The sequence below is a fragment of the Malus sylvestris genome, chromosome 1 (assembly GCF_916048215.2).
Source record: "Malus sylvestris chromosome 1, drMalSylv7.2, whole genome shotgun sequence".
NCBI classification, from domain to species: Eukaryota; Viridiplantae; Streptophyta; class Magnoliopsida; order Rosales; family Rosaceae; genus Malus; species Malus sylvestris.
The window spans coordinates 22,041,255-22,111,952 of record NC_062260.1 but is presented as its reverse complement, the minus strand read 5'-3'; the positions used below and the strand labels follow the sequence as shown (position 1 = coordinate 22,111,952).

At 40.2% G+C, this 70,698-nt stretch overlaps 6 protein-coding genes, 1 long non-coding RNA gene and 1 pseudogene across 10 annotated transcripts; 5 read left to right on the top strand and 3 right to left on the bottom strand.

The window, feature by feature from the left end:
- Positions 1-1,034: 1,034 nt before the first annotated feature.
- LOC126622352 (L-type lectin-domain containing receptor kinase S.4-like) lies at positions 1,035-3,205 on the top strand. Its single transcript, XM_050291057.1, has one exon. The coding sequence runs from the start codon at positions 1,094-1,096 to the stop codon at positions 3,044-3,046; it is 1,953 nt and encodes a 650-aa protein (XP_050147014.1). The 5' UTR covers positions 1,035-1,093; the 3' UTR covers positions 3,047-3,205.
- Positions 3,206-9,001: 5,796 nt separating this feature from the next.
- Positions 9,002-12,551, bottom strand: LOC126622294 (uncharacterized). 2 transcript variants are annotated; one of them, XM_050290996.1, is made up of 5 exons: positions 12,416-12,551; positions 10,412-12,234; positions 9,821-10,022; positions 9,522-9,718; positions 9,002-9,424 (listed from the first exon to the last, which is right to left on the bottom strand). In XM_050290996.1, the coding sequence occupies exons 2-5, from the start codon at positions 12,210-12,212 to the stop codon at positions 9,345-9,347; spliced, it is 2,280 nt and encodes a 759-aa protein (XP_050146953.1). In that variant the 5' UTR covers positions 12,213-12,234; positions 12,416-12,551; the 3' UTR covers positions 9,002-9,344. The 2 variants fall into 2 exon arrangements, with proteins under 2 accessions (XP_050146953.1, XP_050146945.1); XM_050290988.1 differs by having other exon boundaries at positions 10,412-12,449.
- Positions 12,552-12,695: 144 nt separating this feature from the next.
- On the top strand, positions 12,696-15,922 carry LOC126622393 (uncharacterized). 2 transcript variants are annotated; one of them, XR_007623433.1, is made up of 6 exons: positions 12,696-13,329; positions 13,446-13,579; positions 13,689-13,758; positions 14,346-14,420; positions 15,470-15,602; positions 15,731-15,922. It is a non-coding gene; the product is annotated as an uncharacterized LOC126622393 (long non-coding RNA). The 2 variants fall into 2 exon arrangements; XR_007623422.1 differs by lacking the exon at positions 14,346-14,420.
- Positions 15,923-17,438: 1,516 nt separating this feature from the next.
- Positions 17,439-18,312, top strand: LOC126614606 (thaumatin-like protein; annotated as a pseudogene).
- A 416-nt stretch (positions 18,313-18,728) lies between these two features.
- On the bottom strand, positions 18,729-26,737 carry LOC126622287 (pumilio homolog 2-like). The gene is made up of 9 exons (XM_050290977.1): positions 25,680-26,737; positions 23,382-24,871; positions 23,149-23,290; positions 22,894-23,001; positions 22,208-22,420; positions 21,979-22,089; positions 20,500-20,694; positions 19,413-19,587; positions 18,729-19,148 (listed from the first exon to the last, which is right to left on the bottom strand). Exons 1-9 carry the CDS (start codon positions 26,283-26,285, stop codon positions 19,105-19,107), a joined length of 3,084 nt encoding a protein of 1,027 aa, XP_050146934.1. The 5' UTR covers positions 26,286-26,737; the 3' UTR covers positions 18,729-19,104.
- A 9,396-nt stretch (positions 26,738-36,133) lies between these two features.
- On the top strand, positions 36,134-40,116 carry LOC126622358 (glycerol-3-phosphate acyltransferase 5-like). 2 transcript variants are annotated; one of them, XM_050291076.1, is made up of 3 exons: positions 36,134-36,833; positions 37,025-37,915; positions 39,788-40,116. In XM_050291076.1, exons 1-3 carry the CDS (start codon positions 36,204-36,206, stop codon positions 39,797-39,799), a joined length of 1,533 nt encoding a protein of 510 aa, XP_050147033.1. In that variant the 5' UTR covers positions 36,134-36,203; the 3' UTR covers positions 39,800-40,116. The 2 variants fall into 2 exon arrangements, with proteins under 2 accessions (XP_050147033.1, XP_050147025.1); XM_050291068.1 differs by lacking the exon at positions 39,788-40,116 and having other exon boundaries at positions 37,025-38,089.
- A 3,844-nt stretch (positions 40,117-43,960) lies between these two features.
- Positions 43,961-44,668, bottom strand: LOC126614597 (uncharacterized). Its single transcript, XM_050282247.1, has 2 exons — positions 44,620-44,668; positions 43,961-44,529 (listed from the first exon to the last, which is right to left on the bottom strand). Exons 1-2 carry the CDS (start codon positions 44,666-44,668, stop codon positions 43,961-43,963), a joined length of 618 nt encoding a protein of 205 aa, XP_050138204.1.
- Positions 44,669-45,946: 1,278 nt separating this feature from the next.
- Positions 45,947-47,744, top strand: LOC126622375 (probable E3 ubiquitin-protein ligase RHC2A). Its single transcript, XM_050291100.1, has one exon. The coding sequence runs from the start codon at positions 46,158-46,160 to the stop codon at positions 47,370-47,372; it is 1,215 nt and encodes a 404-aa protein (XP_050147057.1). The 5' UTR covers positions 45,947-46,157; the 3' UTR covers positions 47,373-47,744.
- Positions 47,745-70,698: the final 22,954 nt, after the last annotated feature.

The window sequence follows — 70,698 nt, the reverse complement described above, 5'->3', positions numbered from 1 at the left end:
CAGGGAAGAAGGATGAGAGAGAACGTGGTTGGCATTGAGGATAGTCTTGTGGATGAAGGGGAGTGAGTTGAGGCAGTGGAGGGTGAGAAAGAAGAGGATGGGGGAGGAGAGGAGGGAGGAGAGACGGTGGTGGTGGTGGGTATTGGAGAGGATGGTGTGGGTGAAAGCGTTTTGGTCAAGCAGGAGCGGCTGCTAAGAAAGACTGGGGAGATGGGAAGAGAGAGAAGAGGAAATAAATTAGGGTGATTAAGAATCTTCTCAAATATGTAGAAGCAAATAAAAATATTCTTTCATATTAAATTTGTACTAAAAGTTTTACTAAAAAATTTCTCTCTAAAAAAAAATGAAAGAGTAAAAGTTTTACCAAAAATAATTAGCAAATAAAATAGATTAGTTAAGCAGGGGTACTTTAGTAATTATATTAGATTTTATTCCGATTCATATGAATTAGTAAATAGTTTATATAGATCAGTGTTATTTCTACTCCAATTCCAAACAGTTTTGGTAAACAACTTCAACATGAATCCAATTCTGATTCCAGCTCATTCCAATTCTCCCTCAATTTAATTCCTCCTAAATTCAATTCCCTTCAATCTGATTACGAATTAGTAAACGCGCTTTCAAACCATTTTCTACAATGATTGATGAGGTGACTCTTTATTGCGCGAACCCAACTGACCAGCCCACATTTGCCTTTAAAAATGCGTCACGAACAAAACGAAAAACTGTTCTTTCTACTTATTGGATTGGGAAATGTGGAAATAATCAAGATCCAAAACTCTAAAAGTAAAAAAAGCATACAAAAAAATAAAAAGGAAAGGATAGAAAAATTCCCATCTGCATATGTAAATTTTACAATTACTAATTTACTGGGTACGGAGAGAACATTCCAGGAGCCCACATAAGTTGAAGGCACTTAAGTCTTTTGAAGTTTATTTTGTTTTTTTTTTTGAGAGATTTTGAAGTTTATTTTAAAAATATATGATATTTTAAAAATTAAAAGTGAAATTTTAGTTATATTTGGTACTGAACTCCATTGCCATGTGCTTAATAGAGACCCAGCAAAGAGTCGACCTCTACGGCTCTACTTCCTATGGGATTCCAAAGACTCATACTTTGCTGGGTTTTCCTCCTCTTCCTCCCAAACCCAGCAAAAACCCAGCTCGACCAAGAGCTCTACTTAAACGGCTTCAATGGCGTCTCCAACAGCAGCAACATGAGCTTAAACGGCGTCGCATCAATCGAGCCCAACGGCATGCTAAAGCTCACAAACGACACTCTCAGAGTCCTCGGCCACGCCTTCTACTCCGCCCCAGTCCGATTCAAAAGCTCTACCGACGGTAAAGCCTTTTCCTTCTCCACCTCCTTCGTATTCACCATCGTCCCGCAGTACCCAAAGCTCGGCGGCCACGGCCTTGCCTTCATAATCTCGCCGTCGAAATCGCTCCCGGGATCCCTCCCCAGCCAGTACCTCGGCATCCTCAACTCCACCGTCGTCGGCAACTTCTCCAACCACATCTTTGCCGTCGAATTCGACACAGTCAAGGACTTCGAATTCGGGGACATCAACGACAACCATGTCGGAATCGATATCAACACCCTGGCTTCCAACAAATCGACCCCAGCCGGGTTTTTCAGCGGTGGAAATTCGACGAAAGAGAACCTCAATCTCAATAGTGGACTGCCGATCCAGGCCTGGGTCGATTACGATTCGGTGAAAAATCAAGTCACTGTCATGCTTTCACCCTATTCGATCAAACCCAGATCCCCGATTTTAACATTCGATGTCGATCTTTCTCCAATTTTGAAAGATTTTATGTACGTTGGGTTCTCTGCTTCGACCGGGTTGCTCGCCAGCTCCCACTACGTCTCCGGTTGGAGCTTTAAGATGAACGGAGAAGCCAAATCTCTGGATTTAGAAGCTCTGCCTAAACTTCCCGGCCGTAAAAAGAAGCATTCATCAGCGCTGATCGTTGGCGTTTCTCTTTCTGTTCTTGTTTTCTTTATCTTGGCCGCCGGATTGGGCTTCTACATTGTTCACAGGATCAAGAACGCCGAGGTGATCGAGCCGTGGGAGCTCGACATTGGGCCTCATAGATTCAAGTACAACGACCTGAAGCAGGCCACCAGAGGGTTCAGGGATAAAGAGGTGATCGGGTTTGGTGGATTTGGTAAGGTTTACAAAGGGACATTGCCGAATTCAGAAACCCAAGTGGCGGTTAAGCGAATTTCGAACAAGTCGAGGCAGGGTCTGCAGGAATTCGTGTCGGAAATCGCCACCATTGGCCGTCTCAGGCACAGGAATTTAGCACAGTTGTTGGGGTGGTGTCGCCGGCGCGGAGATTTGCTGCTTGTGTATGATTTTATGCCTAATGGGAGCTTGGATAAATATTTATTTGAGAAGCCAAAAGCAATTTTGAGCTGGGAACAGAGGTTCAAGATAGCTCAAAATGTAGCTTCTGGCTTATTGTATTTGCACGAAGGTTGGGAGCAGACTGTGATTCATAGGGACATAAAAGCAGGAAACGTTCTTTTGGATTCTGAGATGAACGGACGGCTTGGAGATTTCGGTCTTGCTAAATTGTATGAGCATGGAGCAAACCCTACAACAACTAGGGTTGCTGGGACACTGGGTTACCTTGCTCCGGAGTTGACTCGGACCGGAAAACCGACTCCGAGCTCGGATGTGTTTGCTTTTGGTGCTCTCCTGCTGGAGCTGGTGTGTGGGAGGAGACCCATTGAACCAAAAGCCCTGCCGGAGGAGCTGATATTGGTTGATTGGGTTTGGGAGAAGTGGATGGCCGGCTTAATTCTTGAAGTTGTGGACCACAGATTGGGGGGTGAGTTTGATGATCTGGAGGCCGTTGTGGTGCTGAAGCTAGGGCTGATGTGTTCAAATAATTCCCCCAGGGCAAGGCCCACAATGAGGCAGGTGGTGAGGTACTTGGAGGGTGAGGCGGCGCTGCCTGACGCAGTGGCGTCTCCCGGGGCTTATGATGGGAAGAAGGGTGGCAGCGATGGCGGTGGAACGGGTGGTGAGTTTTGAGGATTATGTGCATTCCTATGAAGATACAGATACAGCAATATGATACGACATAACATGGTTATACAAAAAATCTCTAAAATGTAGGATGTGTTATGCGATAGATACGGCAATAAAAACAATATAATGATATACAAAAATAAAAATATATAATTTGGAACATATTTTGAGAACACAAGAATTTGAATTCATTTGATAAAGCTAATTCCCTTGATATATATAGAAGAAGTGTGAGAGTTTTATTCAAAGTTTCAATTAGAGGTTAGTTCTTCATATTCATTAGATTTCAAAATAAAGTTTCGTCTCTTATTAATTTATGTTCTTTTAATTTCTTATTTGAAAGTGTAAAAGTATCATAAAAGCATGATTTGTGTATCTCAAATGTTGAATATGTTTATCCATCATGTCAAACTTAACCATAATACGTACCAGATGAGTAACTGACAATATTGTATGCAGGATACGTGATCAAAGTGAAGTATCCATGCATCATAAGTGCATTCTTATCCCACTATTCTAAAGTCTAACCGTCTAGACGCTAGGCCCCTACCCACCGTTCGACTAGCACCTAACGTCTAGCGTCTTTTAGAACCTTGCTTACCCCACATCATCATGTTTTGAGAAAGGCAAGTGTTTGGTCTTATGATGATGCGGATGTTGATTTTGAAGGCGGTTCTATCTTACCTCCCTCGGTATCTGGTAGTCGTAAAGGTGGTGTGGGTTCGGTATGGTTACCGTACCAAAATCTGTTTTTGTTTTTTTAACCCAATTCAAGGGCAAAACTTTTTTTTTTTTGCACCTTTATCTCATACATTATAGATTAAATTCATCTATTATTCATTAGTTACAATTCACACACATAATAATTCAAATGATGCATCAAGATTCGTCATGAAAATTAAGCTTACAATCCAAATAGAAGTTAAGAACCAAAACAAATAGAAGTTAACAATCCAAATAGAAATCAAAGTTTCAAACCAAATGAAAATTGGAAGTAAACTTCAAAAAGGAGAATTCATTGATCAGTTATTCAAGCTTGAGATGTCGAAGCTTTTGGAGGAGGCATTGAACTTGTAGAAGATTGAGTTTGTGTCAAGCATACATTACAAACAAAGAAAACATATTAATTAGTAGCAAGAAGAATTAAAGTTGAAAACCATTTAATAACAAATTTACTAAAAAAATTAAAGCATATCTTTCTTGTTTTCTCTTCTTCCATTTCTTTGTAAAATTGAAGCATATCTTCCGTTGGTTCCTTGTAGAAGTTTACTTCATCTGCCCTAAGCCAACCACTAGTACGCACTATTGCCTTCATTATTTTAGAAGTCAAGGATACCCTAAAAAGGTCAACAACCCTCCTCCCTAGGCTAAATGCATTTTCACTAGCAACAGTAGAAGTGGGGGTTACAAAGATATTTTGGCTATTTGTGAAAGAATTAGGAACTCTTTTGTGTTTGATTTCCACAATTTTAAGAGATCAAAGTCACCAACAACAATGTTAATATAAGTAGGGTTTTATTTTCAAATTATTGGAATATTATAAATATGTGTTATATAGTTATCTATTATATAATTTATCAATTATAAATTATATTGTATTTTCGGTATGGTACGGTAATACCGTAATAATGGTATCCATTACCAATACCGTACCATGAAATTTCGGTAGGATACAATACCGTACCATTACCGATTGGTACAAAAAATTTGGCACAAAATCGGTATGGCACGGTTGGCATGACAATTTGGCAAAAAAATCCACCCCTGGGTGGTAGTGTGGTAGTTGCAGGTACCCAAGCTAGCGAGGATTCCAGCGCGTAATGGGGGATTTATTGGCCCTGTCTCTATCTCTTACATCAAGTTAGAGATACATGCAAAGTGGAAAATTTCCGGCTACACCCAAGTTCTTCAGATAAAGAGTGACAATCCACTCTCTTTTCCTTTTGTATTTTGCCTGTTTGTTTTTCTTTTGTATGATTATAGTTATGCTAGTATTTCTGTGTTTATTTAAACTTGATTTTTGTGACACACCTTGTTGATTATATTTTATGCGACGTCGATGACTTGGTTATCTATTCAATTCTCGTTCGACATTGTGTTAGATTGTCACTTCCCTCAATTTCAGTGATATATTAAAGTATATAAATAAATAAAATAGAACTGTTGACCCTAAAAACTACCAAGCTTACGTGGCGCGCAGGCCGAGTAACTAATGAGCTAAATACGTCATTTGATTGTGTACGGGGCGTGCCAACTCGACGGCCGAGGAATAAAATACGTTGATGTTGCATCGGATGCGCTGCTGACTTCTTGATCTTGCGACTGCGGCCGAGGAGGGAACACTTCTCGGCCTTCGGGTTCTAGAGCCTAAAGACAAGGTTGCTAGTTTTGTGAAGTCCAATATCAAATTCGACTTTCAGGGTTCCGAATATAGTAACCTGGTAACACCTCACTTCTCCGAGAAGGCTAATGAGATGATCTTTGCCAATAAGGATTCGAAAATCCTTCTCAACTGAGACTTGGTTAAATAACCAGTCGACCTCGTCACAGTGCTGTTTATCCAAACTAAAGATGCTTCGCGGTCGACTGATTATACGGCAACAGTGCTGTTTATCCAAACTGAAGTTGTTTGCCAATTACCTTCACAGTACTGTTTATCCAAACTGAAGATGTGTTGGCGGAAAAAGAAAATAAAAATCTCAAGGTTGTTAAGAGGTTTCGTGTAGAGCGAGGGTTTACGCAGGGCAATTTGTGTGTTGAATTGGAGGGGGCTTTGATTTGTGAGAAAGCTTTGTATTTATAGCCGAGTCTCCTTGATCGCCAATCCAAATAGAAGCCTTTTCCGAATATATCCCAACAAACAATATCAAAATAACTGATATTATCTTTGACATATTTCAACAAAAATCCCGCTAGTCTCCCTGCGCCCAGAGACTTTCACAAGAGGACTTTGAAATTTCAAAGTACCCTTATCATTTCAAACCCATCTGACAACATCCATCACCATGCAAAACAAAAAGCCTAGCCTACCTAGGTTTCCAATGTCTTCGTTATCCAGGACCTTATTTTTCTTTAGGGGATGTCAAATCCCACTTGATGATCTCCTATCAATCTACACGTCCACTGCCAGCAAACCTAAGTGAATTCGCACTTTGCTTGTTGCTTTCACCGGAGATAATGAGAATCCTATTTATCCCGTTGTATAAGAAAAAAAATCATTATTAAAAGATAATTATGATGATAAAAATCATAATATTATCTTTCAATAATAAAAAAAAATATTTTTCACTCTTCGATCCAAATGTTGGGAGCTATGCCTACTTAACGGCCTTGATTGCACGAACCGATGATGTAATTTTAGGTCCAAACAATAACATAAAAGAATATGAGTAGAGCTTGCACACTTAATTTCATGAAAAAATAGAACATATAAAACCAGTCTAATACTAATTAAATATTTACCCAAGATAAAAGTATACAAATTCATCTTTTTATTTCTGAATACTTTTACATTTCATCATCTGTTAAAACCAGGTGACCGGACGGGAACATTTCAATCTTTCTAACAACATTTAAATTGCTACAAATCATCTGCTGCTTCTTGTAATTAATAAGGAAAGGGATCCTTGGACCATCATTTTTTGGATTATAGTTTCTTGCAGGTAACCTGAAGACCCGCCTTGTTGTCAGGTGTCGAGAGTTCAACAAATGTGATACTCAAACAGGCGCAGCAAATGTGATAAGGAGGAAGTAATCGGCGTAGTTGGCGGAGGTTCTGAGTGAGTTTTAAGACGGAGAAGGGTTTGAAGTTACAGAGAAAGAGAGGGGCTCGTTCATTGTTGTTGCACCGATGTCACAATTGGGACAAGGCAATAGGGGGAGGCGGGTCGCGTTATGAGAGCAACTCCAGCGGATGCTGGTTGCTCGGGCGACAGGGGAGGAGAAAGGGCCTGAGGGCCGGTGGGAGCAGCTCCAGCGGGGAAGGGCCCGAGTGAGGGTGGGAGCCCGAGCTAAGGGGGGGTGGGGAGTCGACGGGCCTATGGCCCGAGGGCTTTGCAATTTTTTATTTTTTTTGTGTCAGAGAGAGAGAGAGAGAGAGGGTTTTTTATTATTTAAACAAACAAAAAACTATTATTTTAATTGCTTATTGCCAGGGGGAGGGTTCCAAGGGTGGAGATGTAAATGGTAATTACTGTTCATTAATGGTAGTTACTATTCATTTAAGACCGTTACTGTTTAATAGGGTGGATTGAATAGTAGATTGCTAGGGGGAAGGGCTCCATGGGTGGAATTGCTCTGAGCGAAAAGTAAACTGGTTTCTTTCTCATCGTAGGCCACCGAAATTGACTGAGTGGGTTATTGTAGCGTAAAGTAAGATTGTAATGTGAATAATGAATGGCGGTAAAGTTCTTTTTTTTTATAATTAAAATCTTTGCAATGAAATTTTAATTTATAGTCCTTCAACTTTAACTTAACATAATTGAAACAACGATCCATTAACTAAAAATTCATGACTATTAGTTCCTTTCATGGTCTAAAATATCCATAATATCCCGATATTTCCATCGAAATTTCCGTGTTTTTGGACAAATGATATTTTTATGGACTACTGATAGATATCATCAATATTTTAGACTTTGCTAAGTCACTCATGTATCTTAACATGCAATGTATAAAGTGTAAAATATTGTACTAATTCATTATATATAAATGATTATGGTGTGTTTAAATTTCTTTCATTAATTACTACATACTTTCTACACTCACAATGTTTGCCAGCTCGCTATATAATCAACTTAAATCAGATATATCTATCATGCAATGCATTTCCTTCCAATTTTTTGTGATAAACTAATAGATAATTGACTAAATAAGCATCCTGCAAAGTTTCAATAAAAATTTCCAAGTTTTTCTTACAATTTCCGTGGTTTTTATTCAATTTTTATCAATATCGATAATATCCCGATATTTCCATCGAAATTTTCGTGTTTTTGGACTACCGATATTTCCGATATCATCGATATTTTATACCTTGGTTCCTTTAACTTCTCAAAGCGTTCAGTTATGTTCTTTTTCGTCAACTCCGTCGGAACTTCCATCAGAACGAGTAATGTTGGAAGAATCATTTCTCCAATTGGGTTAAGTTGAGGGACCATTTTGTACAGTATTTTTATTTAGTTTCTCATTTTGCCCCTTGATTCAGTCTCGCGTGCTTGGCAAGTGACTCATATTGACAGAAATTTTAACAGAGTTGACGAAAATGATCATAGCTGCACATTTTGATGAGTTAAGAACTAATGGTCATGGATTTTTAGTTGAAGGACTATTGCTCCAATTTGATTAAAGTTAATGGACCATCGCTAAAATTTTATCTATAATTCAAACAAGATTTATTATCATTTTCTCTAAATACCATAAGGCAGCTGCAATATTCAATGTTTTCAAGTTCAAAAAGACGTCGTTTTTTTTTTTTAATTCTATAATGCACTGGTGTATCAAACGCTGAACATATCTAAATAATTTTGACAATATCATGATGTTGGACAGCCATTCTGATTAGGATTTATTTATCCTATTAGCAAAACAATTAGATTAATGAACATAAAAACTTAAACTGTTGCAGTATTTATTATGCCATATGTGTCCCCAGGTGTATACGCCTCTCGCTGCCTCTCGCTGCCTCTCTTCTCATGTGAAAGGGGTACCCGCACGTATAAAACCAGCTTAAGTATTAGAATTTGTCATCGAACTAAAAATCCCCATCGACATGTGACATGCACATGAGCTTCAAAGTTGAAATAAGCCATCGAACTCTTTCTGTTAAAGCCGCGATCCGTCCCTTGCCGCAAGGGATTCCAAAGGGACGAGAGGAGAGAGAGAATCCAAGTCGTTGTTACATTCAAGAACTCTAATTAACGAATTTTAAACTCGAGGACGAATTCTAAACTAATTTCCAAGTTCAGAAACCAAGTCTATATTTTACTCTAATCTTTTTATTTACCCAAGATTAGAGTGAACAATTTCATCACTCTATTTCCTAATACTTTTACATTTCATCTGTGATAACAAGTCACTGGATGAGGACTAAAAAGGAAAATTATATCTTTCTAACAACATTTTAATTGCTACAAACTATCTGCTTCTAATTATCACCTACAATGCAATGCACTGCTCTCCAAATTGAAAACTACCTTTGTGGACATCTACTTCCCTACATCTTCCTCTGCTCGGTTGCAAAGAACAAGGCGATGATTCGTAACCACAGGTCCTTGATGTCGATAACTGACTCGTGGATAAGGCTCTAACGATTTTCTACGCTGTCTTCAACATTTTCCTCTTCACCGTCTTTTGCTCTACTGAAGATCTCATAATCGTCAAACCCTGCATATATCGACCAAGGTTAATCAGTGTACAATGTGATTAAGAACAAAGCTCAATTTGGTTTTTAGCATGTATCCACATCCGAGTATAAAATTACCAGAGCCCAAGTCATCGGCATCATCATTTGACGGCCCTAGAAGCATTGTGCTTACAGAGTTTGAATCGAGTTCCATCCAGTCGGAACTCCCATTGTCATCTAAGCACATGTCCTTCCCGGTAACCCAGTCTTCGGTCATGCTAATGTTTTCAAATGATATGGGATCCATAACATCTTGTCCGATGTTCTTACCAACCCTGCGCAAAAACAAAAATTATTATTAGCAAAGGGAAAGGAATTTCTCCCCATTATATTTAAACAGCCATTCCTAATTCCATACAGTATTGCTTTATGCTTACATTTGTTTCAGTCGCAAGTTATAACGAACAAAGACGAGGTCACTGATACGTTGACGCTCAAGGCAGTTCCTTGTGTTGTGTGCTTTCCCAAAAGGATTCTCATTTCGCCTGCAGCCAATCGAACTGCAAGTTTGACTGAGAATTCGGATTGCCAAGCGTGTCAAATTTGGGCAACCTCCTCCATATGTTGACCACCATTCAGCTAAGAGAAGTACATTGTGGATAAAATTAGCTAAGTGTGAGAAAGAGGTTCAAATACAAAAAACAGAATACAACGATAAAAAGTTCAGTTTCTGTTCCTAGAAAGGTAATTTCGGCGTCATAGTTACATCAAATACACCCAAAAGATCAAAGGGCTTCCATCTTTACAGGGATTAAACAAAATCAAAGGCTTGATTTGATCTAATACATAAAAATGCTTATAAATTACTAAATACCAATTGAATTGGAACAACAATATTTATCTGACTTAGCATGCACGAATGCATATCGAATGGCTTATTCGGATGTGCTAGTACTTATGGCATTGCTAGCTAAGTCATGACACCGAAGTTAGAAATAACAAAACAATCAAAAAGATTAGTCCCTCACCAGGAAGCAGAGTGTCTCTAGCCCTAATTGCCATCTTCCTTCGAAAATCTCCAGCAGCACTCTTGTACAAATTTAGCTCTTTGATGATTTTATCTTGGACATTTGTATCAGGAACCAATCTCTCGATGCAATCAAAAGTACCCGAGACAATATCACTATGTATATCTCCTTTGATACTGTAAAATATTTTGGGGTTAAGGTAGAAGCCTGCAGAATAAAGAGGAGAATGCCACAGCTGTTCCCATCGTTGATCTATGATATTCCAGTATACCATGTACTCCTCCCTCTTAATGAGTTCTTTCTTAATTGTTTCTTTTGCCCAATACATTCCAGCATACACGTATCCCATTGCAGGCCTCTTCTCACTACCAACCATTCTCAAAACTCGCAAGAGAGGATCTGTCAGATGAACAATCAAGATGCATGAGGACCAAAATGACTGATTATTAACAAGGTCCAACATCTCCAGTCCCCCCGGTTCCTTTGAATATAGGGAGTCCATCCACTCCTGCGAAGTAACCATGACCTGTACGCAGTGTTTTAGATCAACCAGTCGTTTTAATGTTGTAAAGTTTGTAGCGAAGCGAGTGGCGCCTGGTTCTACTATATCATTGCCAAAAGTAGACCTTCTGACCATATTCAACACTGCACTATGATTGTACACAAACTTTGTAATGGATCTTGCTTGTTCAATGACCGTATTTATCCACTCAATATTACCAAAATCTTCGAGTATTAAATCTAAGCACCGAGCTGCACATGGAGTCCAATATAGCGCAGGGAAAGTATCAGTCAACCTTCTCCCCGCAACCATATATTGCTCTTCACTACTAGTAATCACTTGCAGCACATCTTTTACTCCAACTTCCTCTACCACTCTCCTAAGCAGTTCGTAAAGCGCATCCGGGGAATTTATAATGTCTGATGCATCAACAGATTCCCAAAAAACTGTTCCTTCAGGACAGTACACCAAAAAACTTAGCAAAACGTTACCTGACTCTGTGTTCCACTGATCGACCAAGACTGAACAACCCGTTCTTCCCCACGTTTCCCTATGTTTATCAATACTGTTCCTCACTTCTTCAACTGAATTCTTCAATATCCAACTACGAATATCATGGTACGTAGGAGGCACAACCCTTGAACCACCTGAAGCAATTGCATCAATCATCGGTTGGAAATACGCAGAGTTCACTCCATCTGGAGGCGCCCCAATATCATACAAAAACCTTCCAATTGCCTCGTGAACAAAATTGTTCACCTTTGGAGAACCTAAAGCAGCACTATTACTAACAACAAGAGCACTATGTCCTGCAAAAGAACTTTTGCCTCTCCCCCTTTTCCTTCTCCCCAAACTCCTCCCACTTGTCATTCCTTCTTGGTTCCCCAACAACCCCGAATTGTGCTCAAGCGCCTCGGGAACTCCAATCAACTGACCCCCATTACTCACATCACTCTGATCAGCAATCGGCTCTGCCTCACCATGAGGTGAGGGATTAATGTTAGTAATCTCCTCATCAAGCTTCTGCCTATTCCTCTTCTTCAGCACTACCCCATCTAGACTCTGCTGCATTTGAGCCCGAACATCCGGCGGAACTCTCAGACAAGTCGACGCATTACCCTTCTGACCGGCAAGGTGTTCCTTAATCCTATGAATCCCACCACCCTTAAACAATTTGTTACAATATATGCACTTCAGCTGAACCCTCTCCCCAATCTTAAACATTTGACAGTGTTTCCATGCCGGGTCGTGCTTTTGTGACGTTATCGGCACGGGCTCCATTACCAGACCAGAAGCCATGGACAAAACCTCAGAGAATTAACTAGTTTATGCAAAAAGGCCAAACCCCATTACAACAAAGACATGAACTCTCTTCTTTAATTCGAATTAAACCAAGTAATTAACAGAAACCCAGCAAACCCAGCATCCAAATGGTTCAAATAATACACTAAATTTAATTAATTGAATTAAAATTAAGAGTGAGAGAGACAGAGAGAGCTTACATGTTTCTGGTTTGAATGCTTTCTGATAAACAGAGAGGAAGGGAAACAGAACCGAGTTAGGGTGGTTAGAAGGAGATTATAAAACCGAGGGCGACGCGACCGGATGGACCGGTTAGGGTTGGGCTCAACCGGTTATTTTGTCCATTATTTAGTTTTTGGTTTTTTTTTAACCGAGTGGCCCGCTCAGGGTTAGTTGAAGCGGTTTTACATAACGAGAAACCGAACCTTCCGGTTGTCTGGCTGACGAGCCGTGATTCTACTTGAAACTCGAGTCGGCCGCTGCCCGGAAAATGAGTGAACCGGCGATTCGTGGTAGTTAAACTAACAGAATTAAGGCATGTTTATCTTTAATCCTTAATATTAGAAAGGCAGAATGAGAGTTTAGTGTCTCAAGACTTCACCAAAAAAAAATTGGACTATAAAGCCCCTCAAAAAAAAAAAATTAAAATTACTGTGAAAAATGGATTCATAATCCACAAAGGTATTTTTGTCAGCAAGTAATCAGAATACAACCTAATAAATAAGAGAATTACAAACTTAAAAAATTACAGGGAAACCAACCCCACCCACGTCTATCTTCCACAACCCCATTTTCTGATCAAACTTCTTCCTCACATGATCGAACAAATGTGATATGACACGCGGTGCAGACGTGTAAACGGAGGAGGAAAAAACCCGAACGTCTAAGGAAACAGTTTCGCAGAAGGGGAAATCCAAACAGTATATATTGATTGCTTAACCGGAAGGGGAGAAATAAAAATGGGGTTTTCTAAATTTTGTTTGGAGTTTAATAGAAAGTACTTTTTTTATTAGTCTATATATCATAGTGCTGAGAAACTTTTCTGCAAAACTTTTGTCTCTTGCGCGCAGGTTGAGGCTCGATCACCTTGACTGCAGCTTTCATGGCCATACAGGTAGGTGTGCTTTTTGCTCCAAAACTTGATCTTTTGTTTAAATTTACAAACTTTGATCGGTTTTTGGTAAAGGGTTTTAGTAAAGAAAGAGTTTTTATTTGGTTTGTGTGATGTAGATCTTGGAGTTCGTCTGAAATAGGGAGAAATATGCGGCGGAATAAGGATTGGGACTAAAAAGTAGAAGAAAATGAAAAATTTCTTGCGCTCTGTGATTGTTTGCTTTATGCTGAGTGCATGCGATTCACATAGGGTAAGAAAATTTGGTAATTTAATTTTTTTTTTAAATATTTTGGTCATCAATATTTTTCATTAATTTCAACCGTTTCACATTGTGTGTGGATTATCATCCCCTTCTGAAGTCAACAAGCACAAGGGCATAATTGGAAATTTGTACAGTTAGCCTACATTTCATATTCAGAAGGTCAATTGGTGAGTTTCGTACTGAGTTTGGACTTTAATCCTAATGCTTTTTTTTCATTTCATTAAACAAACAAAAATCAATGTGGTTGATATTGCAGTGCACTCATATTTGTCTTATAAAATCTAATTAGCTTTTCTTCCTCAAGGTAACAACCTTCTATTGACAATTTTGATATATGATGTATGGGTTTAAGGTACAGTCAAATTGGTTGAATACACTTTGGCAACCTTAAATCAAATTACTTAATTGCACCATTATTAGTGGTAGGAGCCTAGGAGGTAAATGTGCATTTACTATTGTTTGGACCTGATTTTACACTATCGGTTTGTGCGATCAAGGTCGTTGATGAACATAAATCTCAAACGTTGGATGACGGAATGGTTAAGATAATAATTATTGAATGATATATTGTGACTTTAATCATGATATTATCTTTAATGGTGAAATATCTTGATATTTTCTTGTACAAGATGAGATGTGAATTATATCTCCAACTTGAAAGCGAGTGGTACAATTCAATTTAATTTGGGATTCAGACGTGCGGAGGATTAGAGCATCAGAGTATTTTATTAAGAGTCCTAATACGTTATTGCAGTGCTGGCAAATGGATACAGATTGGCATATATATTAGTGCAAGATGAGGATGCCACATTGGAGTAATCAAAATAAGGTGATGTGATGGTAACAGGATGGTTTTGCAGATAATGCAAAACTACCAACCATGATATTTTGTTTTTTATGTATGCATGGGATGTAAGGATAATGAAAATAATGGTCTTGGATAATGATGACGAGTCTAGCTAGGCTAGGCTATGATGATAAGAAGACTTTTATTTTGATAGGCTTTTATGAGGTTTGGAAAATCACGAACATCTATCTGAAAGATATGCCTTAGTCTCTAACGTTGATTAATTTCAATTTCGAGAAATAGAGTTGCAGTTGGACTACAAAATTATCTAGTCGTGTCAAGCAAGTACATCAACCCTATAAATACAAACGCAGTGGCAGCGGGAAAAGCCCCTCAAACTCAACACACAAATTGCCCTGCATAAATTCTCGCTCTACGTGAAACCTCTTAACAATCTTAAGATTTTTATTTTCTTTTTCGCCGACACATCTTCAGTTTGGATAAATAGCATTGTGAAAGCAACCGGCGAACATCTTCAGTTTGGATAAACAGCATTGTTGCCGTAGAATCAGCCGACCACGAAGCACCTTCAGTTTGGATAAACAGCACTGCGTCGAGGCCGACTGGTTATCTATCCAAGTCTCAATCGAGAAGGATTTTTGAATTCTTATTGGCAGAGGTCATCTCATTAACCTTCTCGACGAAGTGAGGTGTTACAAGTTACTACATTCGGCACATTGAAAGTTGAATTTGATATTGAACTTCGCAGAACTAGCAACCTTGTCTTCAGGCTCTAGAACCCAAAGGCCTAGACGTATTCCTTCCTCAGCCGCAGTCGCAAGATCAAGAAGTTAGCAACACGCTCAACGCAACATCAACTCATTTTACTCACCGGCCGAGCTCGACCATCGAGTTGGCACGCCCCACACATAACCGAATGACGTAGTTAGCTCATTAGTTACTCGGCCTGCGTACCACATAGACTTAGTAGTTTTTAGGGTCAACAACTATATACAGATCAAAGCATGCATTTTCAATTGAATCAGGAGATCAAAGCATGCATTTTTACCCATTTTCTTTGTTCTTTGCAGATTTGTAAATAAGTATTAGGACTACAAAGTGGAAGCTCTGAAAAATTTCTTTGTTGAAAAGGATAACAGGTTATTAAAGTTTCTGAAGGTGTCATTCGCTCTGAAATTCGAGCTGCCTCGCCGGTTCAAGCGGGTATTGATGTCTTCATGTTTCATGACTATTGTGTGTTGTTAAAAGATAGAGGGCATCTAGAGAGCTAGGGAAAATCCCCAAATTCAATATTGATTTTGCACTCCTTTCGTTTTCTTTGTTCTTTGCAGATTTGTCAATAAGGATTGGGACTACAAAGTGGAAGTTCTGAAAAATTCCTTGATCGAAAAGGATGACAGATTAGTGAAGGTGTACTCCATTATGAAATTTCTATTCAATGCCCTGCTTAATTATTAATGAATTCGTGTGTAAAATTCATATGATGTATGATTATTTGTGTACTAATTATTAAAAGAGTATTGTCTTTCTCAATTTTATTACTTTTTTTTTTTTACATATTCTAGATAAAATACTTTAAATTCGCCTGTATTATTAGAGATGATAATCGCCTTTATTTTATGTTTCTATACATTGAACCAATCCTCGCATATAAATACATCTAAAATGTGTAAGTTGCGCGTAGTGCACCGTGATTAAAAAAATGTCTTTCGCAAGCGCATGAGCGCGTGCAGAAATGCTAGTTTACGTTAAGAGTTTCGGAATTATTTTGATATGAACTGCTTTGCATTTATTAAAACACGGGTATTGAAATTATTTCAATTAATAACTTCCTAAGTATTTAGGAACACGTATGAAATAAAAAAAAATAGTGGATTCCACATTATTATTAATAATCTCATTCTTCAAATTAATTTGTTGATCTCTTATCAATTCTCTTATTTCGCTTTTCAATTCATGATTTTCACATTTTAAGAAAGTAAAATGCCGAAGCTCGTCTAGTTACAAGGTCTTATCTGTTTCATACCATGTACTTGCCACATGTGACAAAAAAGAAAATGATTTTTCACTCACGTTTTTTATTATGTAATCTTTTATTTTTGTTGCAATTTTAGAATTAAATAGATCAAAGAATTAATGAATAAAAACAAGGGAACTTTAACGAAAAGCACCCGGTACTGTTCACTTTAACGAAAAACCATATTTTTACACTAAAAAGTCAATCATGGTACTATTCACTTTACCCTTTATTTTATCTTTATCATTAAAACTCAAAGTTTTCAAGCTCTTTTAATTAGTTTTCCTTAAAAACAAATAAAGCAGAAAGCAAAACTTTTGACTGTAAAAAGTCACTATCGAAAATGAATGCACTCGTTTCATTTAATTTTTTTCTCAAAAACCTTCCTGGGACATATTCATATACATTTTCCCAAAAATCATCTCAACCAAACCCTAGAGTAATCTATACTGGTTTCAAGTGTGCTTTCTTGAGCTGTCAAATTCTCTTCACCTTTTTCACTTAAGCAATCATCTTTTTCTATAGACAAGCTTCATGAGAGGCCCATAGATCCAATCCACATGAATAAAACTAAACTCTTTTAATTTAAGTGAAAAATTGCGGACGCAATGTCCTGACCAACTGGTCTAACCTATGCAATTTGCAAACCGCCATTACATGTGCAGTTGTTCTTAAGGCTACCACTCCTTTCCATGATGGCGAGAACGAAGGAAAACCCCTTTTCACTTTTCCAAACTATGTAAATAGAAGAGCCTCCCAGTTACCAACTCACATCTCCATTACTCATGAACAAATGCCAATCTCACGTCAAATCTTCTTCCTCCTCTCCTTTCTCATTTCCCTCTCCTTCACAGGCAGTCAAATACTCTCTCCTTTTTATCGAAATTTTTTTGTTACATCGAGAGAATCGAACGCTGAACATTCCTTATTTGTTGGTTTCTATAAAACTTTGGTTGACAAATAGCATTGTTGTTTGCAGATGGGACTCAACTCATCGTAGTGAACAACTGCAAGGAGAGTATATGACCCGGAATCCTCGGCAAGCAGGCCACCAAACTCCTCAAGACGCGGCTTCCAGCCCTCCAGCGGCGAGCAACAAGTCCTTAACGTCCCCGAAAACTGGTCGGGCAGGCTATAGGGGAGGCAAGGCTGCTGCTTTGATGAAAAAACTGGCAAACTCCTCAAGACGCGGCTTCCAGCCCTCCAGCGGCGAGCAACAAGTCCTTAACGTCCCCGAAAACTGGTCGGGCAGGCTATAGGGGAGGCAAGGCTGCTGCTTTGATGAAAAAACTGGCAAAGGCACATGCCAAACTGGTGATTGCGCCGGCCTCTTACAATGCTGGGGACTCGGCGGAGTCCCTCCAGCCACACCCTTTGAAATGACGCTTGGAACCTCGAACTCGGCCTTGCATTACTGCGATGTGAGTTTGATTGACGGATTCAACGTGCCAGCTTCAATGAGGCCAATAGGTGGTAGTAGGTGTGGAGTTGCTGCCTGTGAGGCTGACTTGAACGTTTGCTGCCGCTTGCCTTGGTGGTCAAGAAACAAGGTAGGGTGCAAGAGCGCTTGTTTCGCCGGAAATCAGAGCGGTATTGCTGCAGAGGGGAGTTTGCAGATCCAGAGAGTTGCAAGCCTACCGGTATTGTCCTGGAGCTTATAGTTATGCCTTTGATGATTGTACAGGGCTTAAGATTTGTACGGCTCCTAGGTATGTCATAACGTTTTGCCCTCCTAAATATGGTTGATTTGAGCAGACCAAACTCTAGGGCAAAATTCTGGGTACGTTTGGTGGGTTTTTCTTGTATTGTTGGCAATTTGGCACTAATTGTCAGTGCTATGTATAACTTTGCTTCTTTGGTATTATGGTTTCAGTCATATCATTTGGGTAACTAGAATCTATTGCGGCTATGGAACAGATGCTCTTTCTTTCTTGATATGCCATTCTCGATAAATAAACACATGAAATATTTCTGCAATTCTTTTTCTCGCCATACACTCCTCTGTATTCCAACCGTCGATTGAATACATCAAAGAAGAATCAATCAACCGAAGCGAAGAAGAACGCATAAGGAGAAGACCGGAATGCGGAAATCAGTTCCCTGAACATATAAAGCCTCAGTTAAAAGTCTTCGGGAGGACAGATGTGAAGCTCAAAAACATTCATGGTGCCGTTCAACAAGCACGACGACTACCAGTCACCAATTTGAGCTTCATCATGTGCTCGAAATATCGAGAGAAACAGCGAAAGGTAGAATTTGAAATTTCGTAACAGCATGACATAACGAATCTGGATAGAATCTCAACTCGCAAATTGTCCGGAAAAAAGGTTCCTTAATTAGAAAATAATCCGTACATTAAAAAAATTTATGGAGGACTCCACCTGGTAAAACATTTGTACAGTCACGACCACAAATTCTACTACTGCCTCGCTTTTTACACCCTTAAAACTTGTACACTAAATTTATCTCCTCTGCAGGGGCCTCAGGTGTGTTCACCGTCTGCGCCGTGACTACTCTAAGGTATATCCTCAAACTAAAAATGTACAGTTTTAAGTACAACCAACGATCTTTATTTTAATCGCGCCTTATCCATCTCAATACATAGACAGAGCCTTTACTTGACATGAAAGAAACAGAGGGGCTCATATTATCCTCAGTTAGCTGTACAACTTCGTCCCCGTACCCCATCTAAGCAGCAGAAGCCTGGGGAGCCAGAATGCTAATCCTCCTCTCTGCAAAAGATTCAGCACCTTGTTAGCGATTTGAGGCAACCAGGTTTGTTACACCAGTAGCAAGTCCAAAGCTTGAAGCCGGAATAACAATACATATTAGGCTAGAAAATCATATTATTCATTTTGGAAATGACAACCAACTTCTTGCATTGCAAGAAAACCCAAACGATGAATCAGAACTACATTTGTGTATCATGTGTTCAAGCATCACTATGAGATGTAAGATTGATATGAAATGACAAAGGAGAAAGAGCGAAAAAGTACCCCCAGCAGCAACAAGTTTCTCTACACGGGCAACTATATGCTTCCCATAAGTATACTTCTTCAGGGCATTCAGGTGAACCTTAATTCGGTTAAGGATTAGTTCAAGTTGCTGATCGTCACAAGTTTCCAACACTTTCTGTACAACATAGTTTGCGAACTGATCCTTCATCATCGCCTAAATTCAAACAGAACAAGAATAAGAAGGAATATTAAAAGACCCTAGTCTATGCATATACCCGTCTTAAAAACCAATGCCTGGCAAATCATTTTCCTAGAGCCATAGTATTTGGAAAATTTGATACTAACAAAACAAAAAACTTTCACAATTTAAAAAGTTTGTGTTCGTCTAGTCAATGTTAATCAAAAATGAAAATGATATATGCATTAATAAATTCAAGCTTTGAATAGTCGTACTAGCACATTGTTGAATATTATATACTAAGGACACGATTCAAATACTTTATCAAAACAGCAAAAACAACAACAAAGCATTTTTCCACCAAGTGGGGTCAGCTAGAGATACAGCGACCCTTGCTCACTTATCACTGTGCTCGGGCCACACAGCGCGCCACCTACAGGTGACGCCCTAGCTGTAGCGCAATTTTGTCAAAACAGCTAGATGCATCAAAAAGCAATTAATTTGCAAAGGTGAGGCAAACTGTCATTGAGAATGTTAAGGTAAAAGTTAGCTTTTACATGTCAAAGATAATAAGTGAAAGTAAACCCAATGAGTTCACTAGTATTCAAATGAATTCACGAGTTCAACCTAAGAAACCATCGTTTCAGGTAACAGCATAATCATAATAAAAGTAATCATAAGAGCTTCGGATGTTATAGAAAAGTTACTTCAAACTGTAAAGAGTATTTTCATAAAACCCCCAAAAGTTAGAGACGTCAACTCTTTTCAGCAATTTGAAAAAGTTCGCACTTAGTTCAGGAACCCATCTATGCAAACTTGACCAGAGTAAAATATAGTTGAAGATGGCACATTGAGACAAGAAAAGAATTAAAGAAAGAAAATTATGCTATAACAAAATAATACATTCACCAACAGTGCACACCAAAAACTTCATAGTAAGTAGCAAACCTGAAGGGGCTCATTTTCGTCAGTGGTACCAAGCATCTCAGTTACAAGGGCCTGGCGTTCAGCAAGAGTTCCAAAACTTAAACACTTCTCTATGACATTTGACGCAAACTTCTGCTGGCTCATTTGAACGATTTGCCCAGTTAGTTCCTTAATTATACATGACCGTTCATGTGGCTTTCCATGTTCCAGCACATGCTGTAAAAGTAAATACAATCAGTTGACTGAGTTTAATGTAAACAAAGAATAAAATATATAGTTTACTACATACAGCAAAGGCTAAGTATTGTTGTTTCCAAATTAAACCACAATTTAAAGTATCCACAACTCCTTTGCGGGTTCCATGAAAAGAAAGTTCATGAATCTAGTTATTACATGCACATCTTTGCAGTAAACATCAGGCTATCAGCTTATGGGACATTTATTTGTTTTTACGGTTTCTGAGTTAGCTTTTGCAAGCCTATTCTGAAATGTAAAGAAAGTAAAGTTTACAAAGCACAAAGGACCAAAGGTATAAAAGAGGTACTCAATTCTTCTTAAAAAATTGTATGTCATCAACCTGACACAATGGCTCTGGTGCAAAACCAGAGGCAGGGAGGTAACTCTCCGAGTAACAGTTCTATGACGTGAATACGTTCAATCAACAACAGTGTCTACCATACTATACTTCCACAGATCATCACAAAATATAATATTTATCTTTCGACTTATTGTAAGTGCAAACAAAACCGTATTCAGTTAATAAATTACATCAGGAAACAATCAGGTATGGGTGCATAAACTCATTCAATAAGCCAAGTAAGGTGTATAAACAGAGCTCAAAGAAAATAAGTATGAAAACATTAAATTGGTGGCAGAGGGGTGGAGCGGAGCTGAAATCATCTTATTCCTCAATTCTATCCAATCCCTCCATCTAAATGAGATCATGTATATACAACAGGGAAAACTGAAGATACATATTGTTGTGAGACTAAATAACTGACAATGTAACATTAGTAGCAACCATTGTAACCCCACCAATTTTTGAACAACCAACTAAATGCATAAGCAATTTAAAACAGAGAGCTATATTTGACACTAACATCAAGAACCCCGTTACACTCCAAATTCAGGGTAAATTGAAGTGTGACTGATGAAAAGGCATGAATCACACCCATATGATCAACATAATGGACAGCTAATAGTCCCATTATAAGCATGATACCAGAAGTTGATTAACCGGTTTAAGTGAAGTCACAAATGCATGAAGAGCCAACAAAATTGAGGTTAAGATGAGACTAGGATGTGCAGAGAAAAATCAAAATTGAACATCTATACTGTATAAAATAAGAACCAAAATAACATCCAACAAAGAAAATTAGTTGATTAAGTTAAGAGGTCCATTTGATACTTAAACAACAGATTCCATTAAACCACTGTGGAATTATTTCCTTTAATAATGAGAAGGTAGAGTGACAAAAGTTTCTTAGAAATGAAACAAACCTGGACAACATAATTTCCATATTGGTCTTGTGCCAAAATGCAAACAGACTGCAAAATCTCATCCATCATTATTTGCTGCGTTTTGGGGTCACGGCAGTGCTCCAAAACTCTCTGTTAAATCAAAGTTACTATACCATTTAGTTGCATTCATAACCACTTATCTTCAACATATATGATTAATAGGCAGATGCAAAATGAATGCGAGTCAGAAAATGGAGAGGTTCTTAACCTGTATGACACGACAACCATATGGATGAGTAGACAGTGTCACGACTTGGTCATAAAAAGTTGAAACAACAAACTGGATGGCATCTTCAGGTACACATTCAATACACTTCTGGACAACATGGTTGCCATTTTGATCACGAACACAACGCATAACATGACCATCCAGTTCAGCTACCATTTTAGTCTGCTGGTCCAGCTCAACAACTTCTATAGCCTGAAAGCACATGAAAGCCGAGTTTGATGGTGATATGATAAAGATCATTAACCATTGATATTTTCCCTGAAAACTAAAAAAGAAAAAAAAAATCCACATGATTATGAAAGTAAGAAACATGTGTTTCTCTCTAAAATCTTCGATGATTTATATCTACTAGGTCGTACTCCAATTCCCAGGTAGTACAAGAACAATGAGCTAAACCGTTGTGGCTCATGAAATTCAAACTTGAGAAAACCTAAAATTAAATGGTGTTTTTCTTAAGAGACTGAAAAGTTGTTCGTTTTATATACAAATAATTTCCCAAGGATACCCCGAAACATATTCTATTAGATACGTATCCTGTCTCCTGCAACACATACAATATGTAGAAGGTAATCCTTCTGAGTTCGTATGAAAGCCAAAGGTAAAACATGCAAGGAATATCATTATGGAAAGTTAATTACTGTGTTCAGTCAGCTAACTGTACATACCTTCTGGATCACTCGACAGCCGTACATTTGAAGGCTAAGGGTCAGCACATGCCCAGTGAGCTGGTCTGCAAGTTCTCTTATTTGTGCTGGAGTTCCATGCTCAAAAAACTGAACCAAAGTGCAAAAGTCAGACATAGAAGAAAAACTGCAACACTTAATTTCTGCCACTTAACTACTGCATATCATGAACATGCTAGGCACGAGGACACATAAAATTGCACATAAAGGCAAATCAATCTAAAGGGGAAAAGGTACCTTCTGAATCACATAATTACCAAACACATCGGTCATAAGAGATAGTGCTTGGGGCATAATTTCATCAAAAACCATGTTCTTCTCTTCAATTGTGGCAGTTTCAAGTTTTTGTTGAATAAACCGACTTCCATACTGGTCGGCACTGTTCAAGGTATTATATGAGTGAATTAAGTTGTGGATATCTGGAACACATAAGGGCACAAAGATTTAAAGAAACAGCGACAAATATTTACCTGAACTCAACAACATGCCCTGAAATCTCTGAAAGTTCAAAACATTTAGTCTTGTTGCTTTTGAACTCATCTAGTAAAGAGGAGGCAAAACTTTCATCCAAATTTCCACCATTTTCGGAGTGCCAAGCTCCCATCAGACCTCCACCCATGTTCCTCAACCCAGAAGAAAAACGCAAGTTCCGCTCACCATGCCTGGCAGGACTACCAGGTCCAACAGGAGAGTTTGGAAGAAGGGGACCACCCAATGGTGTTCCAGAATAAGACATCCCATGCCCATATGCTGGATTTCCATAATAACCGTGATTCAAGCTACCAGACTTGCCAATGTAGGGAGCACCAAATTGTGATTTTTGGGGCGAAAGCAACTGCCCCAAATAAGCTTTTTGCAAACCAAGTAAATCCATGTACGTATTACCCATGCCTTCCCTATCTTTTGTGGGATCATTAAGGGCTGCAAGCTGTGCAGCTGCATATTCATTTGATCTCAAGTACTGAACATACAATGGGTCCATCATGGGAACCTGAAGAGCACTCCCACCACCATGATTTCCAACCCTAATATTCTGCAATTCAGCAGCTGCAGCCAACAGATTTGGTCCTAGAGACATCCCTCCAAAAGCTCCAGAGTCCAACCCACCCATTGCAGACGCAGCAGCAGCATTTTCAAATAAGGGTGGTAAACTACCATTACCAAGTGGACTACCCATCATTGATGGAGATGAAGGACTACCAGAATAGCCATAGTTCGGAAATGAGGTATTTTCTACATTCTGATAGTGGGAGTGTGAGCTTCCTCGGCCATTAAGAGCTGGCACAGGTCCTCTTAAGTATGAGTTACCAGAAGATACAGCAGGATTATTAATATCAACTAGATCGTCAGACATATAAGAAGGGCTGTTCAGATCCCTACCAAATCCACTGCCTCTTCCCATATTCTGATAAGATTTGTTAGAAGATTGGGAAGCAGAATGCAGATGAAAATTCCCAGAATCAGACTTATTCAAGTACGAATTTTGTTTAATATGGTTCCAATCACCTTGCATGTCATAAAGATTATGGTGATTATCAATTTCATGTTGCATTTGTGAGCGTGCACGATTGTCCTCATCAATCCTACCATTTGTTGACAGGTTCATACCAGATAAAGCAGCTGCCAGATCTGCAGACTCATTCACATTAAGTGAGGCACCATTGAATGAGTTTTGACCATTGCCAATTTTTTTATCCATGGAGGAAACCCTTCCAACTGGTGGAATTCGAGGACTAGGAGCCCTAGCTACAAGCTGAGGGTCTGGTGTGTTGCTTCTCGACAATGAAGCACCCAGAGCAGAAGCATATGTATGAGAACTAGATGAACCGCCGTTCTGAACAGCTGACATTCCCTGTAAATGAGCAAACTGGGTATCTGAAGCTTCAACACCATCATCAAACGCATTCCGGCTAGCAGGACGAGAAGGGTGCCTTGAGACATTTGTATTATGTATATCATCCTGCATTGAAATATCAAGAGTTTTAGACAGCATATCTGATAAACAAATTCAAATTTTATTAGCGAAAGTTGTCGCAGGCAATGAAATTTAACCAGGAAAAACAAGCATACAACAAAAAGACCACATGAGCAAATCTGCCAATGAACCAAGAAAATCCATCCAAATACCTTAAGCAGAAACAGTTTCCATTCGAATTAACTTTACATTTTACTGGTGCAACATTTATGCAAAGAGTTAAAATTATAGTTAATAAGCAAGATAAAAGAATTACTGAAAAACAAATTCCACTTTTCAATATCAGTGTCTAGTGTCTACAGCAGATAAGTTGATAATTATAAAAAATTAAAAAAAATTAAAAAAAATTATAATAAAAAATAAATAAATAACTGAACCAGTGTCAGGAGAACTAGTTCAATTTCTCATCCCAGCAAACACCTCCATATCATGGAATTAGTCTCATCAGCTAACAATTCAGAGAAACCACTGTCAAGGGCACTAAACATTGACTTGTTCCACTTCATTAGGATAATCGAAAGGCGCACCCTACTTAGAGGAGCTGAGCTAGATATCGAGTAAATCATATAATGATAAACACAAAATATAAGCGAGAAATCAACGAAGAAACATAAAGATTAAACCTTTGTAAAACACAAAATTGAGAAGAAATCAAATCACATAATACTCCAGTAAGCTTAAGCTTATCACATGAAAACATAAAATAGTTCCAAACGCAAACAAACATTGTATATTCAAGATAACAAGCTATCATATAAACCAATTCAAAAAACAAACTTTACTAACACTTCACCTGAATAATCTCTGCAATACTCTTCTGCCTACTCCCAAGTCCCAACCCCGGCAACCCAATCAACCCATCACCGCCCCACTCTGCCGCACCCTTCCTCGCCTGCACACCATTCTCCTCCTTCCCTCCAATCCCCGGCTGCACAGAAAAAAGTGACCCTTCACCGCCACTCCTACCCCCTATCCTCCTATCTCCAACTGCCGAACCTCCGCCTCCGCCTTGCAACCGCTGGGAAAAACGCCAGTCCTCCTTCGAAAGCAGAGGCGGCGGAAGCCGTGGATTGAGATTAACATTGGAATAGTAGTAATTCACATAAGCTGGATCAGCGAGAAGCTCCTCTTCGGTCGCAAACCCTTTAGTGCCGTTTTTCGTGAAACCCGAGAGTGCAGACGCCTCAAACAAGCCTCCGACAGCATTCAACGAGCCTTCCACGGTGGGCGGCGCTGACCCACTCCTGTATATGTTCAGCTCCTTCTCCCGCTCACTTGCTTCATGCTGCCGCCTCTGTTCACGAATCAACGTACTCAAATCTTCGCTGTAATCGCCACTCTTTGACATCGATCGCATTGACATTTCAGACATCATCTTTGAATAAGCATCGGTGACCATTTCATACAATCAACAACCAAAAATCATCAACCAAATCAAACAAAAACCACTGAAAACTGAACAAAGATTGAGACTTTCAGATAGGGTTTAGCTTAAAACTGCTAAAAACAGATGGATTGCTACAAAACTTTAGATAAAGCGATTTTCTCGATCAAAAACTACGAACCCATTCTTAAAATTGCACTGAAAGTGAAAAGATTGTTCTTTCCGTAAAGTTAAAGAGTGGATTTTTGTACTGAGTGAGACGAGGATCGGAAGCTTAGATGATCAAAAATATGGATACAAACTTTTTTTTTTTTTAACAAATGTGAGAGGAGAGAGGGAGAGGGGGAGGGGGAGACAGTGAAGTGAGAAAGGGGGCAATGATAAGCAAGAGCAGTGTAGGAATCTGAGCCGTTGGATACGAGGAATGACGGCCAGGATTTGGTTCCTACGAAGAGGTCTTTAGGGTTCTGTTTCATCGACTAACTGCAGCTCCTCCTGCCTCTTTTGTTTGGGATTAATTAATTCCTTTAATTCAAGGTCTTAATAGGCACGTTATTTATTTATTTATTTTGTTAGTTTTCTGGTTTTTTTTGGAAAGGAAATGTCAAATCTTGTGAAGAGATCGCGTTATGCTTCAACGTATTTATATGAGTAAATTAATTCTCAGTTGTTGGAAATGAAATTTGAACCACATTATTACTAATTCATTATGAAGTTTAGTCAACATTTATTTCTTGGTGTAGATAACTTTCGCTCAAAAAATAATGTAAATTTGATTCTCAGTTTTTGCATCTGGCATATAATTTCATTCTTTTTTGGGGTGATGATCTAAATTTGAATTTTTTTTTTTAGTACAACGATAGATTTTATATTAAGTGGAGGGAAAAGTTCGATTAAGTCACACAATTTGCATAGAAAATTTCATTTGCTAATTTTTTTTTCTCAATTAGTACAATTATATGTTCGCACTCATATAGATAGATAATGAAGGTGGATTCGCGACACCATTTTTTTTACATAATTTTTACACACGTCTTTGTGGGACACATTCTGTAATGTATTTTAAACTATCTTTTTTTTATAGAACATCATTCATAAATCATCTTTACAAAAAATTAAACAAATCCAAACCATTAAGATATTCATTTGTAGTGAAGAAATGGACGAGTATAGTTCTACAAAGAAACCCTAAACTAGTAATCCAACGGTCATATGGTTCCAATTTTAGGTAATTTGGTGCACATGATCTTTGAGGAAATACTTAAATGATAGACAATTTGGATAGTTGAAACACATTACAAAGTATGCCCACAAAAATGTACCTCAAAAATTGTGTAAAAAAGTGATGTCACGAATTCGTCCCTATAAATAGCAAATTAAAAATAATTAGTAAATTGCAAGGTACAATTGTTAGGAGGGTTAGAGAAGGACCCAAAACAGTTCTGCAATTCAAGTTTATTACAGGTAGAGATGAACTATAAGAAGTAACTTCCATCCATGTGCTCCTGCAAATAAATTCTTGCCATGACGAGTCAATTTGAAAGGTATATTTAATCTTACGGCTTTACCTTATCAAACCATCTCAACAGTGTTGTGCTAACTTTTAACTAGTTGCATAACTTTTGTGTACAAATATTGTACAAATATGCGTCTGCTAAACTATTCTCGGTTTAATATTTTGTGGTACAAAAATGTGATGTTCCTGGCGTTATAATTGCGTTTGAGTTTCCGAGCTTAAAATGTAACATCTCACATCGTCCAGATGAGTGCTCCTTAAATGTATATTCTCATCCCTACCTAGCATCAAGTATTTTGGGAGCTCACTGGTTTCGGGTTCCGTCGGAACTTCGAAGTTAAACGAGAAGGTGGCCAAAGCACTCCCATAATGGGTGACCCACTGGAAAGTTCGTGAGTTCCAGAAACAATATCATGAGGGCGTGGTCGGGGCCCAAAGCGGACAATATCGTGCTACGGTGGTGGAGCGGGCCTGAGAAGTGGTCCGCCCCAGGCCGGGATGTGACAAATGGTATCAGAGCTAATCCCTGGGCGGAAGTGTGCCGACGAGGACGTCGGGCCCCTAAGGGGGGTGGATTGTAACATCCCATATCGTCCATGGGAGTGATCCTTAAATGTATATTCTCATCCCTACCTAGCACGAGTCTTTTTGGGAGCTAACTGGCTTCGGGTTCCGTCGGAACTCCGAAGTTAAGCGAGAAGGTGGCCAAAGCACTCCCATGATAGGTGGTTCACTGGAAAGTTGCTCGTGAGTTTCCAGAAACAAAACCGTGAGGACATGGTCGGGGCCTAAAACAGATAATATCGTGTACAGTAGTAGAGCGGGCCCGGAAAGTGGTCCGTTCCGAGCCGGGATGTGACATAAAATGTTTGAACCCAACACATCTCAGGAATCATCCTAGACAGACTTTGAGAACCCAGCTAACATAGCTGCTTGGTTGAAAGTGTGATGCCTATGTGCGGTAAGAACAGCTAAAATCTCATTCATTAGGAGGACTGGTCAATTACTCATTGAAGGACATGTTAGGCACATTCATGATAGTGGGAGAGATTTTAATTAGGCAACAATTAATAAGGTGATCAATATAGGGCTACAAGAATTCTTTAATACACACGCTAGTAACCTTTTTTTTCTCATTACAATTGTCACATTTGTCTGAGTTAACCTCATACTTTCTCTAATTAAATAGACTCAGTGTCGCTATACCAACTACTCATGAATTGTCTTTCTATAATCAACTGGGATGAAAGATTAAAAATTTAGTATTTTTTTCAACATCAAAAAGATAAGTACCACTAAATGGAGAACTAGGTATTTGATACAACAATGGTGTCACTTTTATAATCACCTCGTCAATGTCTTCCAAGACTTTTCTAATTTTTTTTCTGATTAATGCAAGGTGGATCAATTTTTTGGACAACATTTGCAAACCATGTGATGTGTCATTAATAAGAAACAAATACGTTAATCAACACTTAAGTAATAATCCTCATCAACAACCACGTCATATGATTTACAAAATATGATTTAAATTGATCATCTCCTCAACATTACCCGTACTTTTTTTTTTCCTAGTTAGAATGATAGAATCTCAACTCGACTCGACCAATAAAATAAAAAAACTCAACTAAATTTTAGCATCAACAAAATATAAAATGGAATGATCTTATTTTAAACTTTCACTAATACTGCGACCCACTAAAACCCAGAGAATATAAATTTATGCTCTGAATGCAACTAAAAACCCTAGCAACCACTTACCAGTACCACCAAGACCCCAAAAACCCAAACCATATGGGCAACCAAAGATGCCTTTTTATTTTCTTTTCTTTTAAAATACAGAAAAAGCACCGATCAAAAAGAAGAAGAAAAAATACAGAAGGTGATAATGTTAGTTAAGTGGTCAAGTCAGCCAAGAGTTTGTTTACATTTACAATATTAATATTTATGCAAATAGCAGTGGACGACGATGATTTTGCAGATATGTGAGTCACTTGGCTTCATTCATCGTATCATATGATTATGATATTCTCTGTGTTTAGGAGGGTCACGTGACTTGTCTGTGCTTCCTTCCACAGGATTCATTAATATGTGCTGCTCCACATTCCTTCTTATCAAATAAACTATTATTATGTCTGCAGTTCATGGGTTAAAACCCTAATTATGCTTAAACACGACAACTACTTAGAAGAAGAAAAAAGGTATATATATATGTATGTATGTATGTATGTATGAGTGTGTATATCTATTCAATTAAGTATATTATTAAGAGAATCCTGCTTGTCAACTTTTTTCTCTTTTTTTTTTCTCAGTTTGCCCTCACTTTTGATATACACTATTGACAAAAGGAGGGCAAAATAGTAATTTGGTACCTTTTGACAAAATAACAATCATATCGTTATTTTACCTTTTTTTTTTCGAGAAAATGACAATCATATATTTATTGTTCCAATTTTAGCCTCATTTTTTATACATAATATTTACACAAGGAGAACAAAACAGTAATTATGTAATATTAAAAAAAATATGCACTTATTAAGAGAAATTGTTCACACACACAAAATGTATGCTCTTTGCTAATGTGTATATATATAAGAGAAGAAAATTAAAGTAGGTGTTTAAATAAAAAATAAAAAATAAATATTGTGCAGCATATTTCCCTTATCTGTTAAGCAAAAAGGAAAAGAGAAAAACAGTTTAATTATCTATCTTATCTTTTGTATTCCAAACTCATATGCGGATAATTTTAATAAAGAAATCAAAGGAAAAGATTTATATATGTATACATGAAAGCGTGAGGCATAACCTCGAAATTTGGCAAAGCGGAATTCATGGCTATCCATATGTCCGCCATAACGATCTTGTGATGGTTATCCTTATTAGGGCAACTGCATACGGTAATGATTTTTTCATTGCTTACCTTACAGTCAATGTATATATATAGTATATAGTTTATATTATATGCTCTTGCATCTCTGATCTTGTCTCCAGTAAATACTTTTAATTATAAATGAGAGCTTCGAACTATGAGTATATCTCTAAACTACTTAATACTCTTCATTCTACCGCATCTCATTCCTTGTTCAAGTATTGGTTTGGCATTGCTATGTTTTGAAAAAAAAACTGTTTTTGTTGTGCTGTGAGAATAAACTCGTTTTTGCTGCTTCATATTTTCAGCTTTTTTTTACTCAAAACTATGAAAATAAGTTTTTTTTTAAGTGTTTACCAAACACCTTTTAAAACTCAACTTTGTTTTATACTTATTTTTTATAAAATCACATCAATACCAAATCAGTAATAACCCTCATAGTTTAAACTGGTGTCGTTAATCATTTAGCTAGATTTTCAACATTGCGCACAGGACTCAAGCAAGATTTCAACCAAGGTAGCAGATATGTTGATGTGAATGTGACCTTTGTTGATTTGAAAAGGTCGGTGAAATATTGAAGGTAAAAGTAATGACCTAGTTAGTTCGCAGTCGGCAGTGAACTAATGCCAAAGACTTTTTATTTTTGATCTTTTTTAGAAAAACAAAAATATCCATTTATTTGTGGATACGATTTACGGATTTTCAGGATCCTCACCACAAGAATCCGAAGAGAATCCAGTTGGCCATGCTACTAACAAAAAGAATTAAGGATTAGATCAAGTAGGCCCTTCAATGTAACCGAAACTATACATGCTACCAATGACGTTGTTTCATGGAGAAGTTTGTCCACCACCGTAACCATATTTAAAACTTTGTGAATAGTGATTCTTGTTGAAGAGGATCATCTTCAGATTCATTTTGTGAGGATCTTTAGTCATTCATTGTACATCGTTCGCCCAATTTTCGTCAGGCACTATTTGTGTTTAATTTATAAAAAAAAATTGATCGCACGATGCACGTTGAATGATAAACATGTAAAAATTCCTACCATCCTCACCATTTCAATTCGGATGGGATCCAAATCCGTTATATTGTACGTCAGTTTCGTTTAGGTCATCATATCAAATTGGATGCTCCTGCACAACCCCAAAAATCTAAGCCCATTCAACATTTTGGTGGGTTGGGATGAAGGTTTTCCTCTTGAAGGCCTGATCTATCAATGTTGGGCCTATTTTGGGTGGGAAATTGAACTTAATCATATTCTACCACTTCTTCACGCCAATCGAAACGCACCTACAGGCCGGAAAACGTACGTCGGCACGTGTATCGGAGTAAGCCGGCGGATGTGACTGTAGCTGGTGAGAACTCAAAAGTATGAAACACAAATTGAAATTGGGTTCGAGATTAGTGATTTTGTAGTATGCTCCGTCTATATATATGTACAGAACCTTTATGGAGAGGGATCCCATTTTGGAAGAAAAAAAAAAGTAAATTGTAGAAATGGTCATTTAATTTTAACTCAATTGGAGCAATAGTCCCTCAACTAAAAATTCATTATCATTGGTCTTTCAACTCATCAAAACGTGCAACTATGGTCCCTCAACTAAAAATTCATTACCATTGGTCCCTCAACTTTAATCCAACTAGAGAAATTATCCCTCAAATTTAACCCAATTTTAGCAATAGTCTTTCCAAAATAACTCATTTTAACAAAATTCTAACGAAGTTGACGAAAATAATCATAGCTACATGTTTTGATGAGTTAAGGGGTCCCAATTGTAGTAATGGTCCTTCTAACATAACTTATTTTGACAAAATTTTGACGAAGTTGACGAAAATGACCATAGCTCCACATTTTAATGAGTTGATAGACAAATAGTAATAGACCTTTAATTGAAGAATCATTGCTCCAATGTGATTAAAGTTGAGAGACCATTGCTACAATTTAATAAATAAATAAAAAAGGAGATTAATATGGAACTCGCTTCACATCAAACTTCAATGATTCGAACCGTATATGTTATAAATTTCGATTCATAGGTCATCCTTGCAAAAATTTAATTCAATTCAAACTCATTTGCCCATTCAATTGTCACAATGAAATTTTCAATCCGAAACCATTTGACTATTCAATAGTCACAATGAAGTTTCAATGTTTCTTAGACCATAGCATTCATCAATTTCATTGAGCTCAATTAAATGCCTCAATATTTACGATTTGGCTAATATTTTGCAAGGATAATTTATGAGGTGCTAACTTGAAAACTAAACGATTTAGATTGTTGAAGTTCTATGTCGTTTGGGCCCACAACTAATCATTATTTTCTAAAAAATATGGAGATCCCTTCGGTTAAAGACTCAGTGTATGTGTGCGTATGTATATTTATATATATAATGCTGAAACTGAAATGTTGGTTTTCATCATCTATTCAAACCAACATTACCTAACTTGGAGCAGAAATTTTCCGTGTCAATCTGATAAAGCAAATTAACAGCATACTTGATCGCACGAAAGCCGGAGACGGCAAATGGCTAGCTTTTGGTTAATTTTTAACCTACTTTGAATTGATTCTTCTTGCAAGCTTTGCTAATTTCTTACCTACTTTGAAAGCCGGAGATCGCACGAAAGCCGGAGACGGCAAGTGGCTAGCTTGATTTGAGGATCAATATAAGAGTAAATTGTACAAATGGTCCCTCAACTTTAATCAAATTGGAGCAATGGTCCCTCAACTAAAAATCCATTACATTTGGTCCCTCAACTTATCAAAACGTGCAGCTATGGTCCCTCAACTAAAAATTCATTACCATTGGTCCCTGAACTTTAATTCAAGTGGAGAAATGGTCTTTTAACTTTAACCCAATTGTAGCAATGGTCATTCCAATATAACTCGTTTTGACAAATTTTTTGACATAGTTGACGAAAATAACCATAATTATACACTTTGATGAGTTAAGGGACCCTAATTATATAAATGGTCATTCCAACATAGCTTATTTTGACAAAATTTTGACAAAATTGATGAAAAGGACTATAGCTACACATTTTGATAAGTTGAGGGACCAATGGTAATGGATTTTTAGTTGAGGGACCATTGCTCCAATTTGATTAAAGTTAAGGGACCATTTGTACAATTTACTCTCAATATAACTAGTGATTTGAGTTCTGTATATCCTCCTCCTTTGAATTCTACAGGACATTTGTTAGGTATGACCTACGCGAATTTGATATATTTTCCGGATTTATTACTATCCTATTTGAGTTATTGACATATTAATCAATGGTAAATGTGATTTTAATCCTTGCTTAAGATTATAATTAGAAAAATGTCTTATACAAGATTAAATATTGATTATAGTCCTTTGACTAGACATCCATGTCAATATATATTATCCATGTCAGCTTTTATTTTTTTGGTGGTTTTATTGATTCTATTTTTCCAACATTGCCCATATGTGATTATGGACAATAACAAATTTTAAATGCTGAGTTAAGAGTGTGCAATTATTACTTAATATATTTTCAATTTTTGTCCATTTTAAACATAAAAGTTCAATTGTATGAATCTTTCATCGTCCTCTTCTATGGTGTTGTGCAGATTCGTTTCTTTGTCTAGGAAGTTTAGCATTTTCACTAAAATCGTGTACATGGGTTTTTGTTAGGATTTGTTGTTTGTTTGTGGAATACTTGATATATTAGTTCAATATTTGTATATGATATGCATATGTGTACTGCACATGGTTTCAAATGGTTCTCATGCCATTCGCTCCTCTATATTTTGGCGCACTATAGAAATGAGGTACATTAATCCAACATAGGTACCATGGTTGAGGTACATTAAAATTCTAATAATGTTTTTTTAATTTGCAGGTACCATGTATTAGGTACCATGATATAGGTGCCATGCTATAGGTACTGTGATATAGGTACCATGATTTAGATACATTATTTACTTATTTGGTATGATGTATTCATTAAAATTTGATTTCTAGAGTTTTGTTTCGTTGTGATATGAAACTTTTTGAATTCTAATCAATACTTTCGTTTTCTTATTTGGTATGTATCTGAATTTCTTATTTTATAGGAGGAAATGAAGCCCTCAAATCAAATATTAATTGTGGGGGTATTTTAGGAACTAAAATACACATAAAGACATTAAATCCAATGAAATATGAGTTTTAATGTTAATTCTGAGGTGGACATCCAGTCAAGGGACTAATTAAAAAATTTTATCTTGTACCAGGTTTTTATGAAAAGTTGAACTATGCCAAGGATTAAACTCCACTTACCCCATTAATCAACACAAAAACTTGATATTGAAGATATATTGAAGATTTGTTACCATTGCAAAACCATTTCCAAGGATATGAATCCTCTTGTTTTTACTTGACTTTTAACCTAAGTTATCTTTCCTTAACATGTTCATTCATAAACCTGTTTAAACTAGCAGGCCATGAAAGTCAAATATTGTCAAAACAAAAGTACATGAGATATTCAATTAATTTGTTGTTTTTTTTGTAATTTTTTATTGAGTACGAACGAGAATCTTTACTTTTGTGAAGTATGTACATGTGGCATTTTGTTAGTATCCTCCTACGTTCTAAAAGATGATTATATATTATAAACCTACAGCTGGGAGATCTTTGTAGTATGTCCATGTAAACTGTATTACGAAATCTCCAATTTTGACAGCAAAGAAAACACATCAATCACGAGTGCAAGTTTGTAAATAAGAGAATGCAAAAAGGAAATTAGTACAATGCGATCATATTCTTAATGGGAAAAATCTGTTAAGAACAAGGAAAGGCCATATAAAACTATATACATCAAAATCTAAAACGTGGAAAAACCAAAAGATCAAAATAATCGAAACCGATATCTGCCAAAAATTTCCTCATCAGCCAGCTATTGGCATGGACTCGTATGCCCCCGTGCAACATGAACGGGGGGTGGCCACTGTTACAGAAACTTTCTGCAAGACTTATATACGAAGATTGATTGAATAACATGTTCACTAATAACGTTGTAAAATGTTGAAGTCAGTGACCTAAAGGCACCAAGTCAGACCTGCTATTAGGTGTGTACAGATGGACTTTTGTATCGCAAATTAAACGTCCACGTCACCAAAGTTGTTGGGGTTAAGTAATCCATATTTTCAGTGGATTTACGTGGCGTATGATACTTTTTCCTTTGCTGTTACATCCACCTCAAAAACCTAAAAGCTGGAGAAATTTTTTAGTTGTGATGGGAATACAGATGATATACCACGTGTTTTTATGTAAGAGGTGAAAAATTTTAATTTTTAAGTTATTAATCTTTTAACACATATATCTCATTATTTATATAAGGAAACGTGGTATACCGTCTCGTGTGATGGTCATACTGAAAAATCTCTCCAGAGGGTCAAATTAGAGAGAGAAAGATTGATCTTGGAAAATTTTATAAAGTAATTAGGGTTGTTGTAAACTGATAAACCGATCCATTCCTACATTCTTCTAACCAGTCGTCAAATAATCATAATCCTAAGCCAAATATAGTACTTATAACCACATGATCCTGGTCTTAATTAATCCCAAACCGAGAAAAACAATAATCCGTAGAAAACAAATGCAAACCCATACTGGCTCAATGGAGTCTATTGTTTCGGAGCTCGAAGGAACACTTCTAAGGGATCCTGACCCCTTCTCTTACTTCATGTTGGTAGCATTTGAGGCGTCAGGTTTGATACGGTTTGCCGTGTTGTTAATGATGTGGCCGGTGATCCGGTTTCTGGAGATGATAGGTATGGAGGAAGCCGGGCTTAAACTGATGACTTTTGTTGCTGTTTTTGGTGTTCCGAAATCAGAGATTGAGTCCGTGTCTCGTGCAGTGTTGCCAAAGTTTTACATGGATGATTTGGATATGGAGGCTTGGAAAGTGTTTAGCTCATATGATAAGAGGGTTGTGGTGACTAAGATGCCAAGGATTATGGTGGAGAGGTTTGTGAAGGAGCATTTGAGAGCTGATGAAGTTATTGGCAGTGAGCTTCTTGTAAACCGATTTGGGTTTGCTACCGGCTTTGTTAAAGGTGAAGTTAACATATACAGTCGAGTGGCCAAGCTGTTTGTGGATGAGGAACAACCGACATTAGGGTTGGGAAGGCCTTCATCATCTGGTTCTTCATTTTTATCCCTATGCAAGGTGCGTACATATTTGAAATGAATAGTATTATTAACAACTGACGTGATACATAATATATACATATTGGATCTGAACCATTTGTTCTATTCATTATCAACACATAACATAACGATGCATACTTACTAATTAAGTAAATTATCTTGGTGTGGTACTAATGAAGTAAATTATGCATGCATGGCTTGTCACTACAGGAACAAATCCACCCACCACTTATGATCGCCAACAAAAAGCATGATGAACAGCAAGTCCTCCGACCACTCCCGGTGATCTTCCACGACGGCCGACTAGTCAAGCGCCCTACGCCTTCAACCGCCCTCTTAATCCTCCTATGGATGCCCCTAGGCATCTCACTTGCCTTCATTCGCCTATTCATGGGATTGATATTGCCAATGAGGGTTATACCCTACATGTCTCAACTATTTGGTGGTAAAGTCATTGTGAAAGGCAAACCACCACCGCCCTTCTCCGGTGGAAACTCAGGCGTGCTATTCGTCTGCACTCACCGAACCCTAATGGACCCCGTTATACTCTCCACCGTACTCAAACGTAGGATTCCAGCAGTCACATACTCTATCTCTCGACTATCAGAGCTCCTATCCCCAATCCCCACCGTTCGATTAACTCGTGTTCGGCACGTCGATGCTGAGAGAATCAAGCTTGAACTAACCAAAGGGGACTTGGTTGTTTGCCCCGAAGGAACGACGTGCCGTGAACCTTTTCTTTTGAGGTTTAGTGCACTCTTTGCTGAGCTTACAAACCGAATCGTCCCGGTGGCCATGAACTACAGGGTAGGGTTTTTCCATGCAACGACAGCAAGGGGCTGGAAAGCTTTGGACCCCATATTCTTCTTCATGAACCCTAGGCCAGTTTACGAAGTTACGTTCTTGAACCAGTTGCCTGTGGAAGCCACGTGTTCATCTGGGAAAAGCCCTCATGATGTTGCGAATTACGTGCAGAGGATCTTGGCCTCCACGTTAGGGTTTGAGTGCACCAACTTCACAAGGAAGGACAAGTACAAAGTGCTTGCTGGGAACGATGGGACCGTTTCGTATACTTCGTTTGGCGATCAGTTTAGGAAGATGGTGAGTATCTTTAACCCTAAGACGATGAAAGAATAAGATGCACTTCTTTGTTTTGTGGACTGCCGTGTGTGGACGTATGAATATTAGTTTAGTTGGGGTAAATTAATTTGTATTTGGTTAATTAATTATTATTTCTTGAATTGTTGAATAAAGTATATGATTGCAAATGCCGATGATTTTGTTTGCAACTGATTTTGGGACTTTGAATTTGTTTGGACCCATTTTTACAATAGCGGCCCAAGCAATCAAGGCCGTCGGATGAGCAAGGTTTTAGGCCATTGAACGACAAAGTGGTTGAAATAAATTATGATTGAGATAATGTTGGGATTTTAATCATAATTTATTAAACCTAGTTTTTATCTAAAACCCCAATTTGTTCGTAGGATGGTGGGGCATTAGGCCATTTTATAAAGAATCCTAATGCATTACTGCATTATTAGTGAATGTTTATGGATTGGTATAGATTTTTGCGCATGCATGAAGATAAGGATGCCAAGCCGCATGCTTGGCGTTGTTTAGCCGTACATGCATATTATTGGCATATTTCAAGGCGGGAAGTTTATCGGCAGAAAGGGATATGATCCTTGGCTAAGGGATATGAGATATAATTTACAACCAGATGCAACTCCACAAGACAGAATCCAATTAGGACTCTCCAAGAGTATCAAGTTGTGCCAAGCAGAGGGGTGTAACTTTCACTATAAGTAGAGAGGGTTGCGCACCATTAAAAAACCCCAACCAAATCAACACAAAATTGCCCTGCGCAAATTCTCACAACTTGTGATTTTTCTTTTTCCTTTTCGCTGACACATCTTCCGTTGGCATCAACAGCACTGTGGAAGCAACCGGTGATATCTTAAGTCGGCATAGATAGCTCTGTCACCGTAGAATCAATCGGTCTCGCAGTATCTTCCGTTGGCATCAACAGCATTGCGGCGAGAACGGTTGATTACCTATCCAAGTCTCGGTCGAGAAGGGTTTCTGAACCCTTATTGGTCGAGGTCATCTCATCAGCCTTCTTGGCAAAGTGAGGTGTTACACGTTATTACGTTCGGCACATTGAAAGCCGAATTTGATATTGAACTTCGTAAGAATAGTAACCTTGTCTTCAGGTTCGAGAGCCCAAGAGGCCGAGACGTGTTCCTTTCCCGGCCGCAATCGCAAGACGCAGAAGTTAGCCGCGCACCCAAAGCAACATCAACAAATTTACTCCTCAGCCGAGCTCGGCCGACGAGTTGGCACGCCCTGCAATCACCGAAGGACGTAGTTAGCTTATAGATTACTCGGCCTGCGCGCCACGTAGGCTTTGTAGTTTCTAGGGTCAACAGAATTGCTAATTAATCAAAAGGAAAATGCTAGGGAGATCATTTTTTATATCATATTTTGTAAACTAAACGATGCAGTTGTTGATGGTTGGATTTCATTTTTAACAATTTTAAGTAATAATCCAACCATCAACCGTAACACCACATAGTCTGTAAATATGATCTAAAAAGATGGTCTCTAGGGTTAAATTAACTATATTCTTAATTTGGTTTGTTTGTTGTACTATTGTTTTGTTTTGTGATTGATGATCAAATGATCTTGACTTATTTTGAAGGATTTATAGTGGGCCAGACCTTGGGCCGTTATATTGCTAGCTGGTATTTGATTTTTTGGGCCTAGTCCGCACCTAAAATAATTTATCTTTTTTAATTGAAAATATTAAAAATTTGAACAAACAAAAAGGAGAGCATCTGACCCTATCAAAATTGACATTTTCAAAACATATATTATTGACCAACATACAAGACGATATTTTATATATTTATTTATTTATCGTAAAAAATTAAAGTGATTTTCTTGCTGAAATATTTGTTTTCTATGACAAAGAATACAAAATGAATAATGAATGGTAGCAAACGAAGCGTTTAATGGAAAGAAGACAAAGAGGCGTGCGATGTGACAAAATGATGATGACGTGTTGGACAACAAACCAGTTCAAATGATGACTCAGCTCCTTAGCCGTAACCACGTTGCATCTTCGGCCGAGCCGCCACTCACTCGTAGCTCGCTCCGGTTGGATTGCAAATTAGCAATAGATCAGAAAGTACAAAAATGTGGACGAATTTTTAATAAAAACGATATTATCTACATTAAAACAAAAGATCTGGGCTTAGTTTTGTAATGAGTTAACAATAATATGATTTTATTATCTCCAACATAGTGAGCTTAACCTCATATTGGCCTAACAATAATATGATTCAAATTTGTATCTGACAAAAATCGAACCTTAGGATATTTCACTTACAAATTTAGATAAATATCATTAAATCGTAGCATTAAGTGAAAAATACGGAATAATTTTTGTATACGTTTTTATGTTTGAACTGAAATATATGTTTCTATTCTTTATAAGTGTTTTGTTATATGTTTTATTTTGGTTTTTTCTCCGCAAAATAAAATAAAAGTCAGCAACATACACTACCAAAACATTGTGCTATTCTAAAAAAAAATAATAAATAAATAAATATCACATTTCACACACACCGTAGTTCATGGAGCCTTGCCATTAGGGATGAACAACGGTTATGGCGGATGGGTAATCGCGGTTATTTACCCAACCGTTTATACTCATACCCACATAACCATTTATCTGTTAGGTAATTACCTAAACGATTATACTCATACCCATAACCGTTTATAAACAGTTAACCATACCCATAACCGCATACCCATTTAACCGTAACTATTTAATACCCGTTTACCTATTTACCCTTTTTAACCCGTTTATTTTCTTTATTTTTTACCATTACCTCTTTTTCACCCGTCTACATGTTTTTTAACAACTTGAAAATAAAATAAAAATTGTCATGATTTTCTTTTTTTTTTGACATTTAAACACCGTTATAACTTATAAGTACATTCAACATACATTTCTGTATTGTAATTTTTTAAGTCCTTATATCATTCCAATAATTGAAATAATAGTTTACGGACAATATTTTTAACTATTACCAATGAAGGTAATATAATATTTGCTAAGTATTATTGGGTTACGGAAACTATTTAAAAGATAGTATTATTTGGTTATTTAACCCATAATGTAAAGTATTAACGAGCTACATTATATTATAATTAGCTATATAAACCATGCACTATAGTCAATAGCATTGATTTAAGTTTTGTCCGATAGAGAACATAGTTAGGAGAAGGATTACACTTGTTGACCAAGAATCATGTCTTTTCGGCAACAATCAAAAGATGCAACATTCAAATTGAATAGATGTGATTGTTGGGTTAATAACACAACTTCCCATCCCTGTCAAACAACCGCATATATATATATAATTTTATTTTTTCAACATTACATATATAAAATAAATAGGTAAACCGTTGCCCGTTTATAACCGTAGTTAATACCCATAACCATCAATTTAAATTTTACGGGTAAACGGTTATACCCATAACCGTTTATTTATCTAAACGGTTACCCATAACAGTAACCATGAAGTTTAAATGGGCGGGTAACCTCAGTTACCCATAACTGCGGGTATTTTGCCTATCCCTACTTGCCATCAGACACATTGATTTTAGCCCCAAGTCCAGATCCATGGTAAATACTATTAACAATGGATGCATGGTAGCATAATCATATCAACATATTCTAAATTAACCTCAACTGTTAAATTAATTTAAAAAATGTTGATGTACAAAACCGGAAGGGTCTTGGAGCAATGTAAATCCGACCGTGAATCTGCAAGAAAGTAAAGAACACAAGATGTATCGTGGTTCACCCCAATGTTTGGGCTACGTCCACACTGATGTTGATATTGTTTTACTCTGAATGGTGAATATACAAGAAGGCTAGAGGCAATATGCTCTCTAGCCTATTTTCTGTGTGCTCTATTCCTATTGCCCCAATTTTGGCCTCTCTAATGAGGAGAGTGAGGAGTCATTTTATAGAATAAGGGCTCCTCACTTATTACATATTTGCCCCTTCATTTATTACATAATTACATTTGAGTCCCTCGAGTATTTATACGAGATCTAAATACGGAGGCTCTAAGTATGGTACAAACAGTAATCCCCCAAGTCTTCAGTCAAGATAGTCTTTTGGTTGGAGACTTGAAATTCAGTCCATGTGTGGACCGAAGTAACTAGATGTTGTCTAGAACTGAATACTCGATATGAGGTGGTGCTCAATGTGAAATGATGCTTAACTAGAAGTAGCACATGTTGCGAGGCTGCTCGGCTTGTGGCTTATGTTGCCTTGGTTGGCTCGGCTTGTGGCATTGAAGGTGAGGGAGTCCCTTTTATAGAATAAGGGTTCACTCCTCAATACATAAATGATGGGTTAGAGTTGATGCTCGCGACGAGGCGGTTGCTCAACAGGCGGCGATGCTCTTTAATGATGGTGAGGGAGTCCCTTTTATAGAATAAAGGCTCGCTCATCGATACATAAGTGATGGGTTATGAGTGATGCTTGTGGCAAGTCGGTTGCTCAGCAAGAGGCGATACTCTCTAATGAAGGTGAGGGAGTCCCTTTTATAGAATAAGGATTCGCTCCTCAATACATAAGTAATGGGCTAAGAGTCTCTTTCTAATGAAGGTGAGGGAGTCCCTTTTATAAAATAAGGGTTCGTTCCTCAATACATGAATAATGAGTGCTCTCTAATGAAAGTGAGGGAGTCCCTTTTATAGAATAAGGGTTCGCTCCTCAGTACATAAATAATGGGCTAAGTCCCCCAAGTATTTTTCATGAGGCCCAATTACGGAAGCCCAATATATGGTACATAGTGTAGTCCCCCAAGTCTTCAATCAATAGAGTATGTTGGTTGGAGACTTCAAATTTAATCCATGTATGGGCCGAAGTGACGGTTGTTCGGAGGCGGTCTTTGTATACCATGCACTGAAGCTTTGTAGGTGAAGCTTTGAAAGTGAAGCTTTGAAGTTGGAGCTTTTGTAAACGAAGCTTTGAAGTCGGAGCTTCGTAAATGAAGCTTTCGAAGCTGATTGACATGAGTGATGCTCATGAATGTTTATATGAGTGATGCTCATGAATGTTGACATGAGTGATGCTCATGAATGTTTATGTATGATTTGACATGAGTGATGCTCATGTATAATTTTGGAGTACTGGACGTACTTTTGATCACCTAGTTGGTGATAATAGCGGCAGACTGCCGAATAATTTTGGAGTACTGGACGTACTTTTGATCACCTGGTTGGTGATAATAGCGGCAGACTGCCAAAGGTTGGTGATAATAGCGGCAGACTGCCGAATAATTTTGGAGTATTGGGCGTACTTTTGATCACCTGGTTGGTGATAAAAGTGGTAGGCTGCCGAATAATTTTGGAGTACTGGGTGTACTTTTGATCACCTGGTTGGTGATAATAGCGGCAGGCTGCTGAATAATTTTGGAGTACTGGACGTACTTTTGATCACTTGGTTGGTGATAATAGAGGGCCTGGCTCTTTTTGGCATATGAGTATTCGCCCTCCACATAACATTCAAGCCTATTATTTTGGGTTTGCTGTTTTTTTTATTTTTTATTACCATCTGGTGGGTTTATACAGATGTCTCCAAAAGATAAGAAAAGTAAATCACATCATTCAAAGAAAAACTGATGGGACTTGGCGACAACAAGATTTCTCCCTTCACATCAACCTCAGCGGTCAACTGTTGGAAGAAACCTTCACGTGAATGCAGGTTTGGTCAGCAGGCATGGTCTCTCATACTTTGATACGTTTGCATGTTCTCCGGGTGTGTTTTTCAAAATGGGAACATGCATGATGAAAGTGTGGGCGTCTTCTTTGGTAGTCGACAAAAGTAAGAGTTTAATCCTAGTTGTTTCCTTTCTGTATTCCTTTTCTTCCCTTTTTCTTTTATTCCACTTTTGCTTTCTAAAAAAAATGGATTTCTTAACAGTTGTGCTGAGGGTGGAGCTGAGCTGGTTGATGATTTTCTTGCTTATCCTACCTCACGTGATTTTCTTGCTTGACACTCCCAACCTCTTCTGCATGTTTCTCATGAATCAGATAAACCAACTCATAGTGGCACATTCATTCCTCATTCAAATCGCTTTGCAGCTGAAGCTTAAAAAATTCATACACTTTCTCTTCTTCGGCATCTGTAAACTCAGGGAGAAGGTTACCATCTTCCTGAACTTTCTTCTGTTTAAGCAGCACAGATTCAGGGAAATGCCCAGTGGCCTCATCTGGTTTCGATGCAAAGTTGTGGTTGTCTTCCTTCTTCTTCTCCTTGTTGATGTTCTTCTTTGCAAAAACAATCACCGACCTTCTGATTCTGACTGGGAGCTTCTGAGCTGGAAATGGCCGACGAGAAGAAAACGAAAAGAACCCATTTGAGAATTGAAAGCTTGAATTTTGGTTTTTAGAGGAGGGCCCATTTGTGCAGACCAGTTTTAGAGTCGTTGGAATGAGAAAAGCTTCAGAGAATACCCGTAGCCAACCACCTTGCTGGGGTTCATCAGAACTAGATACAGGTTTAGAAAACGTGTCATCGGCATCACAAAGAGGGAGGGCACCACCAGAGATCTTCCCTTGTGTCCCAGATGGAGGAAATGTCTGAAGGCTTGAATCTTGGAATTTGACGGTGAGGTGGCCTGGATCTGGAACCGCAGCAGGAACCCATGGCGCGGAGGAACTTAAGGAGGACGACGTCGGCCTTTTCGTCGTTTCCTAGAAGGGGAATGCCCCACATGGCGGCGGATGAGGAATCCGAGTTGTTTTTGATGTCGTCCCTGTCATTTTTGCTCACAAGTTTGCATTTTAGGATCGACTTGCAGGCGTAGCTGCGGAGAACCGGCAGCGGCGATCGATCATCGGCCGCACAAGTAGATATGCGAGGAGTAGGGGAGGATGCGCCTGGACCTAGGGTTCCTGAGAGCGACCGCAACCATTGGAATGAAGGAAGAAGCAGAGAGACAGAGATGGACTTTTGGCTTCACAGCCTTCCCTACTCAATATGGCGGAGATTTGAGCGTTGGGGGTTTTTAATTGTTTTTGCAGATTCACGGCAGAGGTGAAAAATTGAGAGAGAACCGACATAACTTTTCATGTCGATTCCCACAGACGGCGCCAAATGTTGATGCACAAAACCGGAGGGGTCTTGGAGCAACGAAAATCCGACCGTGAATCTGCAAGAAAGTAAAGAACACAAGATGTATCGTGGTTCACCCTAATGTTTGGGCTGCGTCCACACTGATGTTGATATTGTTTCACTCTGAATGGTGAATATACAAGAAGGCTAGAGGCAGTGTGCTCTCTAGCCTATTTTCTGTATGCTCTATTCCCATGGCTTCAATCTTGGCCTCCCCTAATGAGGAGAGTGAGGGGTCTTTTTATAGAATAAGAGCTCCTCACTTATTACATATTTGCCCATTCATTTATTAAATAATTACATTTGAGTCTCCCAAGTATTTATACGAGATCTAAATACGAAAGCCCTAAGTATGGTACAAACAAAAAATAATAATAGCTATGACAGTAACTGTTCACAATTTACTATTTAAATGGATAGGATCTGCCACAAGTACACTCTTAAACCCAAATTCAAATGCGTGTAAATGATCTTACAAGAGAAATTACAAAATGAATAATGAATGGATCTTACAAGAGAAATTTAATACGTTTCAATTTACCTAACTATATTCTGTGTACTCCAACTGAAATTACACTTTTCCACCAAAAAAAAAAAAACAGAAATAACTCCTTTTCCCCATAAATAGAATAACAAAAGAAAAAAAAAATCCCAGTTTAGAAATGTCTCGCCACGTCAGCCAGTTTACTGTTTAGAACAATGTGAAACCTTCAAGCCTTATAGATTTCGTGCCGGCTCGGCGCAGGCCTCTATTCCCGCGGCTTCTGAAACTCCGTTCCGTTTCATCCTCGAAACGCGCCGTCTCCTCCACAACTCGACCGACTGATATCTAACGCTGACTAAACGTCGTTACGTGTCAGAAACTTGCGAGAGTTCTCACCACGCGGTTTTGCCGTTAATACGTCCATAAATCTTTCTGCCTTCGTATTTTCAACACGCAAAATATCAAATTTGGCCTTCCCCAAAAAAAACCTTTACAAAATTTTCTCTCGGGGTTTTTGTCCATTTTCCCGTCTCCCAAACAATAATTTACGATTGGGAAGATTCGCATTTTCTCGGATCGAATTTCGTTCCGATTCGGACTTTCAACGGCGGAGTTTTGTTTTCCGATTGAGGGAGCGTTGATTGATCTTCTGCATGTCCGCGGCGACGCCGTCTTACTGGTGCTACAGTTGTAGGCATTTCGTTAGGGTTTTCAACGACGCCGACGTCTCCACCGCCTCCGCCCTATCCTCCTCAGTGGTGTGCTCGGACTGCGAGAGTGGCTTCGTAGAGGCGATCGACAACCCGACCTCCTCCGGAAACGTGGACTCGCGCCGCAGCAGGAGGTTTTCAGCTGCCTCGATGTACATGATTGGAGCCAACAACCGCTCGGTTTCCAGTCCGGATCATACCGCTTCGGTTCCGTCCGCCCCCCGAAGAGTTAGACGAAACAACGGCGACCGCTCGCCGTTCAATCCGGTAATCGTCCTCCGCGGAACAACGGCCGAAGGCGCCGCCACCACCGAGGAAGGCCGCGGATATGAGCTCTTTTACGACGACGGTAGCGGCTCGGGGCTCCGACCCTTGCCTACAAGCATGTCCGAGTTTCTTCTCGGGTCTAGGTTCGACCGCCTACTTGAACAGCTATCGCAGTTCGAAATCAATGGAATCGGGCGATGCGAGCAGAGACCGGCGTCGAAGTCGGCGATTGAGTCGATGCCGACGATCAAGCTCGATGAGGCTCACATAATGGCGGGGCATCACTGCGCCGTTTGTAAAGAACCGTTCGAAGTTAACACCGAAGCTCAGGAAATGCCCTGCAAGCATATATACCACTCCGATTGTATACTGCCGTGGCTTACGCTCCGGAATTCATGTCCGGTATGCAGGCACGAGCTACCGGCCGATTCGACGCCCGATACGGGTCAGGGTCGAGGTCAGGAAGAGGACGAAAACGCTGGTCTGACGATCTGGAGGCTGCCAGGCGGCGGATTCGCGGTGGGGAGATTTAGTGGGGGGAGAAGAGGCGCCGAGAGAGAGATGCCGGTAGTGTATACGGAGATGGACGGCGGGTTTAGCGGCGGCGGAGCTGCGAGGAGGATTTCGTGGTCAAGAAATGGAGGAAGACGGAGACAGAGCGGTGGGTTGAGGAGATTTGTCATGAATCTGTTTGGTTGTTTCAGCGGGGGTGTGTCGTCGTCGGCAAGTTCGAGTTCGGGTTCGGAGATGAGGGTGGGGACGCCGACGCCGCCACCATCGACGAGTCGTAGAAGAGTGAGGTTTATGGAATTGGAACCGACGGAGACTTCGACGCCGAGGGGGCGGAGGACTTGGTCTATGGAGGTGGATAGCGGGATTGTGAGATGGTGACACGTGGAAAATGTAGGCCATATGCTTTTTTTGTCCGGGTAGTAAATGAGAGGTTTTAAGTTCAATTCGTCGATGAAAGGTTTTAAGTTCAATTCCTCGGAGATAAAGTTAGCCTCATTATTATTAGCACAGTGTAAGGTCAAACCTCCCGCCTTCCCTTTAGTGTAGGTTGTCCTCGCCTAATAGAGGCAGTAGTCCGGGCCACGGGAGCCTGTATAATATCGTTTGTTAAAAAAAAAAATATATATATATATATATATATATCATTTAACTGTACTGACTTGTCGGTTCAATAATTCACCTTTTTTCTAATTCAAAAAGTTGTGTAAACGCGTATCAATTTCAATTTCAGAATCGAAATTTTGAATTCCATATACTCGTGTCGAATTTGGTATTTTTGAAATTGGATTATTTCATTTCAAAATTATGGGAGTTTTACCAAGAGGAAAAAAATATATCATCCCATGGCTCTCTCTGCAACCATAAAATTTTATAGTTCTCAATTTTTTTTGTGGGAGTAATATATTGAAGGGAGTTGTAATTGAAAAAGATAGTTACTTATTTAAGTACAAAGTCAATAAGTAAATAATTAAGTGTTACAAAGTCAATAAGTAAATAATTAAGTGTGTACTAGAGTTATGCAAGTCTTGAAATTTCAGATCGAATTCAAAATATTAAATGTATTTCAATTCCTATACAAATTGTTTTTATGGTTTCCCCATTTTTTTGAATTTTAGAATTATCGATTTTGGATTCGAATCGGACGAAATGTTTTCAAAATTATTTGGACTCGGAATTAGTTTGTACCCTTAAATGTATGTCACAATATAGTTCTTGCATTGCTTAGAGGAAAGTAATTGCTTGGAATCGCAATAACGAATCATTCCGAAATAATGCTTTTGCCGAGTTCACATCGGAACTGTTGTTTTTTCTTCTTGTATTTGCCATTTCGTGTGTGTTCCAAATGAGTCGCAAAGATTGATGCTACGTTTGCCAGATGCCAATAAATTCTAAATGGACGGTGACAGAGGAAAAAAGACAAGGCTTTCAGTATCCAAGGTAGAAATACAAAGTCACTTTCTACTGTTTAGGCGAGCTGGGTATACAGCCTTTTCTGTACCCTCTCTCTTTTGGGTTGGAGAAATGTCGACAGACGCGTCCTCCTTTCTGTATCTCCTTCAATCGCGAAAACTCACTTCAAGTCATGTCATGAATGATTGCAGTATCATGTAACCGATGACGTCATATGACAAATATTTATTGAATAATTAGAGTAAGTTTTGAACATGCAATAACATTCAACGGAGTGACGATGCCAATGAGATTATACATTGGTATTGAAAGAGAATCTCTCCTGCAATATACTCTAGTTTCTAGTTCTTGATTCATGCATTTTTGGGAAATTTCGGCATCCGAATGGATATGACATACGAACACTTTTGAATTATTAGATTAATAAACGGTTCAGACAGTGTTCGTATGTGAATGTTGCCAAACCCTATTTAGACAAGTACCTTGCTAGCATAGTTGACTACGAAACCAATACACAAAATGGTCGTCTAGAGTTGTGAAGAAGCAAATCATAGCACATGCCGGGTGTTGTGTACCTTTTTGGTGTGAACAGTGTCTCGACCGAAACCGGTAAATGTCTTGGAGGGATTTGGAACTCGATTTGATTCGATCCTCATCAGATTTGATTTGTTTCAGTTCTTTCTTTCCCGCAAAATACGAACCCCACAACATGAAAGCTTAGATGCCGAGAAAACATTTTAGAATCAGATATTTTGAATTAGAGAGTCCATGAATTTTACCAGATATATTTTTTTTGTAGACAGGAGTTGAAAGATTAGTGTTACATAAAAACTTTCATGCAACTGATGGTATTCATTTTCACTTGGAAACAAGACGTCTTAAATTCGAATATCGTGGATGACGAATTTGATACCAAATTAAGTTGTTTATTGTGCAGCTTAACCTAACTCCCATTCTTCTTAGTGTAAAAATATCGATGTATAAAAAAAAATATTAAAGTTCTAGAGAGACAAGTCATGGTGACCCTAATAGCATCGTTATTGTCCCCACTTATGGCTGGTTTGGTATTGTTGTGCTTTGAAAAAAAGCTGATGTGAGAATAAGCGGCTGTGCTGTGAGAATAAGCGGCTGTAAAATAAATCAGCAGAGCGTTTGGTAAACTTTTTTGTAAAAGTTATTTTGGAAAAAAAAGCAGTCTGATAGTGGGTCTTTTCATTAAAGGAGCACTGTAGCTCTGTGTGCTTTGAAAAAAAACCAGTTTTCCAAAGCTGCAAATAGCAGCTTCAGTTTTTTCCTTTGATTTCAACTTATTCTCACATCAGCTTCCAAAATAAGCCTTTTTTTTTGTTTACCAAACACCTAAAATCCTCACAGTTTTTTTTCATGGTTGCTTTTTTTTTAAGCACCTCACTCCCAAACCACCCCTTAATCACATGTGCAATCAATAGGTGTAGGTTTTTATGCAAAAGATCTCAATGCAATTAAAAGTTGAACCATTTGATATAAGTTGTGATTTGTTATGTAAGATGGCATGGGAGTCTTTGCTTTATTCAACACGTCAGACCACTTTGGAGTTGGCCAAACGTGGAGCTACATCGGTCATGTTTGGAAGTGAACCCAATAATTTGGGCAAGATATGAAAGCCCTCTCTAATACTATGTTAAAGTTTCAGAGAGACAGACCGCAGTCCACCACTAATAGTATCGATATTGTCCACACTTAATTGCTTATGCAATCAATAGGTGTGAGTTTTTTATGCAAAAGACTTCAACACAATTAAAAGTAGAACCATACTATATAAGTTGTAATTTGTTTTGTAAGGTAGTTGATGTTGGACTTTTTGTTTTATTCAGCACATGAATGCCTAAGAGGTTCAATTTTTCCCAATATCTGCTTTCACTTCTCTGTTCTTTTACTTCTATAGAAATTGGCCCAAGAGTATTCCCCACGTCGACCCATAACCTTTATCCTTTCTCATACCCCAAAAGAAGACAGTTAGCCCATCCGCTCTCAACCCTTTCTCGATTTGTGACCTTCCAATATTATGCAAGGTTAATTGGGACACGTCAAGACATGGTTTTGAGTCTGTCCCATTGAGCTCCATGTTACAACTATTCAAATTATTATTTATTTTGTTCTTATCGTTAAAACTATTTATGCAAGGTTGATTGGGACACGTCAAGACACGGTTTTGAGTTTGTCCCATCGAGCTCCATGTTACAACTATTCAAATTACTATTTATTTTGTCCTTATCGTTAAAATTCAAAGTTTTCAAATCTTTTTCATTAATTTTTCTTTGAGAACTTTAACAAAAAGTTCATGGTATTGTTCACTTTAACGAAAAACCACATTTTTACACTAAAAAGTCAATATTGTACTATTCAATTTAGTCTTCATTTTGTCCTTATCGTTAAAACTCAAAGTTTTTAAATTCTTTTCATTAGTTTTTCTTAATATTTATTGGTTCACTCAATACCCCGGCTATAACAATAAACATGTTAATCACTCTTAAATAATAATTTAATAATTAACATTCATATCACTTGATTTACAAAATTTTATTTCTCAAGCATTATTCTCGAAAAAGTTCAATCCACCTTATCCATTAAACAATTTTTTTAAAATTTTTATTATGTATTTTCTCAATATTTAAAGACATAGTTCGAATCTCATTTTCATGCTATACGAAACAAAAATGTTCATTCTACAAATTTATTTTGAATTCAATTTTTGTTACTGGTAAATCATGCAATAGTGGTTATGAAGAAGTTAAAATGCCTCTTCAAATCTTTCAAATTTCTAAAAAACGAAGACACCAGCCAGTCTTTTTTTTTAAAAATTAAATAAAACATACATGGTACACTGCAATATCTAAAAGGTGTAGGTTGAAGACGGTGGACACCATATGGTCGGCTAATTACTTTGTCAAAGTCGTGGCTATATGCAGGTTGATGTGGGTATTTAATTAATTTTAAGTTGGGCCAAATATTTTTAACCTAATTTCAACGACCCCATAAAAATATATATAGTGGGCAAACGCTCTACACTTTCATTATTTATGTCACACTATTTCTCCCATGCAACACAACACTTCATGAAGATGCGATTTAATGTAACACTATTTGTTTGTCTTTTTTTTTTTAATCTTGTTCCGAGAAATATTTTTTAGTAGAAGTTTAAATTTAAAATTAATTGGAAATAATGAGAGAGATCCCGATGTAGGAGTCACACTTTTAATATGTCCATTCACGTATGAGTGAGATGACGTTATACTTAGCTTGGACAACCTATTCTAAATCATAAAAAAATATTCGAGATTTTACCCTAAAATTTACATTGCAAAGTAAACCCATGCAAAATTTTTTAACTTTCTTAACACAACATACAGCTGAGACTGAGTAACAAAACTTGGAAAAAGAACAAAATAAGTTGGTGCCGATTGTCAAACCGCGTTTGCACTTGGAAAATTGCAACAGAGTCTGTGAAAGAATCCAACTCACGTCACGTACGTATATGAAAACTTTGCATGCAACTTACCTTCCCTCTCCGGCCCCTTGAGTTTGTGAGATTGATTGAGAAAGCACACCCGATTCATTTGTTTATTATATTGACTTCAGTCTCCTCCAACTCTCTGGTCTTGTTAAGGCTAATCATCATTATTCAATCACAAAACTATCATTTTTTCTTTTGATAATATCTTTAGTGACCTCAAATCCACTAGAACAATCAAAAGCATTTTTCACATATGTAGGCTTGACGTTCTTTTTCTTGAAAAATGGATACTAGAAGCTTGTATCCTCATAATATAAAAGAAAATTTAATTTTTGTGGAAAGAGTTAATTTTTGGAGAGACTTTGGATGCGGTCCCTAGTTATGAACAATCTTTGACTGAAACTTTGTTGGTTTTCAATTTTTGATCCAAGTCCCTAAAATTAATTGATAATTTATTTCTATGTATGTTACTATATTTTTTAAACTAAAAATTAAAATTATAGTTGTTTATATTAATGAGATTTTAAATAAAAAACATAATTTGTGGGATTAAAAATATTAAAATATAAATATACTATTGTGTGTGTGTGTGTAAACATGGGTACATTCATAAAAAATAACCAAAAAATTATTGTATCAAAACATGGGCACATTCTTCAAAATGGGTACATTTAGCAAAAATAAAAATGGGTACAAATAAATAAAAAAATATGGGTACAATACAAATAAAACTTTAAAAAATATGGGCACAAAAAGAAATTAATATATGGGTACAAATTAAAATTGAAAGGAAAATTGGTACAAATTAAAAAAGGGTTGCAAATTAAAAATGGGTACAAACTAAAAATAAAAATATATGATAAAAAATTTAGCCATAAATATAAATATATTAATTGTAACATTTTTAATATTAAATGAATATATTTATAAATAAAAAATATTTTATTATTGAAATAATTAATGATATTATTAATACAAAGGACCTTGATCAAAAATTGAAAAGTAATAAGGTTTTAATCAATAGAGTAGTAAAAATAAGGATGAAAACCTAATTACTCCCTTAATTTTTTGTTGGATACATGTTATTCAGTAGCTATACGTTCAATATCATGTAAAAAATTAAACCGTCCTGTTTCCTAGTTTAACATCATAACATGCAAGATAATTATGGGAAATGAAAAGTTGGATAATAGTGAAGTTCCCTAAAATTTTCTCACTTTGTATACCAAAATTTCCACCACTTACGTGTGCCAAATCTTTGTCTCACTGTCTAGGAATAAAGGCGTCGGGGACTTTTGAAATATTTCCAGATCAACTTGTCCATGCATGCTAATAATGTTTGGTTTTGTGCCATTAATTCTACGAAGAAAACTTCAAACCCTAGAAAGTGAGTGCTCTTTTATTGGCATTGACAATGAAGATGGTCCCTTAGGGTCAGTGGCGGATCCAGGAAATAATGTTTGGGGGGTCAATAAGGATAGCGCGCGCAGCGCGAAATTTTTTTTTAACAGAAACGGCATGCATATCGTCATTTCATCGGGTCTTGGTAGGATAGCGCAACCAGCTACTCCAAAATCCTTGTTCAAAGGTCCTGAACGTTCAAACATGGAGGAAGAGATTGCTTCAACTTGTCGGCCTTCTCGGAATCAAACACACAAATATGATGAAGCACAAATGTATCTAAGCATGCACGTGAGACCTTGAGAACTAGGAAATTTTCATGTTTTTCAATTTAGATGTAAGAGTTAATATCTTACTGTGCCAAATACAGCAACTGCTGATTTCCTCATCTGCATCTACCCAACCATTATGCTTGGATCTCTCATAGAAGAAACAACTTGTTCACTAATATTTTGCAATTGGAAAAAGAAAAATGAATTCCTTGTGAATATCTGGCAAAGCATATCACAATTCCGTCATAGGGAAAGGCATGGTTACAAGTTCAATTATAGAGCCAAACCTGATTAAAAGCACGCAGTTTGCTTTTAAGTGTTGAGAAGGGTTTCTGTAAAACCCCTCCCCAAAGATTTCCTTGTAATTTCACAATTTCCCTACAGTTAAGTGAAGTTTACAATTTGGTCCCCACTTACTTACCCTATCCGGATCCCTTTTTGGGATTTCCTACCTATCACAACTTGCCACGGGGCAAGTCCCCATTGTCCTCCTTCTCATCTCCCCGAACTCTCCTCTCTCTCTCTCTCTCTCTCTCTCTCTCTTTTTCACTCTTTAACTCTCTCACTCTCTCCGATCGAATCCACACCCACGCACACCCACACCACTACCCCGACGAAGGTCTACATCACCACCACCCCGAGGACTTTCCTTCCCTCTCTCTCTCTCTCTTGTCTCTGTGAAGTGGGAGTTAAAGGTCAGAAACTCTACACAGAACCTGCACGTCGCGCGAGCTGCTTCTTCTTCCTCTTCCTGCCGAGTCTTCTTCTTCCTCTTCCTGACGACCCCGACGACCCCAGCTCCAAGAGGTCGCATATGGGAGCTTCAAGGTTGTTTCCATGGTTTCCAAGGGGTCGTTCGACCCCGACGACCCCACTGTGGATCCGCCCCTGCTTAGGGTAACTGAGCTAATGGACGCATACAGGGACATGTGGTTGGCCATGGAAGCTTGAGTGCTTTGACGACTGGTAATATATATGCATGTAACTTGAAAGCCTTCAAACTATTAGGTCTAAAGATTTTCACCACAGGCTCGCAGCTATATCTTTCTTGTGAGACATTTAGTTTTGTCACCGTTCCTGTCAAAGCATGGCTAGTATTGTGATCTCATCAGAGAACCCACACGATTCCATTTCAGTCTCTGTCTGTTTGGTATTAGGTGTGCTTCAAATTTATTTGAAGATTTTATCTTTGTCGGAACCAGCAAATTAGTTGAGTGGTATTCAAGGTTTTAGATGAGATTAGAGTGCATGAGTCATCACTCTTTATTTGGTGGATAATTAGGTACTCTAATCATTGATCAATTCTCGATAAATACAGAAAATTTGGATTATTTAGAATGAAAAACATTTTCCATCAAAGATTGTAGAACATAAGAATAAATAGGAATGAAACTGCTAGTATTAGTGACTCAAATTGAATTTAGACGGCACAAGATTAACAATTTAACAGTATAATTTATCGTGTTAGAATTTGTATTTAAAATTTAAATTTGAATAATAAGTCAATGATTGACGAGGGTCTAAATTATAGAAGTTAGATTGACTGAATGAAAAAATGGTATATGGAAAGTCAAGACTGGCATGCAATAAAGCATTTCTGATTAAAGTAAAAGGTTTTGAGTGACATTTGGACTGATAACAGTAATTGGGGCAGCTGCCTTCAAGACCAAAGTCAAGAGTTTACATGTATGCCGAAATTTTCAACATTTGTTTAATATCAATGCCGGTGGCAGTATAATACTGTTAAGCTTAAAAACAACTAAGCCTATGTGGTGCTGTTTGGACCCAAAATAATAGTTTGGGCCGAGGGTAGGATCATTCTCGGCCCGAGAGGCCGTGCGGCAAAAGGGCCATGGATCGTTCAGCTCGTGGGCTTCCAAGCCTAGGTCAGTTTGATCAGAACGCATGTCGAGTCCTAGTACAATAGGGAGTCTCGACGGGATCAGTAATTCAGAAAGCGAATCCGGCTCAGTTAAGGACTAGATTCATAGTCCTAGTGAAGGTAGGACTGGTCAAGGTGGTGTTGATCTGGAGAGGAAGACCTAGCCCGAGTAGGATTTTAACTCGGATTCAGGATCCACTGCTATAAATAGGGGAAGCTGTGCGTCAGAAAAGCCCCCTGCAAATCAATACAAAATTGCCCTGCGCAAATTCTCACAACTTGTGATTTTTCTTTTTCCTTTTTCGCTGACACATCTTCCGTTGGCATCAACAGCACTGTGGAAGCAACTGGTGATATCTTAAGTCGGCATAGATAGCTCTGTCACCGTAGAATCAGTCGGTCTCGCAGTATCTTCCGTTGGCATCAACAGCACTGCGGCGAGAACGACTGATTACCTATCCAAGTCTCGGTCGAGAAGGATTTCTGAATCCTTATTGGTCGAGGTCATCTCATCAGCCTTCTCGGCGAAGTGAGGTGTTACAAGTGATTACATTCGGCACGTTGAAAGCCGAATTTGATATTGAACTTCGTAAAAATAGTAACCTTGTCTTCAGGTTCGAGAGCCTAAGAGGCCGAGACGCGTTCCTTTCTCAGCCGCAATCGCAAGACGCAGAAGTCAGCCGCGTACCCAACGCAACATCAACAAATTTACTCATCGGCCGAGCTTGACCGACGAGTTGGCACACCCCGCAATCACCGAATGACGTAGTTAGCTTATAGATTACTCGGCCTGCGCGCCACGTAGGCTTGGTAGTTTCTAGGGTTAACATTTTGGCACGCCCAGTGGGACCCAGTGCTAGACTACGAAGTTCATGCCAATTGAAACACGATCGGTAAAAAAGAAAACAGCTATGGGAAAGTCGACAGCCGATTTGTCGAATCAGAGCATATGACAAAGTGTGCCACAGGCGCAGAATCCCCTTAGCGCTGTGACACCTGAGTCCACGAGCGCGACTCGCCGAGAGAGAGAAGTTAATCTCGGCGGTCAACTGCGCGGTTTAGAAATCCCTAACAGAAACACCTGCGTTCTCAATGAAGGGACAGTAGAGGAGTGTGATGAGGATGGTGGTGAAGGATCTGATCCGCCAACAAGGTCGTTTCTTCGAAAGCGACTAGATGAGCAGTCTCGGTCAGTCGAGCAGACGTTTAGTCGAGGCATTGACAAGCTGCATGACGTGATACTCAGTTCCAATGCGCGACAAACCAGATTGCTCTAAATGCTGGTTAGTAAAGTCAGTGACAACAGGCCTTTCGATCTTCTCTAGCACTTACCACCAGGAAACAATCCGTTACCAATTGTACCGGCCGAGCCTATTCCTGCTCGGCTCAAACAAATTGACTTGGAAAAAGGAGGAGGGTCGAATAGTAGGTCAGACGGAACCGACCAGAGGGTCGAAGCAACACCTGTTGACATGACCGAAGTTCAGCGGATGATCGACTCGGCCATGAAGAAAGGGCCGAAGTTTCCTAAGTTTATCAATCCGTACCCGGCCTATGTGGAAACGTTCGGATACCCGAAGGGTTTCAAGATCCCAGATTTTAGCCTTTTTACCGGTGAATCGTCTCTGTCTTCGTTAGAGCACGTGGCTCGTTTCACCGCGCAATGCGGGGATGTTAATAGTGATTTCCATAAGTTACGGCTGTTCAACTTCTCATTGACCGGTTCAGCATTCGCCTGGTATATCAATCTCCCTCCTAATTCCGTCCAAAACTGGGAGGAGTTGGTCGAGAAATTCCACGAGCAGTTTTATCGGCCAGGGATGGAGATGTCAGTTTCCTCATTAGCAAGGATGGCTCAAACATCTGATGAGTCACCAATGGATTATCTTACCAGGTTCAAATCAGCCAGGAATTGGTGCCGAGTGCCTTTACCTGAAGTCGAATTTGTCAGGCTTGCTTTGAACGGCCTCGACGTCGAATACAAAAAGAAATTCTTGGGGGCAAACTTTCGGGATATGTACGAATTAGCCCAGCATGTCGAGCAGTATGATTACTTGCTCCGCGAGGAAAAGATTTCGAAAGTTCCAACTCGGGGGACGATTTACAAGAATCCTACTGTCAATTATGCATCAACCGAGGATGAATGCGTTAGTGTGGATGCAGCTGAGATAGTGATAGATAAGCCATACGTCTGCAAGGCATTGACTCAAATTGACTCTGGGGAAGTCAAAAGCCGTTCGGCTACTGAGGGAACGTTGAAACCGTCAAAAGTTTATGCTTTTGATATTACAAAGGCTGACGTAATTTTTGACCAACTGTTATCAGGAAGAATCATCAAAGCTTCGGCCTGGTCACAACATTCCCAAGGCCGAAGAGCTTAAAGGAAAGGTATATTGTAAATACCACAATTCAAGCAAACATACAACAAACAATTGCGTCGTGTTTCGCGACAACGTCCAAAGCTGGATTGATAATGGCAAACTGAGATTTCCAGAGAAGAAGATGAGTGTTGATACTGACCCGTTCCCCACGGCAATAGTAAATATGGTCGATGCGTGCCTACCTAAGGACAAAGAGAAAGGAAAGGCCGAAGATGTTGCGACGCAACGCTTTCAGAATCAGAATTCTCGGCCACGTTTCATGGCCGATTTTCGTTCAAACAAACCACCTACAGCTTTAACGGGACCCGCTATTGTCAAACCTATGGTAGATTATACCACCGATGAAGACAGTGGGACAGCGGTTTTGTGCAGAAAATGCAGAGCCAAGGTTGGTAGTGAGCCAGAGGAGAAGCCCTCTTCGCTTATAACGGAACGACCTACGGCCGCAACCCAGCAGAAGGTTGCCGAAGTAGGCCAACATCAAGGGGTTTTTAATAGGCTCGGTCCTAAAGTACGGATGGAAGAGACACCCCCGATCAGGCGGCGCCTCGATTTTGATGCTTCATTCTATGACGATGATTACTATAAACGTAATTCTAGCAGTTCAGAATCATCGCGGAGCCAAAAAACCTTCAAACCTCCCGAGCCTAGAGATCAACGTTGGTATACATATCATTCTTCGAAAGGCGTCTACACCGCGTTGTCCAAATCCCAGAAACGCCGGCATCAAAGGATAGATTGCATGGCCCACCGACGGGCAGCCCAAGAAACTTCGGTCCCTAAATGGCGGCCGAAGGACACAATTGCTACTGATGATGAACGACCACCTCCAGCCATTATGACAGAGTTGGCTCAAGGGAGACGGCTGGTCGGCCAAGATGTCGAAACCACGTTTGAAGAGGCCGATAAACGGATCAAACTTCTTCTTCGACCAGGGGAGATGAAGGCGCACCTTGAACATTTCAGGCAAGAGGCCGAAAGAAAATTAGCTCCGCTGGCTATACAAGGACCTTTGATCAAGATCCGACGGAATTTGCACCCCCCGTTCCTTGGGGAGGCTTTGGAGTACATGCGAGAATTCCATAAGAAACATTCGGCCAATGATCTGTATGGCTTGCCAGGACACAATTGATCTAGTCCTGACTTGTCCTGATGCCGAGCGAATCATCCAGAAAACCTCAGACCCAAGATTGAAAGCAAGGTTCCGGCACATATGAGAAGCTCGTGTCCTTGGATTTGAAGTGGACCCATACACTGATATTGATGCAGCTGACCTTCCTTTCTCAATGGAGGACCTTCAGTATTTACGATACCACTTCGAAGTATTCTCGGCTGTTTCGCTCTTCGGCCTTACGACCAATGAAATAGCACGTGTTGCACGTCTGGATGCTTATCTCGACACTAGGGATGCCCGGCTACACTACCAGGAGCAGGTCCTGACCCGAGCCCACTGTCGATCTCAACTTCACATGAGGTAGGTACGCAGAACCAACAAGTTGCCGAAGCAGCACCACAGGATCAAACCATCGAAGAAGGAACAGAAGAGTCTCGTTGTCCAACCTTGACAGCAACAGAGTCCGCGGTTACCGACCAGACAAGAGATGAGGCTAGTGAGGAGGGTTCTAACCCGATGGGCCCATCAGTCCTGGATAACATGGAAATCAGTATGGTCCATGTGTTACCCGCTGATTTTCAATCAAGCACGACCCAACCGAATTTCCTCGATGGCGACGTAGTCGCCGAAGAAGCCGGCCATGTTGATTTTCTATATGTTGCTGAAGTTGAGTCAATGACAAAAGATGATAGTCTAAAGGTGGCTTTGGCCGAGTTGTTTCCTCGTTCATCATCGGCCAAACTTCACCATTTAAAGCCTTTGTATGTGATGGCCCATATCGAGGGGTATCCAGTTTCTAAAGTTTTCGTCGACTGTGGAGCTACCGTCAATATCATGCCTCTGAACATCATGAAGGGCTTACGTCGCTCGAATGACGAACTTATTCCGTCAGGGATCACAATGAGTAGTTTCGTCGGCGACAAATCCCAAACCAAAGGTGTACTTCCGTTAACTGTGAATATTGCCGGTCGCACTCACATGACCGTTTTTTTCGTGGTTGATTCCAAAACCGAGTATAATGCACTGCTCGGTCGAGACTGGATTCATCAAACCAGCTGCATTCCTTCATCATTGTATCAAGTGCTTGTTTTTTGGGACGGTAACTCGGTCACTGTTCACCCGACCGATAGCCAGCCCTTCGAAGCTAACATGATCCAAGCACGGTATTATGATGACCACGTCAGCTACATTACATTGCAAGGCTTCAATGAAGAAGGACGGCCGACTCGGATTTCGGTTCAGAAAGCTATCGAGGTTGGCGCCGAGACTGTCCAGCAGGATTCGGCGAGACTCGGATTAGCCAATTTCCTTCCCGAAGCTGATGTTTGACACCGATCGGGAAACACGTAGGGCCGCGGTTTCATCTACTATGGAACGACTGCTGGCCCATTGGTATACTATATCTAAACAACCAAATTCGGGCGTTAACCTCGTCGAGTTCCTTGCCGAAGGAGATAATGGTCCTGTCTTGTCTCTTCATAAAATTCAAGCCGCCCCGGCTGAACTCGAAGATCATCGACCCCAAGTTAAGGACCCCTTGGAAGAGATTAATGTTGGGACGGCCGATGACCCACGACCTTTGTTTGTTGGTGCGTTACTTCCCCAACAAATGAAGGACGAGTTTCGTGCCTTGCTTACGGAGTTCAAAGATTGTTTTGCTTGGAGCTATCATGAAATGCCCGGCTTAGAGCGTACTCTGGTCGAGCATGAATTACGTATTAAGCCCGGATGCAAACCTTTCCGTTAGCCACCTCGTCGATTCTCGATCGAAGTGCAACTCGGCATCAAGGACGAATTGGTTCGGCTTTTGAAAGCCGGGTTCATTCGGACAGCTCGATATGTTGAATGGTTGGCAAATATCGTGCCTGTTTTAAAGAAAAATGGTGCACTACGCATCTGTATCGATTTCAGAAATCTGAATCTGGCAACTCCCAAAGATGAGTATTCAATGTCGATCTCAGACCTGTTAATCGATGCTGCGGCAAATCATGCAATCTTATCCTTTATGGATGGACACGTCGGGTACAACCAAATATTCATTGCCGAAGCCGATGTACACAAAACTGCTTTCCGTTGCCCGGGGGTACTCGGTACTTACGAATGGGTTGTTATGCCATTCGGCCTCAAGAATGCCGGCGCCACATACCAGCGGGCGATGAATACCATCTTCCATGATTTAATTGGAACCATCGTCGAAGTTTACATCGACGATGTTGTCATCAAATCTAAACGCCGACAGACACATCTGGAAGATCTCCGACAGGCTTTCCTCCGCATGCGTCGGCACAACCTCAAGATGAATCCTGCCAAGTGTGCCTTCGGCGTATCGGCCGGGAATTTTCTTGGCTTCCTCGTGCATCACCGTGGGATTGAAGTCGATGAGAATAAGGCCCGCGCAATCATCAATGCCCCACCCCCAACGATGAAGAAACAACTCCAGTCCTTACTCGGACAGATCAATTTCCTCCGCCGATTTATTGCCAATTCAGCAGGTAAAATGAAAGCGTTCTCCACGCTTTTGAAACTCAAGGATTCAGATAAATTTATGTGGAACGACGAGCATCAGGTGGCGTTTACGCAAATCAAAGTCTCCTTCACGAACCCACCTGTCCTGGTTCCTCCTCGGCGCGGTAAGCCTCTTAAGCTCTATATCTCGGCGGCCGAAGAGTCCATTGGCTGCCTCCTTGTGCAAGATAACGACGCCGGATGTGAGCATGCTATTTTTTATCTCAGCCGCAATCTCAGTCAATCGGAGATCAATTATCCAGCCGTCGAGAAGCTGTGCCTAGCCGTGTTTTTCGCCGCTTCCAAGCTTCGGCATTACATGCTCCCATCAGTTACCCAAGTCATTGCTCAGACCGACGTCATCCGCTACATGCTCACCCGACCAATCGTAAATGGCCGCATTGGGAAATGGACCATGGCACTGTCCGAATTTAGCTTGCAGTACGTAGCCCAGAAAGCTGTCAAGGGCCAGGCACTGGCTGATTTCCTTGCTCAACATCCCTCCCCGTACGGTTTTGGGGGCAACGACGTTGAAATCGGCATGGTTCAGGCGCGCGACAACCACTGGACGATGTACTTTGACGGCTCCAGTACGTCATCTTCGGCGGGCGTGGGAATTGTCATTCAATCCCCGAACCACGATCGCTGGTTATTTTCGCTTAAGTTGGATTTCGAATGCACCAACAATCAGGCCGAATACGAAGCCTTAATCGTCGGCCTTGGAATTCTTCATGACCTGCGGGCAACCCGCGCCCTCGTCCTTGGCGACTCCAAACTTGTGATTAACCAACTGAATGGTTCTTTTCGTTGCATGAGTTGTACCCTGGCGCCTTACCACATGATCGCCAGCTATTTGGCTGAGTCCTTCGACGGTATTACATTTAAACATATTTCCCGGAGTTATAATACCGACGCAGACGAATTGGCTCAAATTGCCTCCGGCGCACAACTCTTGAGGGGCGAGCTAGGCCGAGAAATACCCGTGTTGCGACAGCTATACCCGGCCTTGGTTAACCAACAAGTCCTCCAGCGCGACAACGTGATACGTACAAGAGTCATGTCCTTACCTTCGTTGTTAGATCGAGACGACCATGTGGATGTTTGTGCCGTCGAGGCAATACCAGATGATTGGAGAAAGCCCATTATGCAGTACCTCGACAATCCCAATGGTAAACACGATCGCAAGACAAGAGTTCACGCCACGAACTATGTCGTGTATCAGAACGAGTTATACCAAAAAGGCGAAGATGGTTTGTTATTACTATGCCTCGGCCCCCAAGAGAGTGCTCGGGCGATTACAGAAGTCCATGAAGGGGTATGCGGAGCTCATCAATCCGGACGAAAAATGCGATGGCTACTTCGACGGAACGGCTATTTTTTGCCAAGGATACTAAAGGATTGTATCGAGTTTGCACGAGGATGCGTACAGTGCCAAATCCACGGGCCTATACAAAGGGTCCCGGCCGAATCATTGCATTCGGTCATAAAGCCATGGCCGTTTAGAGGATGGGCCATGGACGTAATCGGCAAAATCACGCCATCTTCGGGAGCTGCTAAGCACGCATGGATAATAGTCGCAACCGATTACTTTACTAAGTGGGTCGAAGCGAAATCATATGCCGAACTAACATCTAAAGAAGTTTGCGACTTCGTGGAGGAACACATTGTGACCAGATTTGGCGTACCAGAAACAATCATAACTGACAATGGAACAATCTTCACAGCCGAGAGGTTTAAAGAGTATACGGCAAATTTGAAAATTCGGCTCGAACAGTCTACACCTTATTATCCACAAGCGAATGGGCAGGCCGAGGCAAGTAATAAAGTGTTGATCGGCATCCTCGAAAAAATAATAAAAGAAAGGCCTGGCATGTGGCATTTGAAGTTGAACGAGGCATTATGGGCATATCGAACATCGCCCCGATCGGCGACTGCGACAACCCCGTACGCATTAACTTACGGACACGATGCAATGTTACCAGTCGAGTTAAGCATAAATTCGTTGCGTTTAATCGAACAAAGTAGTTTGTTTAGTGCCGAATATAATCAGTCCATGAGACAGGAACTAGAAGATTTGGAAGAAGCGCGACTTGACGCTTATAACTTACTGATGGCACAAAAACGGATTGCCGAGCGAGCCTATAATCAAAAGGTGCGACAGAAAACGTTCGGCGAATGTGAGTTAGTGTGGCAAACGGTGTTGCCCGTAGGACTAAAAGATCCTAGGTTTGGCAAGTGGTCGCTGAATCGGGAAGGACTGTTCGTTGTGCATAAGGTATACGGCAAAAGGGCGTATCATCTTAAAGACCAGACCAGTGTAGTCCACAGATTACCAATCAATGGGAAATTTTTGAAGAAATACTATCCAGTCACATGGGAAATGCGGGAATAGAAAACCAGTCCATTAAGAGTGATAGGCATTTACAAAATGAGTAGGTCGATCGGTTTACATTCAAATACATTCAAGGTGAAGAGGGTAGAAGAGTGCCGAGCAGGGCCTTCAGCTCCAACCACCGCACTTCGCCCATGATGACCTGGGCCTGCCAGTTCTTCTTTTCCAGCTTCAACCGCTCGACCCTTTTTGCATTCGCCGTATACTCGGTTAAGCAAGCCCTGCCGCCCGACTCGAAGTCCTTGGCAAGATCGGAAGCAATGGCCGATCTTCGTTTCGACAATTCGGCCATTTGACGGTCGAGGTCGGCCAAGACCTCCCCTTTAGCCTTCAAAGCGTCAACCTTCAGACGGAGAGTATCCTGAACGGCCATGGCAGCCTGCAGGTCTTGTTCGGCCCTCAAAGCATTCTCGGAAACATTGAAGGTTTCTCGAACCCGCTCCAAGGCAGTCGACGCCTGAACGACAGCCTCGCCGCTCAGCTAACCGTCGGCTCCAATGTCGTTTAGACATTCGCCCAGCAAATCAAGACCTTTGCGCTCGAGAACTTGCGACGCCGAAAGCAATAGGACTTCTTGCAGCCGAGTCAGAGCGGTTACATCAGCAGTTCCGGTTGTGGCGGCCGAAGGACCAGCCCCTCCAGTGGTGCTGGATAAAAGAGCTTTGAATTCAACCTCCCACGAAGCCTGCACACACAAATCAGGTTAAGCTCCATAGAGGTCATGACAAGGATAGCAATAAGGTTTCGTTTTTTAACCTGCCGAGAGGAGACCTCGGCCATGTCTCCAGGATCGTTGCTCGAACCCAAAGAACTCAATGGCCGAGCCCAATGTCTTAGATTGCTTCTCAGTTCACGCGGCCGATGGAGGTTATCTACGTTTGATGGCCACTGAGGCGGCCAAGAAATATAGATAACGCCTTTCGCCGCGTAGAATTTTTGGTGAAAAGAGTGTACAGGCACCTGACATTTAGTATTTTCCTCGTTTAGAATTCTAAAGTAGAAAAGCAATCAAGGAAAGACGGTAGAGGGTACTTACGAAGGCCGAAGTAACCTCCTGCGGAGGAATGTGGAAGCCTTGGTCTTGAGGATGAACAGGCGATTCCGCCGTTGCCTCGGGTTCCTCGGCCGGTCGTTTGCCACGATCGACTGCGGAGGGGCCGACCGGGATAGCCGCTTCGGATGAGGGAGGGACATCCTGGTCCTGAGAAGGAGCGAGGGGTTCGGCCACCGCCGTTGATTCCTCGACCGGACGCCTGCCACGATCAGCCGTGGAGGGGCCGGCTTGAACTGCCATCTCGGGCATTGGATGAGGTTGTAGGCGAGTATGAGGACGACGTGCCAACGGGACCTCGTCGCTCCCCTCACTTTCTTCCAGAACAAAGACCGAGGGCTTTGGATTTTTAGTGGAAGTTCCCTCGGTCGCAGAAACCGTTGTTTTTGGAACAGGCGCCTCCTCGATAGAGAGAGGCACAACTGGTGTACCGGCCCCAGAAACAGGCCCGTTTGAACTGTCTCTGCGGCCGGAGCTGGCTATTTCTCGACCAAGGGTTGGCCGACGGCAGGAGAAGGGGAAACACTGAGAGTCGTTGCCCCTGTAGTTTGACTGGAGATGACGTGGATCTCCCGTGCGCCCCTCTTGGCCAACTTTTTTACCCGCTTGGCAGGCGGCGGAGGTTCGACAGCCGACTCGGCCTCTTGGCGAGGCCGTTTGGGCAGCACGGCCCGACCAGCGGTTTTATCCTTCTTAGCCACGACCGATTTTTTCTCGGCCGTAGCAGCAGCAACTGCCTCCACTTTTCTCAATGGCCGACTACCTGAGAAGATAAAAGCAAATCAGCAAGGCAAATTAATATGCAAAGCTGGAAGAAAAGAGGAGAAATGAACAGTTACCTTGAGTTTGGGGGGCCGAGGCCTTCTTAGGTCGGTCACTGAAGAGTTTGTTCAGCACATATTCGACCGGAACACCAAAGAACTCCTGGGTGTAATCTTCCCACCAATCACCGAAGGTGTCAGTGCAAAGGGTTTCTGGGGTGGCCGGTCGAAGGCGAAATTTTTGGTAGTGCTCTTGGAACTCCTCGCGGCAGTTTTGCATTCCTTCCCCGAGGAACGGGGTTCACGTCCACGGCTCAGGACTGTTCGGGATGAGAGAGGGGGACCGGGCAGCCCTGGAGATAGCCGAGCTGTCGAGCAAGGAAGTTAGGATGGTATACTTCCCAACCCGCTCGTTTCCCATCGCAGCCGAGAGGAAGGTCGCGAGTGAGCACAAACGACCCCCAGGACTGACGAAGGTCGGCATCTTCCTCCGCGCCCCACATGGATGTAGGCAGCCTGATGGAGGAGGGATAGTCTCGACGACGACATATCAGGAATTCATCGTTGGAAAGGTCATCAAGAGCGAAGAGGTACCTAAATACCTCTTCGGCTTGGTGATGAGGTGTCGGTCGGGAGGCGAGCTGAGGTCCAAGCGCCTCCGTTGGTGAGAAGTCGGCTATGGCCGGCCGAAAGGAGGCGAAGTAAACTTGTAACCAGAGTTGGAAGACCCAGAGGGGACCATTCTGGTGAGGGTCGATTTTGTGAAGGGTCGCCTCGGCCAGGCAGCGGAAGAGATGGGCGAGAATGTTGGAGCTCAGTGACAGGACGTGACCACTAGCCAGGGCCTCGGCTACCGGCATGTTCTCGACCAAGCATTTGTTCGACTTGGTACAACAAATGTACTTGTTGTACCAATAGAAGAGGAAAGCTTCATGTTCTTCTTCTCGCAGGTTCTATTCTCCTCGGCCGACGAAATGGAGATAGAGGGTGTTATAATTGAAGAAGTTCTTGTGGAGCTTCTGAATGTCTTCTTTCGACGGGATTTAACCTTCACGGTTCAGCGTCTCGAAAGCCCGTCGATCAAAAAGCGTCTTCAGGTCAATATTCGACGGGTACCCAGAGAGTGCCGCGTCGATAGGGATCCTAGTTGCTGAAGTCCCCAAAATGGCGGTGACATCAATAATGGTGGGACCGATGGGACCAAGGGGGAGAACCATGGTGTTGGTGACTGAGCACCAAAAGCACAAGGTGGCTAGGAGAAGCTCCTTGTCGAGAACAACATCCATTGACGAGAGGAGGATGGCGTCGTAGATGCCGAGGGCCTTCCATTGCTCGCCGAAGAGCCTTTCCATTCGAACAACCCAGGCTGCCCAGGTCGTGGTCGTCGAGGGCCAAGAGCTTTGGGGTTTCGCCGCATCCCATCTCGACCATTCAAACCCTTGGAGCAAGGGTGTTAGGCAGTGCTCTTGGAGAAGGCCAGTAATGGTCGACGGTACTGCCGCCTTGAAAAGAGGACCCAAGATTTGGTGGGGAGTGCTCATGTCACTTTCAAACCGTATGGTTTTGATTGAGCTCCGATCAAGAATTTTATGATGCTGTTCACATTCCCTGGAAAGCTTAGAGATGAAGGACGCCATTGTAGGAAGGAAGCACGGCGTGAAAAATTTTCTGGGTTGGGGGAGTTGAAGACGAAGACCTGGGAAAAAGAAATGTGCTGGAGAATAAGGGCAAGAAATTTCAGAATAATTTTGGAAGCGTAAAGTATGAATGAGGGTTTTCAGTATTTATAGGATTTTGGCAGGAAGGGCAATCGTTTGAAATTCAAAACAAAGGGCAAAATCGACCGAGGGAATCGCCGACCATGATGAACATTTGGGAAATGCAGTTGAGAAGACCGAAGGTTTCAGGTTTTGGGGGCGCACGATCGCGTGTGACGGCGAGATTGATGGCGAAAGACGTTTCGACGCCTGCACGATGACAAGTGGACTCACGGATTTAGGTAGTGGCTCGCGGATTGAGGTAGTGGTTAAGTTCAGCCATAAGGTTATAATGGCAAGACGGTTCAGGCAACCGCAAGCCTTAAACGTCATTATTAGGGATTGGCCGTGTTGGAGGACGCCACGTGGCGAGTTTGGTTAGCAGGATCAAGATCGTGCAATCATGTTCAATAAATGTGCCTCGGAACTCGGGCATTAGGGTTCTGAGTGACAGATTCGCTTCTTCAAGGCTGAAACTCAGTTGAAGAATTCAGGTCGAGGACCTCAGAATCGAGGGGGCAATGTTTGGGCCCAAAATAATAGTTTGGGCCGAGGGTAGGATCATTCTCAGCCCGAGAGGCCGTGCGGCAAAAGGGCCATGGATAGTTCAGCTCGTGGGCTTCTAAGCCTAGGTCAGTTTGATCAGAACGCAAGTCGAGTCCTAGTACAATAGGGAGTCTCGACGGGATCAGTAATTCAGAAAGCGAATCCGGCTCAGTTAAGGACTAGATTCATAGTCCTAGTGAAGGTAGGACTGGTCGAGGTGGTGTTGATCCGGAGAGGAAGACCTAGCCCGAGTAGGATTTTAACTCGGATTCAGGATCCAGTGCTATAAATAGGGGAAGCTGTGCGTCAGAAAAGCCCCCTGCAAATCAATACAAAATTGCCCTGCGCAAATTCTCACAACTTGTGATTTTTCTTTTTCCTTTTTCGCTGACACGTCTTCCGTTGGCATCAACAGCACTGTGGAAGCAACCAGTGATATCTTAAGTCGGCATAGATAGCTCTGTCACCGTAGAATCAGTCGGTCTCGCAGTATCTTCCGTTGGCATCAACAGCACTGCGGCGAGAACGACTGATTACCTATCCAAGTCTCGGTCGAGAAGGATTTCTGAATCCTTATTGGTCGAGGTCATCTCATCAGCCTTCTCGGCGAAGTGAGGTGTTACAAGTGATTACATTCGGCACGTTGAAAGCCGAATTTGATATTGAACTTCGTAAAAATAGTAACCTTGTCTTCAGGTTCGAGAGCCCAAGAGGCCGAGACGCGTTCCTTTCTCGGCCGCAATCGCATGACGCAGAAGTCAGCCGCGCACCCAACGCAACATCAACAAATTTACTCCTCGGCCGAGCTCGGTTGACGAGTTGGCACGCCCCGCAATCACCGAAGGACGTAGTTAGCTTATAGATTACTCGGCCTGTGCGCCACGTAGGCTTGGTAGTTTCTAGGGTCAACAGGTGCGCATGTCGAATAACTAATTAGCTAACTATGTATTTCGATTGAATATGTGACGTGCCAATTGGTAGACTAAACTTGGTCGGTGAGTAAATGAATGTGGCGGTGGTGGTGGTGTTAAACGCGTTGCTGACTCCTTATCCGAGCGATCGTGGCCAAGGAAGAAACTTGTCTTGGCCTTTAGGTTCTAGAGCATGAGGACAATGTTGTTAGTTACTGCGAAGTTAAAGGATCGTCTGCACGGGGCTCGACTGCTCCAATTATAATTGTGAAAATATAAGTGCATTGAATCAGTAACATGTTGTATGGACACAAATATTCAAAAGAGTTAAGTGTCTTGATCGTAAATGTAGTTCAGTCGTTGGAGTGTCGAACTCTAAAATGCACTTGTGAATATCCAATCATAAAATGGGTTCGACTTTAATGTACCGAACAATGTAACTTGGTAAAACCTCACTTGCTGAGAGACTAATAAAATGACCCATTTGAACAAGGACTAAGAGATCCCTTATTGACAGATTTGGATAGATAGTCAACCGAACTTGGAGCAATGCTGTTAATCCAAACTGTGAGGCACTGATCGATCGCCTGACGATATAGTTCCAGTGTTATTTGACGATATAGTTCCAGTGTTATTTATCCAAACTGTAGGATGTCGCCGTTTGTCAACCACAATGTTGTTTATCCAAACTATAAGATATGCTTGACTAAGTTAGAAATGTCAGAGTTATCTCAAAGATGAAAGGGTTTCGCATAAAGCAATAAATTGCGCAGGGCAGATATGTGTGTTATGTTGAATGTCCAACAAATGTTGTAAAACCTTTTCAATTTATAGGAATGATTTTCATGTTAATACAACATGTCGTAGTAGCTTCCTATATGGGTTGTACTTCCTCGACACCAAACCATCCTAACCTCTGCGTAAAGCTCGGCCACTCCTACTAGACTTAGGACTTTGAACCTAGCCCTCTTTCATGTTTAATTCATTCTAGATCTTGATCAGCTATGAACAATGATTAGCCGGATATTACGAACCTTATCATTGTTCATTCTAATCCTTAACAATCTCACTCACATTCGGATTCAACCGGATCCAATCCTGATCCCCAATGAATTAAATACTGATTAGGACTCGACCATTTGTTCCTAAGCTGGACTTTAAGAATAGATGTGGGTACCGGCAGTCTTCATTTTGAGCCAAACCCAAAGTTGCACTCGGACTAGGTCTAATATTTTGGGTCCAAATAATTACATTTTTAATAGTTAATCAAATAACTGTCTAGTAATAAGGTTTAAGAGTCTAGACTCACCACTCAGTACTACGGTCTAGTGGTATTCCTCTTCACTTGGAAGTGAGAGGTCTTATGTTTGAATCTCGTGGTTGAGAATTCGATACCAAATTAGGTTGTCCATTATGTGGCTTAGCCGAACTCCCCCTCCGCTTAGTGTAAAAATATTGATGTATTAAAAAAAAATCGAGACTCAAATTAATAACAAACAATGCTAGAGATATAAATAAAAATAGGTCTTTTGATATGAGTCCAAAGTAATTAAAAATTGAACTTATTTCAAAATAGGCCTATAAAATTATACCTAATTCAAATTTTCCCAATAAAAAAATGCTAGAGAGATCATCTGTCGTTATTGAACCCACGTAAAAAACACCTATTTGTGTTTGTATCGAACACCCTATCCGTGTTTGTATTGATTCACTCGCTAATATAATGAGTATCGTACTATTTCTGAAAAAGCAATAAAAAATAAATGTAAATTAAAAAAAAATCATTGACTCATGGAAATAAAATTCCAAAATTAGCGCAATATACTTT

What these genes read in the sequence shown, in the direction of transcription:
- LOC126622375 (XM_050291100.1), top strand. Translation starts at nt 46,158, where the DNA reads ATGTCCGCGGCGACGCCGTCTTACTGGTGCTACAGTTGTAGGCATTTC.
- LOC126622352 (XM_050291057.1), top strand. Translation starts at nt 1,094, where the DNA reads ATGGGATTCCAAAGACTCATACTTTGCTGGGTTTTCCTCCTCTTCCTC.
- LOC126622294 (XM_050290996.1), bottom strand. Translation starts at nt 12,212, where the DNA reads ATGGCTTCTGGTCTGGTAATGGAGCCCGTGCCGATAACGTCACAAAAG. An exon ending in TAGAGACACTCTGCTTCCTG is followed by an intron (nt 10,023 to 10,411) that starts GTGAGGGACTAA and finishes TACTTCTCTTAG; the next exon opens with CTGAATGGTGGTCAACATAT. An exon ending in TGCCGATGACTTGGGCTCTG is followed by an intron (nt 9,425 to 9,521) that starts GTAATTTTATAC and finishes CGATATATGCAG; the next exon opens with GGTTTGACGATTATGAGATC.
- LOC126614597 (XM_050282247.1), bottom strand. Translation starts at nt 44,668, where the DNA reads ATGACAGGGACGACATCAAAAACAACTCGGATTCCTCATCCGCCGCCA. An exon ending in GATTCCTCATCCGCCGCCAT is followed by an intron (nt 44,530 to 44,619) that starts GTGGGGCATTCC and finishes CTGCGGTTCCAG; the next exon opens with ATCCAGGCCACCTCACCGTC.
- LOC126622358 (XM_050291068.1), top strand. Translation starts at nt 36,204, where the DNA reads ATGATCCTGGTCTTAATTAATCCCAAACCGAGAAAAACAATAATCCGT. An exon ending in CATTTTTATCCCTATGCAAG is followed by an intron (nt 36,834 to 37,024) that starts GTGCGTACATAT and finishes TTGTCACTACAG; the next exon opens with GAACAAATCCACCCACCACT.
- LOC126622287 (XM_050290977.1), bottom strand. Translation starts at nt 26,285, where the DNA reads ATGGTCACCGATGCTTATTCAAAGATGATGTCTGAAATGTCAATGCGA. An exon ending in GCTGTCGAGTGATCCAGAAG is followed by an intron (nt 22,421 to 22,893) that starts GTATGTACAGTT and finishes ATGTGCTTTCAG; the next exon opens with GCTATAGAAGTTGTTGAGCT. An exon ending in GAAACTTGTTGCTGCTGGGG is followed by an intron (nt 19,149 to 19,412) that starts GTACTTTTTCGC and finishes AATCTTTTGCAG; the next exon opens with AGAGGAGGATTAGCATTCTG.